Here is a 72,089-nt window from a genome sequence, read left to right on the forward strand (position 1 = left end):
GTCTTATTGTTAGGAAGATATTTCCTTTCTTCTTCGTACTCAGAAATTACTCTAAGTATCACTTCCACTGATTTTCACGAAGCAATACATCAAGATTATAACGCACTATTTTCGGTTTAATTTCACATCGCGCTTGTAACTATGTTCTAAATTTTATTTCTTTTAGTCAGCATTGTAGTCCGATTCGCTATACGTACATATTACACTGCAAGACGCTTTCTTTACACAGCATCATCTGTACCAGCCGTCTTTATGTTTTAGTAGGAATTTGTAGCTGTCAACGATGATGTGAAGTTTCTCCTTTGGAATCATTATTTTCGAAGTCACCACTTCCATGAATTTAAGAACAGAGAATTTAGACACAAGTGAATTGCTTTCTAGTGAGCGTGTGTTCTAAACTTTTTTGTTACCAATTCAAAACCAAACAAAAGGACCGACTGAGTTCGCTCTGTGGTTCGGGCCGTGTAACAGTTCAATTGCATTAGGGAGATGGTGTGTTCGAATCTCACTGCCTGTCGGTATTGCTGAATATAGTTTTCCGTGTTTCCCCACATTCACACCTTAGTTCAGACTACGGTCACTTGCTTTTCAAGTCCTAGCCCTGTCCCATCCCATCGTCGCCGTAAGACTTACCTGATACGGTGCGATGTTAAAACAACGGCAAAAATAAAAGAAAACGGGGGTAAGGTAAGCAATACCAACATCGATTTTGTTTAGCACATCACGTGGGTAGTCCACATAATTATCTGCAAATTAACAGATCATTCAGTTAGAGACAGCCATGGCGCCGTCTTAGAACCAGGAAAAGCGAAAGCTATCTCATTTTTTTAATTCCCGGGTACCGTTGAATGAAGATAGGAAATATTTGATTAAAGGAGAGTAGGTAAGAGAGTTGTGTCCACCTCTGTGGTGTAGTTGTTACTGTGATTAGCTACCACCCTCGGAGGCCCGGGTACGATACTCGGCTCTGGCACGACATTTGAAAAATAAATAATAATATTATTTGTTTTACGTACCACTAACTACATTTTCTGTTTTTGGACACGCTGAGGCACCGGAATGTAGTCCTGCAGGAGTTCATTTACGTGCCATTAAATCTACCAACCGAGGGCTGACTTATTCAAATACCACCGGACTGAACAAGGATCAACTTGAAAAGTGGCACGAGGGCTGGAACAGGGTCCACTCTGCCTCGCGAGGTCAAGTGAGTAGAGGCGGGTTCGATTCCCACCTCAGCCATCGTCCAACTGGTTTTCCATGGTTTTGCACTTCTACTCCAGGTAAATTCCGGGATGATACCTAACTTAAGGCCACGGCCGCTTCCTTCCCTCTTCCAATCTTCCTATGCACCCAATAAGGCCTCTGCATAGCAGATGAGGCCGCCTCGGAGAGGTACTGGTCCTCCTCCCAGTTTTATCTCCCCGACCCAATGTCTCACGCTCCACGACAATGTCCTTGAGGTGGTAGAGGTGGGATCACACGCTAAATCCGAGGGAAAACCAACCCTGGAAGGTAAAATGGTTAAGAAAGATATGTAGGAGGTGTTAACAAAAGGAGACAGTTAAAATTTCGAATTCTCTAAGCATTTACGTCATGATGTGAAGTTTCTCCTTTGGAATCATCATTTTCGAAGTCACCACTTCCATGAATTTGAAAACTGAGAATTTAGACACAAGTGAATTGCTTTCTAGTGAGCGTGTGTTCTAAATTTTAGGCTTTAGATGGAGGGTGAGTAAAGTTAGTTTCTACTAATATGCTTCACCTGGAGAAGTCAAAGGTAAAATAAGAAATAAATCTGTTACTCCATCCCGACTGATCCTCCTGACCTTTAGCGGTGCAAGAAGAACGTGACACGTAGCTCCCTGCTCTCGTTACGGGACAGGCTCCAGTCAACGTGCAAAGGGATATCATTCGCGAGATTGCGATGACATAACATTTTATTTGTCTCCATACAATATCGCTGAACTCTAAAGATATCAGTTGCAGACTCACAAGGGGGCACTCCCTACTCGTCTCGCTCATTTATAGAACATGCAGGGCTTGGCTAGAAATGAAAGTACCCGAAGTGCGAACTGCAGATGACCGAGCGTATAGAAAATAAAAATAAAAAATGAAAATGTTGACGCGGCTCTTGCACCGTATAAGCCACTTACGTTAGTGCGCACGCCGAGCAGTTGTTGGCGTAGTGGTAAGAGCTCGGACTGGTTATTCGATGGTCGTGGGATCGACTCCTCGTGTGGAGAATGTTTTTCTGTAAACTTTTATATTATTCATTTTCCAATTAAGCAAAAAGGTGAATAATTAATTTTATTTATTTATACGCAAAAGGCATTGAAAAGGTAAAAAGTTGGAATTTCATTGTCAGACTTTTTTCTACCTGCGCCAAGAATCTATTGTTTGTGTACAGCCGCCAGGAGCAACCTTTACTTGTCAGGTGGAAACGAATCTTACAGCGAAACGACTATTCACGTTTATGGCACATTCCCCAAGGAGGGGAGATAGCCAATAAAGGAGAAAAAAGAAGAATTTCTGTTCGAACACATCGGGAAAGTTCGCAACTCCAAATTTTCTACAATTGTGCGCTCATCAAAAAAAAAGACGTCCTATATGTCTTTTGCATGTAAATAAAATAAATGAATAATATAAAGATTAAGAAAAATATTCTCCACATGCGGAGTCGAACTCACGACCATCGAATTACTAGTCCAAGCACTTACCGCTTCGCCATCTACTACTCGGGTTGCGCACTAACGTAAGTGGCTTATACGGTGCGAGAGCCGCGTCAACATTTTCATTTTTTATTTTTTTTCTATACGCTTGGTCATCTGCAGTTCCCACTTTGGGTACCTTCATTTCTAGCCAAGCCCCGAATGTTCAATAAACTTGAGGGAAATCGGTGGTGACGAGTAGGGAATGCCCCCTTGTCAGTATAATATACTGTACTTCACTTGGCTTCAGGATTAAACTACTTGCAGGAAATTGTGAATATTCTAAAGTCATCCTCTGAAGTTACACATATTAATTGTGATATCGTGACTTACGCTAGTAGATGTAAGTTAGCTTGTCATTTTTCCATTTTTTTCTGGCACAACGTTAATATCAACTTTTGAACGGACGTATGCCTACATTAAAAATCATTGGCGGGAGTTGAGTCGGAACCTAGGCCGCAGGTCTTTGGACGTAAAATATGTCACTTGGGTGTTAGAATTTAGGATCATACTTCCTTTGCCTTGGCTCTTCTTTCGCAAATTTTATTAAATCTCACTATTTCTTGTTTTCATTCTTTCGATTACATCTTCTCGAGTGTCTTCGTACGTATCTATCTCCAGAGACCGGCCGGGTTATACATTTTTAAATAAGTCCTTTAAAGAAGGTAACAAAACTTGGAACTTTTTCATATTATTAACAGTGGATTGTAACAGATGAAAGGATTACGTGAAATTAATATCATGTGGACATAATTTGCGAACTTGAAGAAATCACAAATATTGATCGGAATTCGAACGGGGCAAAAATCTACCAAATTTGAAATACGAAACTCTTTAATTTCTAAAAATCCGATGTACATAACTTCCGCTCTTTCTGAGGAGTTAATAGTACTAACTCCAACGACGCGGCGCTTTCTATCACAGTCAGTGGCGAAACCCTGCACAATACTGAGCAGTTTTCTTACCTTGGTTGCCACTTCTCGACAAATGCTAACATCAACGCTGAGGGCGTAGGCTACCATCGCCTCTGCCGTGCTGGTCCGGTCTTCGGTCGTCTCCTCAAGATGGTCTTTGACCATTATAAGTATTCAGACCAAGCTAGGCGTTCACACTGCCATAATATTACCAACACTTACTTATGCATGTTGGACTTAGACCCGTTAAAGAAGACAATTGAAATGTCTGAAAGAATACCACCAGTACTATCTTAGAAGAATATTTTTTGCCATGTAGATCTGTCATAATCTTCGTGAAATCGGCTCGATCCTCTGCTGGACGTAGATATTCAGTCCTGACCACTCTCGTAAGATTTTTCATGCACTTCTTCGACCTCGGCCACGTTGAACTTCAATTTTGCTTATATAATTGGAGGTGGAAAGCTGTAATTGTTCCTAAAGCATGATTGTTTTTAGGCATGATACATTATTGGCTTTTGGGCTTATGTCGTGTCAAGAAAATAAGGTGAAATTCTTTACGTTTCGCAGAGAACTGTGCTCTGCGTCATCAGAATAAAATCTCGACTGTCCACGAGAAAGGCTTCTTAAACAATGACTCTTTACATTTAGACGTTATAATAGAAGTGGAAATGGTACGTTAATTAGCCACCAGATGTCTCCCAGGACGTGGTAAAGCGCTAGCGTTCGAAGCGGAAGCTGACCGAACCATCAGAATCAGTCTAAGAGGTTCACATAACATATGTACGTCACATATGACATTGACACAAGTGTGGAATGAAACATCTGGCGATGAGGGCCGTGAAGGCATCAGTGGCAACATGATTGTTTGCCTTGAGAGGAATAGTGTGGTAGTTTCTCGTTCCTTTTTACTCCTCAGTACTACGGCCGTTTTCATTGCTTCATCTGCGCCTATAGCTCTCTTAGTAGAAATAAGTTTCCTTTAGTTCGGATGTCAGTACTGAATGACTGCAGCCTACTTCCAGGATTTACTCTCAGCCACTGCGCACCTGGAGAACAGACGATGTTTAAAACAGCTTGTGGAAAGAACATCAGAATTTTCCATTGATGAATTTATAAATATAATTTCCTCCATTTGGTATCAACATTCCCACCTGGGAAGATACCTCCACCTGAAACCGTTCGCTGTTTCAGAGTGTCATCTCTTTTCTGCCACCTCGGCGTTAAATCCTTGGCTGTACGGTCTACTCCACTATCGTAGCAAGTTTTCCTGGCCATATAGACGAAAGGTCAGGACTGTCGAATGAGCATCAAAGTCTCGAGCATTGAGACAATGATTCAGACCTCAACTTCGATGGACTGGCCACGTCGTCCGCTTGCCTGACACACGTCGTCCAAAGAGAGGGATATATTCTCAAATGAAGGATGTACAATGTTGTTCTGACTCCAAAAGTGCATTAACTGCAATTCCAAACTCTTTACAGACCCATATTCTCGCAAAGGAAATCCAGTTCCTGCCTCGAAAAATCAAGAACGTAGGAAAACAAGTTACCATAATATGGATACCTTCACAAACAGTGGAATCCAAGGTAATGAGTCTGCTTATCAGGCAGCGAAAGAAGCTACGAGGTACCCACTGAGTGACCTAACAATCCATACACCAAATAGCGAAATAATCGCATATGTTAAAAAAATGTTATGCCAATAATGGAAGGTGGACTGGCTAGCCACTTCGAAAAGCAGACCGTGAAATAACATCCAGATCCATAACAGAGTACACAGCTGAGAATCTTTGCGGGCAAGATCAGGATTTAATAACTTATCACGACTGAAGATAAGATACTCAAATTTAATTCACACTTGTCTTGTAAGAAAAAAGCAACATCCCGCCTGCAATGTACTGGTTTGTAACACTCCATTGACAATTAAGCCTATAATCGCTGAATATTAACTGTACAACCAATGGCAAAAGTACCACAGTATTCCTAATGAGCTCTAAAAGGCACTGAATTCTCCTTCACTATTCCTCCAAATTATTAAATTCTTCAAAGATTATTGGTTATACTACCAATTATTTGTTTACAGGTTGTGTGTTCAATGCAAGTTTTTGGTTTATGTAAAATTGTAGGCCTACATTGTTTTGATATCTTCACATTTAATTTAAGTCGCGATGTGGCCATCGAGTTAAAGCGACTATAAACATTTTAAATAAAAAAATTAATTATGAAAGACAGCAAAAGTTATGAAAAGGCATGATCAACTGGGAGACTGTAGAATCTGATCGGTTGAAATGACGATGTACTGTATAATCCATGAGAGCCCACGACATATTGTACAAGTGCAATGAAGGCACGAGTCTGATAAAAGATGTCACAGAAAAGAACGAAAAAATCAAAGCAAAAATGATCATCAGGTTCTATAGTGAGGTGTTTTGGCAGTTTTGACGTTCCAGCATTGCGGAAGAGCTTGTAATTATAGAATTGGTCTCTTCGTCTATCTAGGAACTCACAGCAGCAACCTTCAGGCACTGGGAAGACAGCAGCAGACTCGTCAGTGAATGAATCTTATGATGGTGATAATTAGAGCCCGGAATTTTATGCATTAATAGGTTAGAATACAGACTTACTGAAGCGAGAAGCAAGTATAGTCTATCTTCACAACGATAATGCTATGGGGCTTTGCATAAATATTAGGGGTACGGCCCATCAGAACCTCTATTATTTATGTTACTCTTTCTACATTATGGAAGAGCGGGCAGCTGGCATTTACTACTAACCAAATTAGTATGCAATCTATCCTATTACCGCATGAAAATCCGGGGTTTAGTGAAAATAAATTCGTGTACTCGTCCTGAGGTAGTGCAGCTCTTTTCAGGCACACGTCCAATGGAGGTAAACTGCATGTACCAATTTAACTACATACCAACCCTCTTGCCTTTCTTAAATTCCTGGCGGTACCGGGAATCGAAACCGGGCCGCCGAGGACGACACCTAATAGTGCTAACCGTTACGATACGGAGGTGGACTTGATGATGATGATGATGATGATTATACGTGAAACACTGAAAAATGGAGTACAACAAATATTTTCTCTGAATGAAGTACTTATGATCGCGCGAATGGCACCGGAAATTAGAGGACGAATTCCTTCCAGGAGAGACACACAGATATCTCATTACCGGATATCACAACAGAAAAGCTAGAAGCTTGTCTCATCCCGTCCTCAGGCCTCAGTTCCACTTCTGTGCGCTACAATCTCATTACCTAGCACGTCACATGCGACCAGCATCCACTCTGACGCTCCTTGTTTTCTACAGTGTACTACTGAATTTCAGATAAAGGCTGCAAATGTCATTGAAACACTGGGGAAATGTATTGTGCTTCAGGGAGCTAAGATGTCGAACATTTTGTGAATGATTAGTGTTTAACAGCTCTTTCAACCATTGATTAGTAAAAAAAATCATTGCAGTATGCTATTTGTAAGAGAAATTTTTGACAGTGTTCAGCATTCTCCAGAATTGTTCGTTCAGAAAATTATCATTCTGTTTGAATTTTAAAAATATTTCCGTGTCATATAAAGACCTCGGAGACTGGTTCTTGTATGTATGTATGTACGCATGATTGTATTATTTTTTGCTTAGATATTTAAGTGGTGCCCGCCTCTGTGGTGTACAGCTTATCGTTATTAGCTGCCACCCCCAGAGGCCCGCATTCGATTCCTGACTCTGCCACGAAATTTGAAAACTGGTACGAGAGCTAGAAAGGCGTACACTCAGCCTCGGGAGGTCAACTGAGTACAGGGGCTCGATTCCCCTCTCACTTATCCTCGCAGTGGTTTTCCGTGGTTTCCTATTTCTCCTCCAGGCAAATGCCGGGATAGTACGTAACTTCAGGCTACGGCCGCTTCCTTCCCTCTTCCTTCTTTATCGCTTCCGATCTTCCCATCCCCCAGAATGCAACTGTTCAGCAAAGCAGGAAAGGCCACCTGAGCGAGGTACGGGTCCTCCTCCCCAGTTGTATACCCCGACCCAAAGTCTCACGCTCCAGGACACTACTCTTGAGGCGGTAGGGGTGTATCCCTCGCTAGGACCGATGGAAAAACCAACCCTGGAGAGTAAACGTATTAAGACAACGACGAAGGAGAAGACGAAGAATAACATTGTAACTGGTTAGCCAGTTCGAGTCCCGTTGGTGGAAAAAATCACTCTCAATGTTCGCCAGACTTCCTCATTCTCCCAAGTTGAGAACCGCTAGGAGTCTGATTTCTGTCGCTTCTTACTACGGGCACGGGATACTGTAGATGTACAGTACGTTTATCCGGCAGGGGTGAAGGGCTTAAAAAATAGCCTGGAAGAAGAATAAAGTTTAACTTAATAAGAATTCGAAAATAATAATCAAGAATAAGATTGAATGAAACAACACTACACATCCCTGTAGGAATGGCTGTGGGCACTAGAGATGTGGGAAAGCAGGAAGATATACTGTGACAGAAGAAACTATTTGATAATCAACGAGACAGAAGGTGATAGTGGCGAGGCTAAGGAGTCTCTAGTGAAAATATTCATCAATACAATAACAGGCAGAGCAATAATAACTGATGGAAAATATTATAGATAAGGTTTGGATTTGTATAACTTTCAGTCTAAATTCGGATGTCACTTACCCAGTATCACTTTTTGTTTGTACAAGTTGCTTAAGGAGGTCGTGTGGAGACGATGGAATAGGAAGGGGCGAGAAGTAGGAAGGAAGCGGCCGTGGACTTAATTAAGGTACAGCCCCAGCATTTGCCTGGTGAGAAAATTGGAAACCACGGAAAACCATCTTCAGGGCTGCCGACAGTGGGGTTCGAACGCACTATCTCCCGAATACTGGATACTGGCCGCAATTAAGCGACTACAGCTATCGAGCTCAGTTCCCCCTGTATCACATTTCTTACACTCTGAAAGGAATAACTTTGCCATCGTGGATTATCCTAAGGCAGTCAGTAATTCTGAGGATATATCATTAATTCCAGATGCCTTATTCCTATTTAGGTCTCTCAAAGCTCTATCGAATTCTGACTTAAAGTTTGGACCTCCCATTTCATCAGAATCAACAGCCTCTTCTGGTTCCAGAACCTTACCATCTACGTATTTATATTGAAACAGTTGTTGAATATGTTCCTGTTATCTTTTAGTCTTCTATTCTTCCCGTAGAAATAGATTTTCATCTGAGCTCTTAATATTCATACGTCTAGTTTTCTTTTTTTCTCCAAAGATATCCTTGTTTTCCCTGTATGCAACATGTACCTTTCATACAATCATTCAACCTTCGACATCCTTGCACTTCTCTTTGTCATTCTTTCTCAACTGTCCTGCACTTTCTGTCTACTTCATTCTTTAATTGCACCGAGCTCGATAGCTGCAGTCGCTTAAATGCGGCCAGTATCCAGTATTCGGGAGATAGTGGATTCGAACCCAACTGTCGACAATCCTGAAGATGGTTTCCCATTTTCACACCAGGCAAATGCTGGGGCCGTAGCTTAATTAAGACCACAGTCGCTTCCTTCCTACTCTTAGCCCTTTCCTTTCCCATCGACACCATAAGACTTACCTGTGTCGGTGCGACGTAAAGCAACTTGTAAAAAAAATTCTTCAGCAGCCCCACCGATCCCATTTTTCAGGATGTCCACTCTTCATCTATTGTGTTTCTTTCAGCATTTTCATGTAGGCTTTGTGCAACATGGTCCTTAAAACAATCCTCACTCTCTTTCCCTTCAAGTACTCTAGATACCATCTCCTTGCATTCCGTCCGTTCTTCAATTTCTTCAAATTTAGATGGCATTTCATAACCACCAAGTTATGGTCAGAATCCACTTCTACTTCTGGGAAGGTCTTGCAATCTAATACCTGGTTTCTGAATCTATGCCCAGTCATAATGAAGATTATTTGATACCTTTGTCTTGTCCACGTATTTCTCGGATAACGCTAAGAGCTATGCAATTTAATTAAATCTTACTCGCAACGAGCACACTACTTCACTAGAACTCTGTATACTGAACAATATAGAATTCCGTAGTGGAAGAACGGGCACATCAGCTAGTAATATAACAATCGTATGACCACAGCTACTTTAATTTCACGTCATCTGGCTGCTTGCTCGTTAATTTCAACATTCCGTTTTACTCTAGGCCTGCTAGATGGCAGAGTAAGCGAATCTCCCTTGGGCGTCTATGGCTGAGTTTTAATGTTTATTTCCGGGTAAACAACAAATGTGTCGCCAGTGATCTTCTATATGCTGACATCGTACGACATGGGAGTGTCAAATAGACGTGTCTTTACATATATTATTTCTATTCCATCATCATCCGCTGGACTAGTAGTTTATAGACCTGCACTATTGTGGTAGGCATAGGCTTGGTGTCTGTCTTGACAGCAATAATACGTTCGCTATGCTGGTCACAGCAGCTTACCCAGTGCCCTATTTTACTCATTATTAAACCAACTCCTGCATTTCGTCTAACTGATTTTGTGTTGATAATTAGGTAATCGTCTAACCAGAAATCCTGCTCTTCCATTCAACGTACTTAACTTATACCAGCTACATCAAACTAGATTCTATTTCCCTTTTCTGATTCTCTAACCTACCACAATGATTCAAATCAACCATTCCACGCTAAAACTCGCGGAATATCCGTATTAATCTTCCTGATCAATTCCCCCATTCGTTTATTCCCCACTCGGAGATCCGAATGGGGGGGACTATTTTACATCTGGAATATTTTTACATGAGAGGAAACCATCAACAGTACCTCATTCGCATATAGAGAGAGCTGCATGCCATCGGAAGCTGGTTACGGTTGTAGTTTCTCGTTGCTTTCAGCTGTGTTGCATGTGAATACAACACCATATCGGTCAATCATCCAGACTTCCACCCTTGCAAATTATAAATCGGCCACCTCTCTTTCGATGAACCATTCGATGGTCTGGTCTCTCGACAGATAACCATTTGGTTTCAACTACGGCTCGGCTACCTCCTACATTGGGACGCACAAACATCCCTACCGCGTCAAGATCAGATGGTTCATAATATTACAGTAAAAGGTTGACTGTTGGAAAAATATTAAATATAGTGAACAATGGAGAAGGGAGGAATGTAATGTTGTGTAGAAATGGATATCCCCATCTACTTTATTTTTCTCGTACATTACTCAAGAAAAATAAAGAAATACTCTTTCTCTGTCTGACTTTACGTGGTACACAAGAAAAATGTGTCAATTACCTCACACTTCAGATTATTTCGTACCGAGCAAGTGGCCGCACGTCTTGGCTCACATAGCTATCAGCTTGCATTCGCGAGATATAGGGTTCGAACTCCACTATCGGCTCTGAAGATGGTTTTCCCTGGTTTTCAATTTTAACACCAGGCAAATGCTGGGGCTGTACCTTAATTAAGGCCACGGTCGCTTCCTTTCCACTACTAGGCCTTTCCTATCCCATTGTCACCACTGACCTATCTGTGTCGGTGCGACGTGGGCTAAAGCAAATTTAATATATATATATTATTTCACACGCAGAATATGTTAGTAGCAACAGCAGCATTTCCAGGTATGTCGAACTACAAGACCAGCATCATCACAGCCACATGACATGATACCTCTAGATTTCTTGTGTACACGTACACGAAGGAAATAATTTACAGTTTCGCATTTTGAACTCCGACAGGACAGTAATGCATGCTGTCGCTATTTTGCTGCTGAAAATCCATACATGCCATAGAATGAAGCACTCATATGTCATAAGCTGAAATATTTCTGATGATGTTGGTACCGATGCAAAAGAGCTGGAGAATGGGGCTGAATTTAAATGTGATGCTACTCTGCTGAAAGCATGCATAGGCCTTCTCTTACCCTTAGCCTATATGCTGTTACAAAACCTGAAGCGATGTACTTAATTCCACCACTATTCTCCATCATTCAGACTTGCAGCCCTCCAAATTTGATAGCGAGCAGCCGCCAGTGATGATCGTTGTCCTTTTTAGAAGACGAATGTTAAGGTCACTGCCCTTAACATGCTTCTCTGTCATCTCCAGGCTGGTTAGTCTCGCTTTCCGATGTGCATATTCATGACTCATACGGCATACGTTGAACACAGAATATTTTTGTCATTATCCCAGTTTTAGTTCTATTTAAGGAATGGATGAGCTGGTGGTAAAACATGTTTATGTGGTCTCTGAAAATATTACTCATTCCTTTGATTTACATGTTGTTTATTTGTGGAGTTTCGGCCTTGAGTATGGATGTATAGTTGGGCTAAAGTGGGATTCGTTCCCACTCTGGAGCAAGACATTCGTTCCGCACATACTTCATGTTTATTGTCCAACTGTCGAGCACGTCGTCAGTAACTTTCCGTTCCTTGATAAGCAAAACTAATTTCCCAGTACAATGTAACGTAATAGTGTTGAGTGAGAGCACTTCTTAGAGTTCACTCATCACATCCATCTTCTACTAACCAAACAAGTTGGCCAAGCAGTAGGAGCCGCGTAGATGTAAGTAGAGATAGTGGAATCGAACCCCACCATTGCCAGCCTTAAAATAGCTTTCCGTACTTTCCCCATTTGTACACCTGGTAAATGTACATCAGTCTAGTGCACTACAATAGGTTAAGCCTAGACGCACACCGGAAGAGACGAAATTTTCAGCGACAAAATCGTTTGGGACGAAATCTTTTGCTTCAGACTATCTCTGACAGTCTGTGATGTGCCTATTTTTATCTGACTTTGTGGGTCGTAAAGGCATGCTTTGAAGATGTGGCTGTTATTTTATATTACAATCTCCTATGTTTAGAAGAGGAAAGGAGAGATTAAGGAAAGTTTCGGATACATCCCATTAACGAAACAGAAAATTATTATGTTTTTGGATGAACTACGAGGGGACGATAAGAAATTCACTTCAATGATAGAAGGCACTTTCACCAAATTGTTGAGATATGAAAGTCATCATGACATTGTTTTTGTAACCCATACCTTGTGCCAATTTCAGTCTTCTATGCTGATGGTGTATTGTAGTAATCGAGATGCCTACGTCGAGAATGCATAAAGCGAAATACCTCAAGGACCGTGAGACGAGACGTAATTCTAGGTTTCTTCACAGTTTTGTCTCAAACGGTCCCTGACAGCCAGAGATAAACGTCTTGGCCGGTGTTCGACTGATATATAACAAACTATGTTAACTTCATCCTGGAGTCAGTCTTTGACAAAAATGAATCGTCTGTAGCTGTCTCCTCTCTTCCGGTCTGCGGCTAACCTAAGTGTATCAACCTGATTTTACATATATACATTTGTCAAGTTCTAGGTAACGTGGGTAACCCAGTCTCACAGTTTGTATTGGGCAGGGCTGGTCTCTGGTAAATAATACTTTATAAAATATTCACACATGGAAGTAGTGTCACGTAAAGCAGCCAATGTTATGCATTTTATTTAGTTGTGTACATAATCAGCCGGCCCCGTGGTGTAGGGGTAGCGTGCCTGCCTCTTACCCGGAGGCCCCGGGTTCGATTCCCGGCCAGGTCAGGGATTTTTACCTGGACCTGAGGGCTGGTTCGAGGTCCACTCAGCCTACGTGATTAGAATTGAGGAGCTATCTGACGGTGAGATGGCGGCCCCGGTCTAGAAAGCCAAGAATAACGGCCGAGAGGATTCGTCGTGCTGACCACACGACACCTCGTAATCTGCAGGCCTTCGGGCTGAGCAGCGGTCGCTTGGTAGGCCAAGGCCCTTCAAGGGCTGTAGTGCCATGGGGTTTGGTTTGGTTTTTTGGTGTACATAATGAGTAGCGGCGATTATTTTCTATCCCATTTTAGCCGCCTGAGGCAAGGAATTACAGGAATTATTAAAAAAGGAAGCAATTGGCATAAGCCCTGTTGTCCATCAGCTAATTCCTTCCTTTATTTTCATTAATTATTAACAACATTTTTAGCAATAACACGCACAGAATGTCGTTCGCCTCGGCTAATCGATTTGTATATCGCCACAGCAATGCACGTGCTGTGAGGAAGGGTAGCAGCGGTATTTTTTAAGTGTCTGTTAGTTTCTTAGTATACAGTCAAACACTAAATGATTTTTAAATTTATAATCACGCCTTACTTCTATTCAATTGTAATACATGTGTAATATTGTTCCTTTGGTGAAAGTTTGATTGTATCGCTTTAAATCAAAATCTCAATAATCTATTATTACTCCACAAAAGTTGGTGAACTGTTCACCTTTACCTTCCTGTCGAAATTTGCTAAAAGAGCATGAAAATATTACTATTTGTAGCGTTTATTTTTATTTTCAGTTTTCATGTACGTACCTCCCACCGCTATTTCCAATCGCCGCTATTGTACATTATGTATGCGATTCACAATTGCCTAACAGGAACACCGGAGAGGACGGTGCTTAGTTTGCTATTCGCAATTAGCTGATCAACATAGCAGAGAACAGCAGAAACAACAACAACAACAACAATAATAAGCAAATATCTTGAATTGTTGAGTGTGAACGAATTTTCCCCCCGTTAATTTCTGTCCGAATACACTTTATTAATTCAATTATTTCGTCACATGTGTAAAATGAAATGCATTAAGCCAAGATAAAAGCCTGGTGATTTTGTTTAGCAACCTTCTTGAAATCGTTTCTTCAGTCAGTACGTAGCCCGAAGACTGGTTTAATCGTGACATTGAGAGATAAACTACGTGTAAGGTTATGAAAGCATAACATTAGTAAAATAACTCAGGATATTCTGAGATCACAGTGGCAGTTTGACGACACCCAACACGATTCGCTGTACTCCTTTGGGCATCAAATGAGAAGTAATGACTCTAAAAAAACTTAACTAGCGTTCTACGGAATGTAGGACGTAATGCAAGCTTCCGCGTTGTGAATTCTTAAGCCTATGAAAACAAACGACAAGACAAGGATTAACATTCTGCATCTTACACAGCCGTTCATAAATTACAGTACCAATGACGTCGTACAACAAGTTGTCCCTATAAAGGGATGCGTCCATCATATTCATCTAAAAGCATGTATGTTGAGTACGTAGCCCGAAGACTGGTTTAAACCTCAACAGATCCACCGTCAGTTGTCATAGACGGCCTAGGCAGGACTGAAGAAGCCTATTAGGAAACTGAGGAGAGAGTTTCCCGTTGCTTCCATCACTGAGCCAGAAGTTGCTATTACATATCAGTCTCCCAAGCACACACCACCTGACACTATGAACAACATTTTCACACCATTCATAAGAGGAACTGGTTGTAGACGGGATAACATTACTACCTTCTCTTATACCTCAGTCATTTTCATATTATCAAAGCCAATGATAAAACTGAGAAAGGTCAGTGAAAGTAATATACTTACCCATACTAGAAGACACAGTACACTGAGAACATTACATCTCGCAAACAAAGGTATAAAGGAAGCATGACTATGGGAAAAATTCTGCTGGTCTCCTATCCAGTGCCGGGCTGAGTGGCTCGGACGATTGAGGCGCTGGCCTTCTGACCGCAACTTCAGATGTTTGATCCTGAATTAAGGCCAGGACCGATTCCTTCCAACTCCTAGCCCTTTTCTATCCCTTCGTCGCCAAAAATCCTATCTGTGTCGGTGCGACGTAAATCCACTAGCAAAACAATAACACTTTTGAGGTTACGATAAATGAACTTTGGTTACTTTTCTCTGCATTCAACTTTCTTCGTTTCCAAACTTCCTTCATTTTCTGTTAATGTTGCTCCCTTTCCTCTTGAGTCAATTTTCTTCCAGTTGTTAATGTGTTTCTCTCCTGAAATCCTGCATTTCAGTTACTTCTCTGAAACGTGTTGTGTTTTCTATTGTATCTATTTTAATTCCAGCGTTTTTTTTCATATCCTTTTCGATTTCAATGAACCACGTTGGCTTGGATTTGTAACTGTTCAATTCATTCTATAAATGTGTCCAAAAAAGAATCTTCTTTTCCTCAGTACAGTTGTCAGTTTCTGAACTTTGAAATATAGGTATCTGTTTGATCGGCATTGTTATTCCTTATAGGTCCCAGTATTTTTCTCAAAATTCTTCTTTCAGCATTTTCTTAATTTTTCAAGATCCCCAATTCTTGCAAGTTTAAGAGTTTCTGCTGCATATAAAATTTATGGCCAGCCACTGTTTGATAATGTCTTAATTTCAAGTTCCAGGATAGAGATTTCTTATTGTATATAACTTTTGTCATATGAAACATCCTTTCCATTTTGTTTACTCTTATATCAATAGCTACCTTTTCTTTTATGATGTTTGTTATCCATTCTTCCAGGTATTTAGAGCAATCTGTCCGAGATATTATTTTATTGTTAATTGTGATATTTTGCGGGGCATACATGATGTTTGTCATGAACTTTGTTTTTTTTTTTTCAAATGCTCTTTGCAATTCTATTTTGACCGCTTGTTTCTGTAATTCTCGTATTTGTTCTTCAGCATTATCTAATAAGTCTGTCATTAACGCCATGTCATCTGCGAAAGCTAAACAATCTGTAATGATTTTATTTGGATTTATATTATTATTATTATTATTATTATTATTATTATTATCCAGTCACGGCTCTTGGTGCACCATTGTTATGGTTTGTGAATGGAACTTTTTTTTTTGTTACTTGCTTTACGTCGCACCGACACAGATAGGTCTTATGGTGACGATGTGGCAGGAAGGGGCTAGGAGTGGAAAGGAAGCGGCCGTGGCCTTAATTAAGGTTCAGCCCCAGCATTTGCCTGGTGTGAAAATGGGAAACCACGGAAAACCATTTTCAGGGCTGCCGACAGTGGGGTTCGAACCCACGATCTCCCGAATACTGGATACTGGCCGCAATTAAGCGACTGCAGCTATCGAGCTCGGTGGAACTCTTTCTAAAAGGCTACTGGCTGGGAAGCCTCACTGAAATACATGGCCACTAAGCTCGGCTAAAGAGTTTAAACTAATGCAGAAATAAAAATAGTATTTTTCCGTGCTGATAGATTTGTTCCCTGTGTAGGTTATGAATACGTGTGCTTTTGATTTAGTTTATATTTCTGCAATTTTATTGTCATTACTTTAATTTTGTTAGGTATTCGCTAGATATTTAAATACTTTACGAGCTCCAGATTTCCTCTAGACGAATTTTATAGCCCCCGTCATTTGACTACAGATATATTGAATAATTCATGGTTGTTTGAAGAACGCTAGAATATAGGGTGCAATATGCTGTTCTAAAATCTAGCCGAACGTATCACTGTCGAAGTTACAGTAAGAGGAATATGATCTAATTACAATTTGAATACGATGAGCGCAAAACTACGCGTTAAGGGAGGGAGAGGGTAAGAGCTCTTCGTAATATCCCATCGTACAGAACTCATAATACTAAATCGGATACTTCAAGACAGGCGAATTCTCGAGAAAACAGTCGAAAATCTTCATGATCTACAAGCTTTCTTGATTTTTTCTCCTTTTACACGGCTTTTCTCACTCGCAGGATGCGATATATGTCACATAAGTGGGCGTGGCCCAGTTCTATGACCGGATGCACTTCCTGAGGGACATTGTATATCCAGCTGCAAAAATGGCTATGAGACAATGTTGTTGGAGAAACAATGAGCCGCAACAGAAATATCATGTGAACGGGAAACCTTTGACGCACGTCCTATAACACTGAATCTTACACGAGAGAACCTTACCGGCCAGTTCTAAACTGAAATACTCACGTAGCACAAAGACGATATTCACTATTGCGTGTTCCTGTGCCGGTTGTGTTGTGCTGTGTGAATGAAGATGCGTGTGTTACGATGAACACACACACTCATTCTCTAAGCCAGAGGAATGAACTAGGTGTGACTAAATATCCCTAATCCGGTTGGGAATTTAACTCAAAACCCTCGAAGCCAAAGGCCTTATTGCTAACCAACGCGCCAGGATAAACGAATGGGATATAAGATATGGCGATTAATGTTAATTTTTCGCTTATTTCCAACACAACTGTAAACGAAAACACTTCCTCTGATTTTATACAATACAGGATAATTATTGCAATATAATTATTGAAAGGTTGGTGTAGAAGGAATCTGAGACAAATACTGAAACATCTCTTTCAATATTTTCGTTTTCAGGGTATTGTGTTATGATGAGGAAGTATAGCCTAAATCAGTGTTTTACTGGTGTTACTTCGCCAGGCTGAAATGGTTTGGTCATCTCAAAAGAATGGACCCACAAAGAACAACCAAGGTGTGGTTTGAGAAGGAAGTCGAAGGCAATAGATCAAGAGGTCGACAAAGCAAGAGATGGATCGATCAGATTAGAGATGATCTAGCTGGACGAGGTCTGGATTTGCAGCAGGTTATGGAAGAAAACCTCTACATGAACAGAAGTAAACGGAGAGCGTTCATTCACCGCACCCGAGAAACTGGACCTGGTTCAAGATGATGATGAAGAAGACTTCAAAACGAAGTGATTTTCAGCTTTCTATAAGGCGTAGTAAAGTACCGTCAGCACGATTTTATTTCCCCAATGTTATCATTCAACCCTCTGCTTGTGGGGACTGTATTCTGGGAAGTACGATGTTCTGTGCGATGAGGGCACAATGCCTGCCAAAGGATTACTGTTATCGACAGCCACACAATGCAAACTGTTAAACATTTAGACTGGCTGCGTAGTATAGTTGGATAGTCATACGCTTCATTTAATCATTATCATCATAATCTAACAAGGTTTAGGCTTTTAAAGCATGTTCTGGCTTCACATTTCCCATAGTCTTCTTGGATATCCTACTTCTCCCCTTGGCTTACAATCCAAAGCAACTCTAGGTAGCCTGGAAGGCACTATCCGAAAATATTTTGCCCATTGCTGTCGCTAGTTGTCAAATGGATTTAGAAAGTGAGTTGATTTCTAAGTCATGTCAGATACTATCTTTGTGAAGTTGATTCATTGCTGTAGGTTTCTTTACTGATACGACACAAGGAGACAAGAAGAAAACTTGAGTACTGATGAGTAAATACCGTCATAAATTTTCTTTTTTACTTCCCCACCAAACTTATGTTTTCCAAAGTAAGACACATTCATCTCCCAATTGATTCTTGATGAAGTAATACAACTTTACAGGAACGTAGATATTGGAATTTTTATTTGCTATATCGAAGTGAATATTGATTTAATTGATAATATTTCGTCATATTGAACATATTTGCGAAAAATGTTTCAGTAATTTTAGGTTATAAACTGTATTACAGAAAATTTACATTATTCATAGTTTTACCTCAGTAAAAGAGAGTGAAATCATGAGGATATGATAACATAAATAAAAAAAATTGATACTGCTTCACGAAATACTTTCTGAAAAATATATACCTGAAAATGATCCGGTAATCCGGAATTTTTGAAAAGTTTGTCATCATATTACCTTGACCTAAAACATTTCCATATATCGTAGTTAAATTATATTTAACAGAAAGATTGGAATAAGTGTATCAAATTTCGTGCAAGTCTCGTGAAAAACGTTTAGGAAAATCGTGCTTCCTTTTAAGACAATACACCCATCAGGTCGGTTATATTCTCTGCTTGAAGAAGCTAGAAAATTCACATGATACAGAAATAAATTAAGTTACTAACTTCATATATAATGTATAATATCTTCGATTCTTCCCCCTCTTCCTGCACTCCATATATGAAAAGGCATTTCTTCATCCTCTCCTGGCTTGAACCCACCTTCTCTCTCTTCAGTAGCATCATTTCCTCTTCAAGACTTGTTACTTTTTCTCTTAATCCCTGAATCTCTTTCTCAAGTTTACCTGTCTTGATATCCCCCTCTGCCTTAATCCTTTCCACCCAATCTCTGAGTTCCTCCTGTCCCTTGCTCAATTTCTCCAACTTCTCCATTACTTTTTCCGTATTGTTTTGCTCCTTCATCACCTCCCGAATTCTCTCTATATCTTCCCAATTCAAGTTGCCGTTCGGGCCGGGGTTAGATCCCACTCCAACCCCTCTATCACCAACAGCACCGCTATCACTGCCGCCAACAGAAGTAACTCTCCAAACTCCTCCTTTCCATCATTACTAGCCGTCTTCTCCGTAGTTAACTTCCACTTCCTCTGCTAGCTCCCGATAGCCTCCCGGTATTGTTCCACTCCCACCATGTATCCCCGCATTCCTCTCTCCACACGTCTGTACTTGTCGCTAGCTGATATAAGACTGAATTAAGTTACTAAATTCCCTACATTAAAACCGGCAAAACCCTAAACTCGACATTCTATTACGTTTCAGATTAAATATCTCCGTTAGCCAGTGATGGTTCATAGAGTCACATGGTCTAGGCAGTAGTAGTCCACCTTGTTTGTTGCCCCAGCATGCCAGCTGCCTTAAGCGAGGTGAGAACATCAGCCGATGATCCCATAGTCAAGATAAATTTTAGCAGGCAACTGGCTGTTCATTTGATAATGGCAGACTGAGCTGTGATTGTTTGTATAAATATCAGTAGGAGCAACCCTTAGAGGTGACCAAAGAGCAAGAGGTGGCATTTCTTACTAAATGAAAGTTCCAATATAGGTTTCTAGGTGGCATCCTCAAACAGAAAAGTGCTATCTATAGATAGGTTTCAGAACTTCATTGTAATGTAAGAGTTCAGCGTATCTCCACAAGGTGACACTATAGGGAGATATTTAAAGTGCTGTCTAACTCTGGGGAGAGGCCCTCTTTATGTCACTATTATTATTCTTATTATTCTTATTATTATTATTATTATTATTATTATTATTATTATTATTGAAACCATAGCTCTGCTCTAGTGCATCGAATCGTGCAGGTTTAAACAGTAGCCTGTGGCTACTATAAACAGTTCATCTTCCCTTTTAAATGCTTTTACAGACAAAGCATATTTCTAGAAATAAATACATACTATTATTTCAATAATATACTGTACGCTAAAATGTTGCCTAGAGGTAACCTACACGAGTACTGTATGTGGCATATAGTGCAGAGGATAAACTACGTTTGATATGAGCAATTTCGTGGACGGAATGTCGGGCTTCCAACAGGTCATAAGCTGGCACAGATTTTTTTTCCGATTTTCCTTCTTTTGTTCTGGCAATGCTCCTTTATTCCTTCATTGTTTTGAAGACGCAGATGGTGATGTGGAGGAAGAGAAGGAGGAGGAGGAAGATCGCATCGCCTCAGCTACCGTGTTGAGAGCATTTTAATTTTATTTAGTCTGTTTTTATCTTAATAATAATGTTCTCATTTTATCGAACATATGACAGAGAAACTAGAACTATAATGGGCGACGTATGACGGGCTTTGAACCCACGATGTGCCAATATTCCACCATAGATCCACAAAGGGAGCTAACACATATATTAGAAAATACTAACGGATGCGTATTAATAAATTTCAAGACTATTCATGTGTGGCATCCGCGTATTCGAATCTCAGCACAGAGCAAGTTTACCCTAGGCTATTGAATTTACAAGTATGTCCTACTGGAAAGCCTGCAAGCCGGTCGGTTCTCATGGTGAGAATAAACGTCCAAGATTATCACAACTTTGGTACAGTCTTGGTTTACAGTTTACAGCCTTGATGATAATGACTCAGACAAAAAATTCCTCAGCAACTCAACGCAGTTTCAGATTAATATTTTCAGATCAGAATATAATCCGCATTACACAATTATACTCTATTCAGTAGAACTTTATAAATAATGAAATTAAAATCCTTACCTTGAGGTTAAAAGCATATGAGGCTATACAGAACTTCCTACTTGTTTTCAAGTGTTGAAGCAAATAGATATGTGGTGTATTCTGATTTGTTGTAGAGGAAAGATTAGGCAAAAAGAAGCCTCTTTGACATACGTAAAAATAGCATGTCTGATGATTGTAGTGTTTGTTATCTTAAGGGATAAATTAACATGATATTCACCCTTAAGCACTTTCAGTATACATTGCACAACCGGAAAGCGAAAATAATCAAAATGAGTTCAATTTAGCGATTTAAAGTTTATTTGGCCTTACTTTCGTAATGTTGTTCACTGTAGCAAAAAAAAGCTCGTAACTTGCAGACGTAAAAGGCAGTTGAGCCTGCCATTTGTTCCATTTATCATTTTTATTCCTCCCATTATTATTCTAGATAGACCATGCAATATATAGTTTTTGTAGGGTTAGAATGTCTTCCATTTACTCGTCTCTTATGACCATTCTATTCAGTTAACAGATAGCTTTTCGAGAGACAGGAATTCTTAGTCTTTTATCTTAGGTAAAAATGGAAAGAGAACTGATAATCCAATAGCTTTACCTGCTTTAAAATAATCATCATTAACATGCACTAAAAAATCTTCCTCACCCTAAGCATAAGAGCTAAACTTGGCTTTCTGAATCCCATTATGATATGCTTATTATTTTAAGGGAAGTACGTCGAGAGAGTAATCCACCCCCCCCCCCTTAACACTACCCAGAGGAGAAAGTGGAAAGAAGTTCGATACTTCGAAGACAGAATGTAACGTCAGAGAAAAGGACTGCGTTGGTGTGATGTTGGAGGCTGTATAGAAGTCATAGCTGCAGGTCTTTTGGGCGTACAATACGTCCCATGAGTATGAGAAATAAGTGAATATTAGGCTTCAGGTGTAGAGAGATGTTCTGTTCAACTCATTCGTTCCACTTGTTTTCACTTTCGGTCGACTTGGGCCTATTTTGAATAATGTTACTGAGACATTTCGGAAGTTCTTACAAAATTCTCAAATTTTGCAATTTTTCACGCACCTATTTCAGATTTTCTCACAAACATTATTACAGATATTGCTAAATGTCGCGAAGGCGAAACAAACGACATCTCGAGTATGTTTATACTGATGCTTTCACGGCCCACAATTGGCTTTTGGGCTTTTGCCGTGTCAAGAAAACAAGGTTTTATGTTTCGCTCCGCGTCTTCAGAAGAAAATCACGATTGTTCACGAGGAGACTTCTCCAATAATGAAGGTTTGAATTTAAGAATGTTTTAACGTTGGCGGTACGCACATTCGTCACCAGATGGTTCACTGTACGCTAGCACAGCGCTAGCATTCCACATGGGAACTGATGAGGTTATCTAAGCTCCACATAAGGTGTTTCTTGTTACACCGTGTGTGCGTGGCGAAGTAACAGCAATGTCATCAATGTCATCAGACGAATCAGGGACAAATGTGGTAGAAGAAACAAAATGAAAATAAATATAATAAAATACAATAAAATAAAAAATAAAGGTGCAGTTCAGTGATGTACGTGAAATTGTTTCTTACGCATTGCGCATGCATACTGCCTGAAACGTGGTACGGCGGCTGGTATAAGAGAAGGGGTAAACTAAGCTACAACCTACCTCACAAAAATCGTACTCTACTTCAAACTCCTCGCTCACACAAACCATCAGCTAAATTTAAATTTTACGAACTACGGACATTCATCCCTACCTTCCTTAAGGTTACATGTCTTTATTTTCCAAGCGTTCTGTGCAAGTACAAGGAGTTTCAGGGATGTTCTTTTGAAAAGCGATGTACATCAGTTCGTTCGTTGAAGAATTTAATTGAAGCACGAATAAGTTTGACGGAACATTTCGGTTATTAAATTATATTCCCATCCAGAAGATTGCAATTACGACTAAGCAGACTACATAAAGTCAAAGGGCAAAGTGACGTTATAAGTCCCCCCTCCCTCTTATCTGCAGTAGAATGTACATAATCCAGAGAGTCTAGAGATAGAAGCACTTCCTATTGGAATGACTCTTGTTAGCGATGGTGAATAGTCAGGCATTAAAGTGAATGGAGTGATAACTGCCATACATCACCAAAAAAAAACAGAGGGTGTGTTCATTGCAGTGCATGGCAGAGATGTGTTGGCTTCCATCAGCCAGCAAGTGTACTTGTGTCCCGGTTACACTGTAGTACTCCAGGCTCTGTTTATGATGTCCATTATTTAGCTGTTGATACGCTTGTAAACATGTTCATCATCATACACTGTTCACACATGGCAGTCTTTGTCCCACATGCTCCGAGATTTCGTGATGCGCCGACGCTTTGTAGTCCCCGTTTAACAGCATCCGCTACGGTCCGATACCGAGCTACTGAATGCTTAGTTCTAGCTTCTTAAAGTGCTTTTATATGGCATTAGTATTACTGCATGACTTCAGTGTTAATATTTATTTTGTATGAATATTAATCCGAATGCATCAGGGGATAGGCGCGCATGACTCACCACGACCAGAGTTCGATTCCCTTCAGAAAAACTTGAAATCTAGAGGAGACAATCTCTTCTCGAGAGACAAGTGACCTTTGAATTAACTCAGTACCAGGTTAATTCTCGGAGACTAAAGCAGTGAAATATAGATCTGACCACTCTATTGCCACTTGCTGCCTACGTTATGAATAGTGGATAACTTTGGCGCTTCTTCAAGGGCTTCCATGACTTTCAATGAAGAAACTTTTGCCATGCTAAGATATAATCTTCTTCTTATTTTCTTCTTCTTCGTATTGTTCTTCTTCTTCTCTTCTTCTTCTTCTTCTACCGCTTTTACCCACACCTGTGTGGTCACGAGTGAGTACTGTGTCGCACATGTGGATTTGGCCCCGTTTTACGTTCGAATGCGCTTCCTGACTATTGCATGTTTCTGTGCCAGTTGGTAGTGTGATATGTTGTCTGAATACGAAGAGTTTGGGACAAACACAAATACCCAGTCCCCGAGCAAGAAGAATTAATCGGAACTCCCCTACCCAGCCGAGAATCGAACACGGGACCTCCTGAACTGAATGCCTTAACGCTGACCATTCAGCCAAGAGGTAGGACCTATGATGATGATGATGATGATGATGATGATGATGATGATGATGATAATATCATGATAATAATAATAATCGAGTGAGTTGGCCGTTCGGTTAGGGGCGCGCAGCTGTGAACTTGCATAGTGAGTTCCGACCCCACCGTCAACGTCGGTATCCCTGAACACGGCTGTCCGTGGTTTCCCATTTTTACACCAGGCAAATGCTAGGACTGTACCTTAATTAAGGCCACGGCCGCTTCCTTCCCACTCGTAGCCCTTTCCTATATCATCGTCTTCATAAGACCTATTTGTCGGTACGACATAAAGAAATGTTAAAAGAAAACATGAAAGTTATAGGAATACTGTAACGTACCGCAAGCCACCGGCATTGAGTTTTTCGCATCGACCTCAACGGCGAACAAACTAGCCCTCCTGGAGATAGTAAGACAACGATTAAATGAATGTGCGATTGATACAGGGAAGTTTGAAGAATAATACAAAAATGGCAAGAAGAGGAAAGTGAATTGAAATGTGAAGTTCAAAATAAACAATATTTTTAATAAAATGTTTTATGGGAAAAATCATTTCAGTGTGTATTTGAATCATCTTTTATAGAGAAACAATCCAATTCATGAACTCAAATTCATCCTACTACATTGTGCAGGTTGAGAGACTAAAGTGTGGGCGAAAGAAAGTTCAGTCTTACATAAACAGTGAAGGTAGCTGCGAGAACAACAGAGCTGAGTTGGCACATCGATTAATCTAGAGAAATATATAAAGAAACTAGTTTCCACTAAATTCATATTGTGGAGCTAAGATACTGTTTCTGATACATTACTGGATAATTCTGACTGTAAACATATTTCATGTGTTTCATTATGCATTATAACAGATTGCATGTACTCGCAGTAACGATGACCTGTGTTTAAAAGTAGCGAGTTCAACAACACAATGTGTCTTGTGTTTGCTTGCTTGTTTATCTAGGCAGTTTCCCTCCACCGTTCCGTAACTTCCTCTTCCACTTCAACGAGCGTGTACGGAGAGCTTGTGTTCGATATACAACAAACTACAATATTTCTTGAAACTAAGAACATCTTTGATAGAGGGGCATAACCTAGAAGTTAAGTCCGTTGAAACTATAGACCAATGAAACGTGCGGACTTCGAGGATCCCGTTGAGATGCACAAATTCTACTTATACCGAGCTCGAGCTGCAGTCGCTTAAGTGCATCCAGTATCCAGTATTCAGGAGATAGTATGTTCGAACACCACTGTCGGCCTGAAGATGGTTTTCCGTGGTTTCCCATTTTCACACCAGACAAATTCTGCGGCTGTACCTTAATTAAAGCCACGGCCGCTACCTTCCCACTCCTAGGGAGGATTAATAATAATAATAATAATAATAATAATAATAATAATAATAATGTTATATGCTTTACGTCCCACTAACTAATTTTTAAGGTCTTCGGAGACGCCGAGGTGCCGGAATTTCGTCCCGCATGAGTTATTTAACGTGCCAATAAATCTACCGACACGGGGCTGTCGTATTTGAACACCTTGAAATACCACCGGACTGAACCAGGATCGAACCTGCCAAGTTGGAGTTAGAAGGCTAGCGCCTTAACCGGCTGAGGCACTCAGCCCGGCAGGGAGGATTTAAAGGGATAGGCAAGGAAGAGGGAAAGAAACGCCCATGGCCTTAAGATAGGTACCATCCTGGCATTTTCCTGGAGAAGAAGTGGGAAACAACGAAAAACCATTTAGAGGATGGCTGAGGAGGGAATCGAACCTTCCTCTACTGTTGACCTCCCGAGGCTGAGTGGACCCGTTCCAGCCTTCGTACCACTTTTCAAATTTCGTGGGTGAGCCGGGAATCGAACCCGACTTTCGGGGTTGGTAGCTGATCATACTAACCACTACACCACATAGTCGGACATTTTTTCTTAACTCTGAGTAAATGTACCTGGATTCAAGTTCCACATTATTTTCCACTTCGGGGACAGGTGTGTTCAGCTAGGATCCAGCAGTGCGAAAACTCGCCTCACGGCTGCCTCAACTGTGAGACGCTTCCGATAAACTTTTTGATGCTCGACGTTAGTGTTTTGAACTTCTTGGATTTCCGAAAAATCGTTCTATTCCTTCCAATGCATTTTATATCATTTTGAAGCCATTTATTGCCCATATGGCACGACATTTTACGAAGGAAAGAAATATTATTCGCACTACTTCGTACCACAAATACCTCAAAATGTTTCACTGTTTGATTTGATTTTGTTCGTATACGCGTATAACCCACTGAGGCAAATCAAGCGATACCTCACACGACGTGCTGCCACGCCGGAATCCAGAGCTGCCGTGCGGCACAGCGATTTTAGTACCCAAGATTGCAGCGCTACCTCATCACCGATGACGTAATATGGAGGTCAGACTTTTGTTTTAAAATGTGATGATGAACACTGTCGGCGCGCATGTTCTAGAAAATAGTTCGAATTTAAAATCGTTCATGCTTTCATATTCTGTAGCATTCACCGGCCCAAGTATATATATATAAACGTATTCTATGTCGATATAAACAAACAGTAAAAGCATACGTGTACATTCGGAACGTAACATCTTCTAACCAAAATATATTTTCCAGTTCACATTGCCTAATCACATATGCATACAATATTCTTTTTTTCCGATTTGATTTTGTTGTGTTACGATGAGAAACGTGACAGCCGAGTGGTATCGTCACTACCTCCTCACCAAGGCAAACAGACAAATTCAGACAAACATCACCAAATCCAATTTTACATCATATTAAAAGACACAAAATTCACTCATATGTTCATGTATTAAATATTTGCTTACTACGAGTTCCAAAACACAATGTTATTAAAATCACACGACCAGAAAACTATCGAAACAGCTAACATTTTAATGTTATTTTTTGTGAGGTTGCATCTCAAGTCACTACGTCAATACTTATAAACAGAAGAGACACAAATGGTGCATATTGTGTTTGCATTCGATATTAAATACATGTTTGTTGCAACATCCTTAACATCAGGGCTTTCGGCTAAGCTGCTTTGCAATGCCCTCCACTGCTTCCTTCACATCCATCACAACAGCCAATTTCAGAAATTTCATGTAGCCTTAAAATGGTTACAGATGAACACTGCAGCCCTATCTGGCTCCATGGCTAGATGATTAGCATGCTGGCCTTTGGTACAGGGAGTCCTAGATTCGATTCCAGTTGAGCCGGGGATTTTAACTTTCATTAGTTAATTCCTATGGCTCTCGGCTGGGTGTTAGTGACGTCTTCATAATTAGATTTCATGTTAGGTAGGGTCCCATCCTCACAGACGCACACGTCTCCTATATGGTGTCAACTGGAATGACTTACAGCTTTACGGATGAAACGTTCGGTTTTCTTGTTTCATTTCTTTAGGAATGAAATGCGGGAAAGAGGTCAAAAATGTAGGCAAGTGGGAAAAGGTGCTCACATTAAGAAAAGGTGCAAAAAGGTGCTTGCATTTAGAAAAAGTGCAAACAAGTGCAACTAAAACACAGTTAGGGAAGTTCATTTCGTATTTTCTGTGCAAGATATGATAATTTGGGCAATTTCATAGTGAAAATGAATTAAGGTGCAGCACCTAAAATTCCTAGCTCTAAATGCATGTGAGATTTTTTAAATGAAATTAACTATTACGTCCATGTGGTTCGGATTACAAGTAAGACTGTGAAATTAATTTTATTTCGCTATGATTACAATATAAATACACAACAGAACGCCAAGAGTAGTTAAACATCAAATACATTGAACAGAAAGACAGTTAAGGCTTTACAAAATAACATGGCGTACACTGCATACGCCTACATGAAACACAAGCGCAAAAGTTGTTTACGTGGGAGAATTGCTGGGAACCAGATTGCTGTCAAGTAGCAGTTCAAGACGGCAGTAGATCCCTGGAAAGCAATAAAGGCTGGTCGATAAGTAATTGTCGATATTCACTGGCCAGCGGGTGGCCTGTGACAAAACATCCACTCTGATAGGATTTCTCTGTGCAAACTGGGCTGACCTCATCAAAACAAGTGGCAGATCCCAGCGCGAGTGAGGATTAAGCGATGTACTCTATATGTTTACAGTCAATATTCGGAGTAAGCTCTTACATACATGTTTACACAGGCCATAAATTGCGCTGGAGCTAAGTATTAGTGGTGGTACAGAGAGTTGATGTTAAGTGACGCTCGTTTAAACTGTCTACATTTAAAATATACTTTAAGTTATTATTATTATTATTATTATTTTTATTATTATTATTATTATTATTATTATTATTATCCGCCTCTGTGGTGTGGTGGTTAGCGTGATTTGTTGCCACCCCCGGAGGCCCCGGTTAACTTCTCGGGTCTGCCACGAAATTTGGAGGTACGAGGTCTGCAACGGGGTCCACTCAGCCTCGGAAAGTCAACTCAGTAGATGGGGGTTCTATTCCCACCTTAGCCAACCTCGAAGTGGTTTTCCGCAGTTTCCCACTTCTCCAGGCAAATGCCGGGATGGTAGGCCTACCTAACTTAAGGCCACGGCCGCTTCATTCCTTCTTCCTTGTTTATCCCTTCCGATCTTCCCATCCCCCACAAGGTCCCTGTTCAGCATAGGACTTGAGGCTGCTTGGGTGAGGTACTGATCCTCCTCCCCAATTGTATCCCCTCGGCCCAAAGTCTCACGATCCAGGACATTGTTCTTGAGGCGGTATAGGTGGGATCCCTCGCTGAGTCCGCAGGAAAAACCAACCCTGGAGGGTAAACTGATTAAGAATTATTATTATTATTATTATTATTATTATTATTATTATTATTGTTATTAATATTATTATGTTATTAATATTATTATTGTTATTAATAATAATAATAATAATAATAATATAACTCTCATTACCGTTACATAGCATTGGTTTCATGGCCGTTTAATGTGTCCCATTGGTATTTGTTGGACGAAGATTGAAAAAGGCGACATTTCGTGCTTCTTCATATCAAGGATGTGGTTTTCATTTGAAGAAACTTTCCAGGAAATATGTCTAAAATAAGAATGAAACTTCGATTTAATGAAATATTTCCCTATAAACAATATTTTCGTCAATACTCTTTTTGTCTGTCTGTTAGGTTATCAGCCTGAAGGCTGGTTGAATCCACAAACAGCAGTAGAATCCACTTATATCATGTGTATCCTAAAGTTTCAACAGATTAAGTTCTGACAAAATCTTTTCCATTAAATAATTTACATATTAGAATGTAGACCGAGCGAGTTGGCCGTGCGGTTAGGGTCACGCAGCTGTGAACTTGCATTCGGGAGGTAGTTGGTTTTTGCCACACTGTCAGCGGCCCTGGCGATGGTTTTCCGTAGTTTCCCATTTTCACACCACGCAAATGCTGGGTCTGTACCTTAATTAAGGCCACGGCCGCTTCCTTCCCACTCCTCACCCTTTTCTACCACATCGTCGCCATAAGATCTAACAATAAAAACTGTAAAAATTGAAAAAAAGAATGTAATAGCCACAGAGTCAGGCTTGCCGGACTCGAGAGACACGAAGTTTCGAATCCCACCGTCAGGCACCCTCGAATTTTCACTTTCCATGGCTTCTCGTTTTCGAAATAGAACGAATGAAACGATGGTACTTCATGAAAGATAGTAGGTGCTTTCGTCCCAATTACTTGTCAAACTCATTCCCACTCACCGCACAGGAAGACCCAGTCTGTAGTCACCTGGACGAAAAATCCACGGTAGCATGCCGCATAAAATATTCAAAGTCTCCAATCCACTGCTGGTTAGGGTAATAAGAAAATGATCCTTGCTCATTACGAGGGTCCGGCCGTGTTGGTAGATAAAAGCCACGAAAAAATCATTAAAATTCCGTGTAAGGAAATTTTATGAGCCCATATAGTACTATTTTACATATTTCCACTGTTACTCAGCCGTCACACTTGGCTTTCTGAGGCCAAATTGTCAGCTTCAGTATGGGCTTAGGTCAGCGGTACCTGAAGGTACTCAAGTACGACAGGTTCGTGTCGGTAAATTAATTCTGGTCGTTCAGTGTCTCCGAAAATCGTAAAAGTAGGTAGTAGGGCGAGATTTGTTATTTATTGCAATCGGCTTAGAATTCCAAAGTCCCTGTACAAGCTTGGCCGTGAAGTAGAATCACTTTAGCTTGGCTAGTTATTATACTAATGACCGGGCGGGTTGGCCGTGCGTGTAGAGGCGCGCGGCTGTGAGCTTGCATCCGGAAGATAGGGGGTTCGAATCCCACTGTCGGCAGCCCTGAAAATGGTTTTCCGTGGTTTCCCATTTTCACACCAGGCAAATGCTGGGGCTGTACCTTAATTAAGGCCACGGCCGCTTCCTTCCCACTCCTAGGCCATTCCTATCCCATCGTCGCCATAAGACCTATCTGTGTCGGTGCGACGTAAAGCCCCTAGCAAAAAAATTATTATACTAATGCGCTATCTACACTTTGCCTCTAAAGAATACCGCTGTGGGTGCGGGGGGGGGGGGTGGTAGAATAACACGTACGATATCCCCTGCATGTCGTAAGAGGCGACTAAGAGGTGCTCCAGTGGCTCTTAACTTGGGAGCGCGGGTCGGCGGCCACGGGGCCCTTAGCTGAGTCCTCTTATTGTTTCCATTTACTTGTGCCAGGCTTCCTATCCGATTTCCCTTGATTAACTCCCGTTTTTTTCCGAAATCAACGTTAGCAGGTTTGCGAGACTTAGGGAGTCTTTCATTTTCTCGCCCATTGTGGCCCCTGCCTTTCTGTGGCTGATACCTTATCTTTTTCGAAGTGTCGGACCCCTCCTTTTTTCTCTCTGATTAGTGTTAATAGAGGACGGTTACCCAGTTCTACTTCCTCTTAAAACAGTAATCATCACAACCACCCCTAAAGGAACGCACTTCTACGCTCTTAAGAAACGTTTAAATGATAACCATCCCTACAAACGAACACACCGCTTTTGACTTACTAAATACTGTATAACTAGTTTATTGGCGAAGCATGTATTGGACAAATTTGTATTAATGAGTAACACGAGAAATATGTGGTTATCAAAGTCCACGGGATTAGGTATACTTCGTTTCACCCTGATTCTTTCATACAAGAGTCGAGTGAGGTTTGTTTGTTTTTTTTTTTGTTTGTTTTTTTGTTTTTGTTGTGTTCTACGGACTGATATTTTTGTTGCCTCATTTCAGAGGTTTGGGGAATGTTGAACAACATTCACGCTTGCTTACTTACTGTGTGTATTTATAATTGCTAGGATTGGAATGAATGCGTTAGGGACTATTTACTTTGATTTAAAGCGCAAAGGCGTCGGGAAAATGTTTTTCATAGCCGAGAGTAGGTTTTTGACGTGCTTTTTGGGTATTAACATAGGCAGAGTTTTCTGCGAGTCAGTATACAAAAATTCAAGGGAACAGTCAGCTTAGTCAAGATTTGAAACTCGATTCTACAGTACAAGCAGTGCAGCTCATTTGTCCTATGGTTAGGTGGACTCGACCGCTCTAGTAGGAGTATTGATGTTTATAATGTTATCGTCGGGCTGGGTAGCTCAAGTTCGGGGTTCGATCCCGGCTCAGTCCGGTATTATTTGAAGGTGCTCAAATTAATCAGCCTTATATTTATTGGAACGTAAAAGAACTCCTGCGTAACAAAATTCCTGCGCATCAACGCATCCGAAAACCGTAAGTGTAGTTAGTGGGACATAAAACCAATGACACTGTTATGCAATTTTATCAGCTCTGAGTAACTCAGTTATTATTAAAATAAATATAGTTTAATAGTAGTAGATAGGTAGCTTATGAAATTAGTGTAGATGTAACTGATTTTCTGCACCACACCAAAATACTGGTACCGTGCCATTTCTTTTATTTTTACGTCGCAACGACACAGATAGGTCTTGATGGCAACGATGGGATAGGAAAGGGCTAGGAACGGCGAAGAAGTGGCCTTGACCTTAAATAAGGTACAGCCCCCAGCATTTGCCTTGTGTGAAAATGGAAAAACACGGGAAAACTTCTTCAGAGGTTCGAACCCACCGCAGAACTGAGTAATCGTGTATGCGAGAGAGAAGAGTAGAAATTAAGAGTGCATTATCCTCATTATCTTATATCTGATACTTCCACGGTCTGTTACATAACTATTAAGTTCTTTCTCCAGTTTGGACCTTGTTCTTGTTGTCGACTTTTCGAATACATAGTAGTACCCCATCCGAGCTCAGAATGTGCCTTAGACAGCATAGACTGGCTTGGCTAGAAACAGCGAGAAGGTAGAGTTTTCTGGAATTAATCCTTTTCGTATGCAGTAATCTAGAGAAGTCATTTTTAATCATTTGGGTGGAGCCTTTAATGGCCAATACGGCTAAATCACAGTACAGATTCTTGGAAATGCCCAAACTTTTAAAAAACTCAACTGAGAATTTTAAGATAGTTCCTCTTGCTCTGATGAAAAGTCTTAAAACCCTTGTACAGGAGATGTATGATTCGTTGAAGTAGCTGATGGTTGGTTCATAGATGGCTCGCTTCTCCGCGTCTACTTCTACTGGCTGACTGGAGTCGACCTCACATCTAATCGTAGTGTTCAGAATATATGCAAAGTCCTTTCCTCGGTCCGTTGCGATTATACCTACTTTCCGGTTTGCTTCCATCGTCTGCAATACATGCCACTTCTTCATGTACCTCGTAACCTTCCTCGGAGAATACTGCTGCAATTCTAGATCTTATTCTGTTGTGCCTAACGTTCCAAAGCAAGTCTCCCATGGACATGAGCCGAGAGCATGAGCTAGGGTTTCAGGTTCACTACAGTAATACATTTGAACGGTACTAATCATGTACCATCTTCCTGATTGCATTGCAAATGGAGTATCATTTCTTTCGCCGCGGGCAGACATTGTCACGCTCAAATTTCCTGCGGTCCTGTGTTTACCTCAATTGGTTACTTTAATGTCCAAAAATGTGTAAAGTGAGGATGAGTTCACTAAGTCAAACCAGTCTTAAATTCGTGACACCGGGCGAGATAGCAATGCGGTTAGGGTCGCGCAGCTGTGAGCTTACATCCGGGAAATAGTGGGTTCGAACCCCACTGTCGGCAGCTATGAAGATGGTTTTCCGTGGTTTCCCATTTTCACACAAGGAAAATGCTGGGACTTTACCTTAATTAAGGCCACAGCCGCTTCCTTCCAACTCCTAGGCTTTTCCTATCCAATCATCGCCATAAAACCTATCTGTATCGGTGCTACGTAAAGCAAATAGTAAAATTTCGTGACAGAATCGAGAATAGAACTTGGAACCAACCAGGTGGGAAACTTCTATGATAACACCTGACAACGATAACAGGCGTACAGCGAATGATGGTCTAACAAGAACATTCAGTTTTAGTGCCCTTGTTTTACCACGGGGGAACATGCCAAATTAATACAATGTTATTCACTAGTAACATGAAATGTTAATTAATACCACACTTGAATTACAAATAAAACTCATACTCCGATCCTGCACGTACTGTTCTAATTATGGAGGTCTATATATTTATTTAACTGTATAATTGGCCAGTTAATTACATGAACAACAGTTCTGCACACATTATAGTTACTCACTTTGTATAAAAATAGAAAACATGTTGTTAAATTTCTTCCTCGTCACAGTGTAAATACTTTATTGTGTTTCTTCATGAGCTAAGGATATCAGTGTCATCATATGTGTAATCTACATAAGTGCGAACAACGAATTATTTAGGCCAGCTACCTTATGGATCAGTGGCAGAGAGTTAACTTCAGAAGCCCAGGTTCGTAGGTCCAAACCCATCAATACTGGTCGGATTTTCGAAGGATGGAAAATTGTGCATTCCCATGTCGTACGATGTTTACATGTGAAAAATATTTGGTGACACATTTGGTGCTTAGCAGACATAATTAAATCTCAGACATATATCGCCGAACATATATCCGTTCCTCAGTCGTCTTGTACAGTACAGCGGAACGTTGAAATTGACACGCAGGCAGACTAAACGGTGTCAAATCAAAGTACCTGTACGTGGTAGAAGAAGCCATCCACACCACTTTTTTTATTGGTTTAACGTCGCACTAACTCCTTGTACAATTTTCGGACACACCGAGGTGCCGGAATTTTACTCCGCAGGAGTTTTTTATCGTGCCTGTAAATCTAAGGACACGAGGCTGACGTATAGAGCATCTACAAATATCACCGGACTGAGCCTGGATCTAACCCGCCAAATTAAGTTCAAAAGGCCAGCGATCCACCACCTGAACTACCCAATCCGGCACAGCTATTATTATTATTATTATTATTATTATTATTATTATTATTATTATTATTATTATTATTATTATTGAAGCCTAGGATTCAGATCCAGGATCAAGGTAGCTGGTTTACCTTAACGGCGGCAGGTTAATTTCCCAGTTAGAAAGTCGAGAATTATCTATACGAATATAATAAATAGAGTGTGCGAATTTTGTGAGTTTGTGTATATCTGGAGGGCAATCTCAGAAACTACTGGACCTATACTAAAAATTATTTCACTAATAGAAAGATACATTATCCCTGAGTGCTATAGGCTATAGTTTATATTCTTAAATATAAGTTTTTACCGACTCCCAAAGGTGTTTAAGGAGTGTGGCAAATAAAAGGCCCCTTACCGAGCTCGATAGCTGCAGTCGCTTAAGTACGATCAGTATCCAGTATTCGGGAGATAGTAGGTTCGAACCCCACTGTCGGCAGCCCTGAAGATGGTTTTCCGTGGTTTCCCATTTTCACACCAGGCAAATGCTGGGGCTGTACATTAATTAAGGCCACGGCCGCTTCTTTCCCACTCCTAGCCCTTCCCTGTCCCATCGTCGCCATAAGACCTATCTGTGTCGGTGCGACGTAAAAACAACTAGCAAAAAAAAAAAGGCCCCTTTGGCACATTAATATAGGCGAAATATTCAATTTGACGTACAAGGACAAGACAAAGCTTATTTTAAATTTCACGACGAGTAAAACAAAACTCGGTGAGGTCCAACGGGCTCCGAAAATTACGATGGAGGTGAGAAGGTCTCAAAATAGTCCAAAATAGCCCAGTTTAAGGATTTATGTGTGTGTACCCCTCTGAGCGGGAATGGAAAGGGGGTGAAGTATAAAAGTAATAGGAAACGAGCAATATTAAAGTAGAATCCATAATTTTCGGCGTCGCTGAGATGAATGTTGACACTCCAGATGTCGTTGAAGTCCAAGTTCACTCGCATCGGCACGGGGTGAGAAGAAGTGAAAAAGGAAATATCCAAAATAACCTAGATTATGGATGTATGTTCCAGTATAGCTTTCAAACAAACAAACAAACAAACAAACAAACAAACAAACAAACAATGACTATGGGGCAGGACTTCCCTAACACCGTGAATCTTTGGATGCCGTGTAAGTCAGACATCAGGCCCAGTCGGAATGGAGGTTGAGAAAAGGTGAAAAAAAAAAGGAATGTCCAAAATGACCAAGATTATAGATGCATGTGTCATATTCCAGCATAGCTCCCAACTAAAACTGGTGCACTTACCATATTATCTGGAAAAAAATTTACGTGGGTTAAGACACCCCTAGGGGATGATACTAAAAAATAATCGAAAACGACGAATATTCCTATCGAATCCATAGTTTTCGGGGTAGCTTAGATGAATACTGACACTTCGGATGTCGTTTAAGTCCAAGTTCAGCGCCCATCGGCATGGTGATTTAGAACGGGTTATGAAAATGTCCAAATTCACCGAGATTAAAGTTGTTTACACAGGTATCGGTATCACTCGGCTGATTAGTGACAGTTGGAATCGTGTACATCATATCTATAATGCGACGCGTAAATACATGACGTAACTTATTGTCATTATTGTTTGAAAGGATCAACTACTTCCCAGACAGTCTGGGCTGGCACAAGGAAATACTTTAAGGCAAAACAAAATAATTACAAGCTAAAACGTAAAATTATTATTTATTTTTTTTTTTATTGCTAGTTGTTTTACGTCGCACCGATACAGATAGGTCTTACGGCGACGATGGGACAGGAAAGGCCTAGGAGTGGGAAGGAAGCGGCCGTGGCCTTAATTAAGGTACAGCCCCAGCATTTGCCTGGTGTGAAAATGGGAAACCACGGAAAACCATTTTCAGGGCTGCCGACAGTGGTATTCGAGCCTACTATCTCCCGAATACTGGATACTGGCCGCACTTAAGCGACTGCAGAAACGTAAAATTAAGCACACAACAATATTTCTAAATTTACAAATGTACAGAAGAATTCATAAACTATCAATCAGCGTCACAATTAAGAAAACTAGAAAAACACTTGAAACAGGTGATACAAATCCTACAAATAAAAGGTGTGAAAGAGAAAATTACCAAAATTGTAGATGTAGTGTACGTGTGTGCAGTATCTTCCAGAATAGCTCTGAATCAAACTTTGTACAAATACGAATTACTATTTCGAAAAGATATGGAGGAGTGAAACTCCTTCTTGCAAACCTAGGGGAGGGAATGACGTACAAGAACAATCGAAAACGATCAATATTAGCGTCCAGTCCATAGTTTTTCGATCTCTGAGTTCTATTGTGGCAGTCGGGATGCCATTTAAGTAGCAGTTCAGCTACGTAGGCATGGCGAAAAGTGGTGATGAAGAAAATGCCCAAACTTACCGCGATTAGTTTGATTATCGAGAAACAAAATAATCTTTAAGACTTGAAATTAAACACAAAATAATTCTTAATCTGTCAACGACCGGACGAGTTGGCCGTGCGGTCAGGGGCGCGCAGCTCTGAGCTCGCATCCGGGAGATAGTGGGTTTCAACCCCATTGTCGGCAGCCCTGAAGATGGTTTTCAGTGGTTTCCAATTTTCACACCAGACAAATGCTGGGGCTGTACCTTAATTAAGGCCACAGCCGCTTCCTTCCTATTCCTAGACTTTTCCAGTCCCATCGTCGCCATAAGACCTATCTGTGTCGGTGCGACGTAAAGCAAATACCAAAAAGAAATTCAGTCAACGTCACAATAACGAAATCCAAAAAAATGCTCTTTACACGCAATTAACAGGTAATAAAATACTTAAGGGTAAACAATCAATAAAATGCGCCACTGCTGGTTTCAGATCAACAAGAATATGTAACCGAAGGGTAAGGACACACAACTTCGGACCAGGAAGTGAGCCGTTCAATAAACTCTGTGATCGTCCTCATTCTGTCTCCCCTTTGTTCAGCCTTATCGTACTTCACGTTTCTGCCACGTGCGTTCGTAGAAGAATATCAGTTTAACATGCCGCATAACATTTGAATACAGGCATGTAACTTCGCATAAATTCATGAAGGAATCGTGGATCGATTACGAAATCTCGTGCGAAGGACGGGTACATATGCTGGCATTAACTCTGGAGAGATGCTGACTCGAATTTCTACTTAGGCTAGCGTGAGAATGTTAGTGGGACGTAAAGCGAATAACATTAAGTACTTTTCCGGTTTTCGGAGACGCCGAGGTGCGGGAATTTTGTCTCGCAGGAGTTCTTTTACGTGCCAGTTAATCTACCGATACGAGGCCGACTTATGTGAGCACCTTCAAATACCACCGGACTGAGCCAGGATCGACCCTGCCAAGTTGGGGTTAGAAGACCAGCGCCTCAACCGTCTGAGTCACTCAGCCCGGCACCGTGGGAATGATCAGTTCAACGTCCCCTTTCGGTTACCGTAGATATTTGATATGTACTATGCATTTTTTTTCGGCAGCAGTTTTCTAACATGCTGGAAGCCAACGACACACCCTAAAATGTCACCAGCCTTGGCGGGAATAGAACCTGTATGGTGGGAACTGTACGATAATTACAAACTGCCTGCGCCATTTTGGTCGAGTGCGAAGAAAATCTATATCACACCTGTGGGGTCGCGGGTGTGAACTCCGTCGCACATGTGGATTTGGCCCTGTTTTACGCCCGGAAGCCCTTCCTGACTCCAACCTTATATGGAGGGATGTAATCACTATTGCGTGTTTTTGTGGTGGTTGGTAGTGTGGTATGTTGTCTGAATATGAAGAGGAGAGTGTTGGAACTGACACAGATACCCAGTCCCCAAGCCGGAAGAATTAATCCAAAGCGATTAAAATCCCAGACGCGGCCGGGAATCGAATCCGGTAACCTCTGAACCGAAGGCCAGTACGCTGACCATTCAGCCAACGAGTCGGACCAAAGAAAATCTATATCGTGTACAAGAATCACTTTTCCCAAGATTTCCTTTTTTCTTCCTTCCTCTGCCTTTTTTCCCAGCACTAATGTAGATTGAACCCAGTTTTGCAGCCTGGTGCCCTTCTTGACTCCAAACCGGTGTGAAGGGATGTATTCACTATTGCGTGTTTCTCTGGTGGTTGGTAATGCCATGTGTTGTATATAAATGAAAACTTTTAATAAGACTATCTGAAGTACCCAATATCCTGAGTAGCAGAAATCAAATGTTGTTAAAATCCCCAATCCAGCTGGAAATCCTGAGTAGCAGAAATCAAATGTTGTTAAAATCCCAAATCCAGCCGGAAATCAAAGTCAGGGCTGTATGAGCCGAAGGCCACTACACTGACCATTCAGCCAAAGAGTCGGACTTTTTCAAAGGTGTTCTCTTAGAGCGAAAGAAAATTAAATGCAAATGTATCAGAACTATACGGACTAATATATCAGAGATGCTCTTCGTGTTATGCTAAGAACGATGGTACAAACGGATTGGTGGAGGAAATTTGTATATTAGAGACTTTGTTACTTCCGGGCGCGCGATTCAAATTGATGAACTTTGCCGTATTTGCTATGCCAGAATACAAGCCACTGCCGTGCTACATGGTAGAGAAGGGAAGGGAGGGGAAGTGGGGTGTATGATAGACATACGCGCGTATGAACAAGTTTCCTCGTTCGACTCGCACAGGATTGTGCTTGCCTCTTACAGGCAGTATCCACAGTTCGTTTATTAAACAGCCGTAATTGCACGCACAGTACAATAACACACTTATAATTAAGACACAATTGTCAGTCAAGGAATGCACCAGATCATTTCTCCTCTCGTGTCTTGGTCGCAGAAACGTTCGCGTGTATTTTTTTCTCTATTACTCGAAATTCTGTTACACGAATGTCGATTTCTCGAAGCAAAAATTTCCTCCCTTGAAGCAAAAAATACTCTGTATCTCTATAACTGGAACATTAACCGTGCAATGCAGCATTTGTGGTTTGTAAGGAACAGTTAACAAGTAATGATAGGGTTACAGTGGTGCTGGGAGCTAATATGACGGGAACCGAAAAACCAAAACTTGTAATGATCGGAAAATCGGCTAAGCCTCGCTGTTTCTCGGGTGTGAATTAATTACCGGTCACGTACGAAAGCAACCCCCGAAGTCGCGGATGAAAAGCTCGGCTGCGTGGTACTGACGAGAAGTTTCAACGTGAAGGGAGGAAAGGTTAACAGTAACAAACTGAAGAGACTAACGGATTTTTTCCAAACGTGTTAACCGAGGTATGTTTCTTGTTTCACTGCTGTATGTACTGTATCCTGTTTTCTAAACAGTTGCTATAATAAGGGTTATAATGAAAGTGATACCGTAAATATTTTTAAATATTGTTAAAAATAATGTATTCAGTACAAGCCCTTAGATATATATGTTTCAATTATGTGCTATACATGCCCAAGAACGGTATTCTCTATATCTTGAAATTTTGCTCCCGAGATGATACGAGATATCGAGGTTCCGCTGTATTTCACACGCTCGAAGATGCAACGCTGCTGCCCCACGACTGTGTATTCCTTCACTCACAACATTCTATATGGAATGAAATACTGAAAGAAGGAAATAATACGCCCAATGGTTTGATTACAGTTCAATATGCCCCCCTTCTGTACTTCGAAGCAGTAGTGACCTTTGCACTCTGTTCAGGACGTGTGGTGTGTCGCGAACAACCTGAAAAGGTTTCTGTATTCTTGGTACAAGTTCATCGTCTCTTTCTACGGGGTTCACATAGTACCGTAGTCAATTTGTGTGGTACAAATGGTGCCCTGTCTACTGGAGCTGGGAAGCGACTGTGCGAAACGAACGATAGACTTGCGCAATAGCACCGAGCATTACCTCTGTCTCCCACTTGCCACTTCCCCTCCCTTCCCTTCCCTCCACAGCAACAGGCAGCGGCTGGCTCTCTGGCATAGCAAACACGGCAAGTTCGTCCATTTGAATCACGCGCCCGGAGTAACAAAGAAATCTCTTTCTCGAAAAGAAAAATTATTAAACCATTTCTTAACATAACTAGAAGAGCATCCCAGATTTTTGTCGGTATAGTTCTGATACACCCTGTACATTGACAATGAACAGCAAGTAATGATACCGTCAATTTATGAATCTGAATAACAACAAAAGTGCGTCTCCAATACACCAGATTAGAATGCCAGTATTGTGTGAAAACAGATCTCTCTGTGAGCTCTGTAAAGTGTCTTCGGAAATTGCTTTCCTGTTTGTTTGAGCTGCCGTGTCGTGTCGCTGCTAGACGAAGGTAATAGGCTGACTCGCGAAAAGTGCCTCGTACAGATGTCAAACGATCGTTCATCTCTCGTGGATTAAAGTGACAAGGGATTAAAGCAAACAAGAAACCTTATAATTTCCGTGACTCTGCCATACTACTAGTGGCGACCATCGAATAGGCAGCTGCACGCTAATATTCAGAACATTCCTCAAGCGAGGAGGTATGAGAATCTAAAACCCATTTTTGTCACATTAACTTGGATTTCTGCGAAAGACAAACACTTCTGCGTCATTAAACGTACATTTAGCCATTAATCATTTTCCGCAAACAGCCTTCTGTATACAAATGGATGTGTGTGTTTTCTTCCAGCATAGCTCAGGAACGCAAGGAGCATTGTCAACTAAACTTGGTACATATACGACTTTCTATCTGGAAAAAATACAGTGAGGACAATACACCCCTAGGGATGCGAGTGGGGGAGGGGTGACGTGTAAAAGTAATCGAAAAGACCTATATTAGTGCCAAATCCTTAGTTTTCGTGGACGCTGAGGTGAATAGTGACACACCGGATGCCGTTTAAGTCCAAGTACATCCCAATCGGCATGGGGCGTGAGGAGGGGTGAACATGAAAATGTCCAAAATGACAGAGATCATGGATGTATGTGTGAGTGTTCCAGCATAGCTCGCAACCAGACTTGGTACTCATATGAAAAAATATGTGGAAAAAATACTGTGGGGATAAGACACCCGTAGCACCGCTAGGGGAGGGGGTTGGCATGTAAAAATTATCGAAAACGGCCCATATTAATGTCGAATCCATAGTTTTAGGCGTCACTGAGACGAACTGAGACACTCTGGATGTTCTTTTTTAAAATTTGCCTTACGTCGCACAGACACAGATAGGTCTTAAGGAGATTATGGGATAGGAAAGGGCGAGGAATGGGAAGGATGCGGCCGTGGCCTTAATTAAGCTACAACCTCGGAATTTGCCTGATGGAAAATGGGAACCACGGAAAACTATCTTCAGGGCTGCCGACAGTGGGATTCAAACCCACTATCTCCCACTATCTCCCGAATGTAAGCTCACAACTGCGTGACCCAAACCAAGCAAGAGCGTGTGTACTTACCATCAGACACGCGAACGTTGGTAGCTATCCTTTCCACAAAATGCAATGTAATAATTGTAACTCAAGATATGTTTTCAATTTTTAAGGAGCAGTTTGCACCATATTTCCTAACATTCGTTAATAACAAGTCCAAAAAGCGATTCAAAGTAACAACATACCATAACTTTGAATACAGTGCAAGCCACAAGGATGAAGTACACTGCAGTCCAACTGCATCGTGTCTTGTCTACCAACCATTCCATTTAGAACGTCCGGGCAACAATGAACTTACCCTTCCGAAACACAGACTATAGGATATACCTCTGCCAATAGCTCCTGCAAAACTTGACGATGTCTTTAAGCTGGCAAACAAATATGTATCCACAAATGATCTCCCTTTCTACAGTAGAAGACACAAATGACACAACATCCGAGAGTGATAATGTGTGTGAGTGAACAAATAACATGCGAGACCAGTAAGTCGAGGAAATAACTATAATGATGTTCGTTGCCTTAGGGGCGTAGATTCAAAATAATAATGACCATCAGCGCCCACCTGGGGTTTATAGAATGATAACTGTAACTGTATTTTGACAATAAAGTACAAAAGTACAAAAAGTTCCAAAAGTGGTTGTCTATTATAACAATTATATTTATATTGTAAAAAAATAGTATTTTTATGAAATAAAAGGTCTACGTAGGTACTCTTTACTATAGAAAATAAAAACGTGTATTCAACACTTGGAGTTTTTGGGAGGGTGTTCTATTTTTTTTTCACAATGTTGCAAAAGTGGAACCACTACGTGTTTGCAGCGGACTCTTCAATTGTCATATTATTTATAAATAATTGAAATTAACATGCCAGTAAATCATTCGTGAAGTTGGATATAGAGAACAAATTAACATTCCTTTTATATTTCGAAGATATAAGATTGTATTCCTATTGTGAGGTTTTTTTTAATTTTTTAAATTTTTTTTTAAAGTTTTGATGACACATATAGACTATAGGGAACGATTACAAGTAGGAAAGGATCACCCGCGGATTTAACTAAGGTACGGCCGCGATATTGGCTTAGTACGAAAATACGAATAATCAGAGCTTCCGACTGTGAGGGTCCAAACCCACTCTCAGGATTGTAGCTACACAACCCTTAAAATGAAGCCAACTTACTAGATACATTTTAGTTTCTATTCAATGCAAAATAAGTTCGATTTTCCAATATGAAAGGAAGTTGTTATTTTTAAACTTTGAACTTAAAGAATACGTGAATTCTAACAACAGAATTGTTGCAGGATCATAATTTGCTTGATATAATACACAATCATTACCACACATCGCATATATATGCAAATGAATATATAGTTTGCCGATATGTATACCTCCAAAAACGACAAGACAGTGCGATTGAAGGTGAAACTGGACGAACTATTAAGTTTAATAGTGCATACATGCCTATATATATGCATATTTGCATATAATTGAGATTAGTGCATACATTTCAAACGTCGGATTTATTGTGTATGTTTTCGACTTTTATTATGCATATTTATTATGCATGTTTTACGAGCAGTCTTCAAGAAAATGTAAAGTAAATAATGGCGTGAACTCTTGCGGTATGAGTGGCCCTGTTCTGAATGAACATTTCAGCTGTGGTAAGATATCAAGGAAACATCGAGAGAAGAACACAGCGAACGCTCTCGAATTCAAATCCCGTCATATCCGTGGTTGTAGAGAGATTATTCTCCGCATTGAAGCTAATTTTAACAGACAAACGCCACAGATTTTTGCAAGAAAACTTGGAGAAGATTGCTGTATTGTACTGCAAAGCAAATTGTGGACGGGAAAAGTAGGGTGTGCTGTGTAAAATGAAAGAGGAATGTGTATTTAAGTGTTTGTCTTCGCGTTTGTGTTTTCTTACGCGGTTTTCTTACAACCTTACTAATTGATTTACCATGTGTATTGATTAACACACTGCGTCTTATCTAGGAGAATGTGAATACGTTTTAACGGTGAACGCTAATAGACCAATACGTCTCAGGAACTATGCACGGGTTGTTTGTAGTAGTGGAACAATCTCAACGGTAAATAGAGTGTGATTATTTGTTTTTCAATAAGTTTATTCGTAATCATCATTTGATGTATTAGTGTTGGTGAATCGCGTGAGTATACTAAAGGAATCTTACGTTTGCATTTATAAAAGTGTTTATTAGCATGAAAATAAGTGCACATTTCATCACTTTTTGCAGCATAGTTGCATGCTTACAGTGGTTATTTATACAACATATAAATCCGATGGCTAATTCTTACTTATTATTGGACATATTTTGACCTACATTGAGATATCTATTGTGCCATTTCACTGTTCCCAAGCAGATCTAATTGGAACAAAAATGGAGTTTCAGCCAGAGAACGTCATTGGTAAAGCGTCAGAATATTCCTACATGTCAAAGGAGTACTGTTTTCGTCAGGTACTTGATGAGAAAGGAGCACAGAAGGCGGTGGTAAAGAAAGACGCAAGAAGATTGTTACAATTTATTATTGGAATATAACATTCGATTCGCCCTTAAGGTACAGAAGGAGAACCTCATCCAGAACTACTCGAGAGGAAGAACAGTATCATCTAGACGAAGTTTAAGACATTAGATAGATAAGGGTTACTGTCCACGAACTATTTTGCGAGATATCGGCGCTGAATAATATTTCATTTCGAAAATTGAAACTGTCCCTACAGAGTAAAAAGACTTCCGTACTACTACGTCACGATATCTTTATAAAACGACGTGTTAGCCGGTATAATTGACTTTGAGAGGCCACATAGCAGTGATATCAGCATAGCGAAAGAGAAAAGAAAAACATTTACTACCAGAGCTCAATTAAAATATTCGTAGATACATTACAAGTCTTAGAGTAACCTAAAGATCACTTTTAAGAAGCGGTATTCCCATATGATATATAGATTATAGGAGGCTATATGTGTAAGATGACGAAATTAACCATGCTGACGTATTGTTCTGTTTGGATTGCGCAAGAGACCAAGAACATCATGCACTAAGGAAGAGGAGGCACAGCTACCTAGATTATGGCGACACGAGATGACGTATCCAACCCATGATGACCGGTAACCAACCGAGACTGTCCCAGGAGTTCTCAAATAGATGAGGGAAATGCCGTGAACCAAGCCTGCATGTCTAGCCATCGAGACATGTGATGACAGCGAGGGAATACAGAGAAAGATAAGTCATTGGAGTTATTATTGTAAATGAAATTTATTTCTTTTGGAAAGTGCTATCTTAATTAATATCGTAGGAGTAATAACATATGAGAAGACGACTTCTATAAATAGGTTAGAGGTTGATAGGGAATCATCTGACATAGCCGTCAAATCCGTATATAGTAGGCAGTTAACCAGTGATAATTATGTATTCCGTTCGTAATGCTGTCAATATTAAGTGAAAGGAGGTTAAGTTTCTCCTTTAGGTGAATGATATACGACGTTGTGGTAGTCACTAGGTTTGTGGAAGAACATGTGACATGAAATTGAGTGGAATATATAAAATTTTGGGAGCTTAATAGTAAAATGTGGTGATATTTATGAATTTATTCAAGATTGAGAATACAACGGAATAATCAGGTGAATGATCAATGGTGGCATAATAATATAGCCTACGTCAGGTTGAAATGAACTTACGTGTTTAAGGTAATGTAGAATGTTATATGAGATGAATAATGTGAAGTGATGGTTTTATATGCGAGTAATGGTAAGAAATGATGATGAATAGTGTTGGTGATATTTATTGTTTCATCACAAGTGAAGTTTGTCTATTTTAGCGTCGATATTGTTTCAATTTGCGTATTTTTGAGATGGTGGATTATTACAATTTGTTTTCAATCGACCGTTGATACTTGAATAAGCCACATATAGCGTAGAATACGATCTCAGTAAAGTTCTTATGTTGATATTCAGTTGGTAGATTATCGAAATACCTAATAAGAGGGATAACATATAAATAGCCTATTTTCATGTATTTCTTCTAACCACAAGAATTCTTACTCAGGTCAGCAAAGCTAGGAAGCTTATTTTACTGCATTGCCCAATATCGCTGGTAATTTTTCTTCACAATTGAAGTTTGTTAATAATCGATAGAGTCTTCGTACAAGCTACATCACCTGAAAACAGCATGATCTGGTTGAATGACTGTCAGATATAGATAATAGTACCATATTATGACATAGATGAGCATTTAAATTAATTAAGACTTACAACTACGAGAACAATTCGAGTAAATATTAGGCATTATATTTTGATCATATTTTTCTGAAGGATATAATAACTAAATGGATTATCTTTCTCTACAAGAAGCGCTAAGAATCTTGAAAGAATGTTAGACAAGTGTAATACATGTTGAATATTTTTATGGTTTCTGAAAACATTTTCTCATGAATAATCTGTTGTCGAAATTTAACATGAACAGTTACAATCAAGCGAAATCGTTGCACTGTGATGGAATTAGCAAGTGTTTGATGAAGGCGAGATAGATTGTAGGAACATTTCGCACAAGAGTTAATAAGATGAAAGATGTGATTCTAATTTTTGTTTGTAATTCAGTCGTAGAAATCTGCGTCCAATGCATTTGATAACTCTCAGTCGACGACGTTGTAAATAATGTAATCTGATATATTTCCCTCCATTCAATTAGATACATCTAATATTTTCAATCTAATATTTCCAAGACATTTCCGAGATATTATATATGTTTTTTTCAGTTTAATTTATATGACATCAAGTCAGTTATTTCTTATCTACTTTCTCGAAGAAGAATTCAACATTTAATTATACTCCTCAAGTTTTGTTTTCATTTCCAAATAAATATTGTATTGTAAAACTCTTTCAATGACTTCTTAGAATAAGTATTAGATGTAAGTGATGATTATTTTATATTTTCATGAGCCAAATGCGGAAACTAATCTAATTACGGGTAGGAGACGTCCACTACGTAGATTAGGTCTTTCCTGCAAGCATAAGCCGGCAATCTTTTCTCGAATGCGGAACCCATAGCCCATAAATTTTGAGAAACGAGAAATTAAGATATATTCGAGCTAGCCTGGATCTCATGCGGCTCGACCTGGACGCGGGAACGGCGCACTATATATATAAAATAACTTGTCCTGACTGACTGACTGACTGACTGACTGACTGACTGACTGATTCATCATCGCCCAGCCAAAACTACTGTACATAAAGAAACGAAATTTTGGGCATACATTCGTATTAAGATGTATGTGCTCGCTAAGGGAGGATTTGTGGATATTCCGTCGCTAAAGGGGGTGAAACGGGGGTCAAATTTTAAAATGAGTGTATCTATATCTTAAACTTTAAAAGTCTACAGACGTAAAAATTGGTATTTAGATTCTCCTTTAAAAATAATGAAACACTTATTTTTTGTTTTCGGAAAAGCCCAAGGGGAGGGGTGAAAATAAGGGGTTGAATGCCTTTAAAGAGGATATTTACAATATATCTCAGAAACTGAAGAATTTACAGACCTGAAAATTGGTATTTGGAATCTCCTTTAAAGAAATAGGTAATTTTTGTTTTCGGAAATCCACCTAAAGGGGAGCGGGAATTGAAAAATTAGTTGAATTATTTGTATGAGGATACTATTCTCAAAAACGAAAGATTTTGCAGACGTGAAAATTGGTATTTGGAATCTGCTTTAAAATTAAAGAAACACGTATTCTCAGAAAAACCAATGAGGGGGGGGGTAGGTGAAAGAATTGAAAAATTAATTGAATTAATTGTGTGAGGATACTTACATCTAATAAAAACTAAAGTTCTTACAGACGTGAAAATTGGTATTTGGATCTCCTTAAAAAAAAAGCGGTTTTTGGGGTTAAATCATGTTGGGGGACGGGGGTGAAAAGGAGTTGAATTCCTTTTATGAGGACACTTATCTCAAAAACTGAAGATGTTAGAGTCGTGATCATTGGTAATTAGAAGATCCTTTACTATTAAAGAAACAAGTGTTTTTGCCGAAAAATTCACTTAGGTGGGGAGTGTGAAAGGAAATGAAAAAGTAATTCTTTTTATGGGGATACTTATATCTCGGAACTGAAGGTAACAGACGTGAGCATTGGTACTTGGAATCTCCTTTAAATATAAAGAAACACGCCTTCTTTTGGGGGGGGGGGTAAATCAACTTAACGGCGGTAGGGTGAAAAACGAGTTGAGATCAATTGATTTTACTGTTCATAATGTCCTTTTTCTGATCATAAACTGATCATTTTTAATCTTTCATAGTTTAGTTTTCAAGAGCTATCTTTTCCTTTGGAAAACAAAATGTTAGATACTGTAGATTCTCCTGGCATATAAATAAAAATTTTAACACATTTGAAATAAACGATAGGAAAGATAGTGACCGTGCAATTATTCACCTCTATAATAAGGTCAATAATGCACGGAAGTATATCACTCGTGTTGCCAAAAATTTCGCGCACTTGCTTACGCGCGACGATGGTGGTGGTCATATTGTCAGTAATGTCAATGGCAGCAGATGTAATTTACAGCCAAGTAGCGGTCTTGTATCTTGCTGTGTGGTCCAGAACATCACTAATAATAATAATAATAATAATAATAATAATAATAATAATAATAATAATAATCTGGGCCGTCGTCAAAATGTGCGGACCGTGCTGGAAACGGGTCCTGGCCGGTTTACCGCCAAGGCACCCAAGACGACACCACGCCGGATCTCCTCAAGGATTTGATCCATATACAAAATGCTTGTAGGGAAAGATGGCAAAGATTTAGGGACCCAACTGACCGGGTGGCATACCTGGACCTAGCCCGGGAAGTACGAAATCGATTGCTGGAAAGATTGAAAAAATGGGAGGAACTTTGCCGTAATCTCTCAGAAAACGAGTCATATCGCGGATTTTGGCGGATTCTCTCAGAATACGAGTCAGATCGCGAATTTCGTCGGATTATATGTAAAACGTTAAGCAAATTATGAATTTTGGTATAATACCGTAGCGAAGCACGGGTATCTTGCTAGTATTACATAAATTCTTGTGCGTTCTTTCTCTACCTTGAAATCCCTACAAATTTAGTTCTCATTCCTGTCCATCCTGTTTGACTTTAGATATAACTGGCAAAACTTTTTCAATATATACCTTGTAAAAGTATATTCTTAAAGGGAGAAATCAAATTAAAATTACAGAGCTAAGAACATTAAGATGGATAGGACATGCGAGAAGATTTTTAAAACAAACAAGTGAAGATGAGGAGCAAACTAATAATGAAACAATATTCGGAGTCATCTTACCCATGCGAGGTAGAAGATTGGAGATGATGATATAAGAAGTAAAACTCAAGTTCTTCAGAACAAACTTCACTTCATACGCCTTTGTATAAAAGTATCTCCATTTCACCCATTGCAAATCAGAATGTTTTACACAATAAAGAATTCTTGGTTGAAATCGCGATCAGTAAGAATATCACATTGTCTTTCATCTAATCCTACAGTAAGTATGCTGCAAGTTTTAGGAATGAGTTATATACCCTTTGTTGTGATTGAAATGTATATTTTCTGTTTGCAAATTCTAGAAGACTATTAACTACTGTCTGGTAGTTTCATCTCGAGAGATTTTCGAGAGAGATGGCTTCTTGTAATCCCACAAAATATGAAAGCTCTTTTGTGTTTTATTTCCACGCGTTGCACTCGTCTTCTGTTCATTAGAATATCCATTAACTTATGAGACGTTCATATACCAGCACTCAAGATTATATGTTCGATGATTAGCACCAGTCACTGAAAGGCTTAGAAATGACCTCCTTCTTCTTCTTCTTCTTCTTCTTCTTCTTCTTCTTCTTCTTCTTCTTCTTCTTCTTCTTCTCCAGCTGTAATCCTTAATTTAAGATATCATATGATTTCCTATTCTGTACCATTTTCATAAAATTAGAGGAGTTGAGCTACAATTTATTAATGATAGTGAAGAACTTAAGCAGACTATTAATAGTTTCATAAAAATAGATACTTTTGATTCGGTACAAGATTCGAAATATAATAATAATAATAATAATAATAATAATAATAATAATAATAATAATAATAATAATAATAATAATAATGTCCGGCTCCATGGTTAGCAGCGTGCTGATCCTTAGTCACAGAGGTCCCGGGTTCAATTCCCGGCAAGGTCGGGAATTTTAACCACCATTGGTTAATTTCGCTGGCACGTGTCGTCTTCATCATTTCATCCTCATCACTACGCGCACGGGTGTCACATCAAAAGACCTGCACTTGGCAAGCCAAACATGTCCTCGGATACTCCCGGCACTAGAAGCCATGTGCCATTTCATTTTCAATAATAATAATAATAATAAGAAGAAGAAGAAGAATCACTAGATGAAACCCGGAAAGACATGACGGACAATGCGCTAAATATGTATTGAACGTTTTCCTCATATACGACATTCCTTGTGGTTTATTTCTTTACGTTGCACCGACACTGTTACGGCGACGATGAGGTAAGAAATGGCTAGAAGTGAGAAGGAAACCACCGTGGCCTTGTTTAAGGTACAGCCCCAGCACTTGAATGGTATGAAAATGGGAAACCACGGAAAACCATCTTCAGGGCTGCCGACAGTGGGGTTCGAACCTACTATCTCCCGAATGCAAGCTGATAGCTACGTGACTTATACTACGCAACCACTTTCTCGGTGCATTCCTTGTATAGTTACATTTCGGCACTATTGCAACTTTAAAATATTTATTTATTTATTTATTTATTTATTTATTTATTTATTTATTTATTTATTTATTTATTTATTTATTTATTTATTTATTTATTTATTTATTTATTTATTTATTTATTTATTTATTTATTTATTTATTTATTTATTTATTTATTTATTTATTTATTTATTTATTTATTTGACTTTAGCAGTGGCGAAGTTAGGGCTCGTGGCCCTCTCTTATACTTAACCACGTGAATTACAATTTAATACATATATAAAAGAGATACACTATTCTATTCTAAAATCAAGGATAACTAATCTAAATAAAACACATGGAGAACATATAAAGAATGAAAGCTAAGCTCAGCAAATAAAACAAATTAACGAGTAATCCGGAACATAAAAGTAAAAAGGAATGGGAAAAGTCATAATGAAAAGTTACATACTAACTGAAGAAACATAAGCAGTGTATAAACAGTACACACTACATAATAAATTAACAGAAATACAAGTGTGGCAATAAACAGTTATCTATGTACAGGTGTTAAAAGCTAAATATCATGTACATTTACTCTATAAGAATATAAGAACAACCTCATAATAATTATTTTAAAAAAACAGTGTTCTTCAGCTGTACGGTAAAATATCAATGTTACTAGCCTACGTACCGTAATCACGCAACCTATCAGACTTCACCAATCACACGAAACAATCAGCGGTATTCAACAGGTAATCTCTGCATGTTATTTTAAATTTTGTTGTTGAGTTAGAGTTCCTGACAGAAGCTGGAAATGAATTCCAAAGTCGTGACCCAGTCACAACGAAGGATCTATTATATATTGAAGAGTGGTTGATGGGTACAGCAAGGGAAGTGCCAGATCTAGTGTCACAATTATGGAATGAGGATAATAAGTGGAATTTTGATGAAATGTATTTGGGTAGATTTTCCTTCAGAGTTCGATAAATCCAGGAAAAAGCTGTGTAGCTTGGGGTTGTGTGACCATCATAACTCAAGTTAAAGGCAAATCGAAGACCAGAGTTCAATGCTCGTTGAAGTTTGGTAGTTTGTTTACGTGTCGCATCAACGAGAACAATGTCGCAATAGTCAAGTGTAGGTAGTATCAATGTTTGGAGAAGTTTTACCTTTACGTCTTGTGACAAAATGTCCTTATGTCGTTTTGGAGTGTGTAGCGTCGCGTACATATTTCTACATGTATTCCTTACGTGTGCAGACCAGTCAATAGTTTGTCAGGGTCATGCGTAGGATCTTCACTTCTTCACTAAACGGGATTACGGTTGCATTTAATATCACCGGAGGAATGGGATAATTTGTATACATGGCGTTTAATTATATCTGAGAACCGATTGCAATTGTTTGAATTTTATTCGGGTTAAGGAAGAGAGAGTTTTCACTAGCGTACACACCGAGCTGTTGAAGGTCGAAGTTAATATCTCTTATTGCGTGCGATATATCTTTTATATTAACGTGGCAGTAAATTTGGAGGTCATCGGCAAAATGGTGATATCTATTATACTTTATTTTAGAGGATATATCATTAATATAGAGGGCAAACAGGAGCGGAGCAAGGACAGAACCTTGTGGAGCTCCAGCCTTCCTGACCCGCCACTGTGAAGTAATATCGTGAGCAATAACACGTTGCTTACAATCTCTAAGGTAAGAGCGGGAAAATCTTGAAGCTTCGGTAACAAAAAATTATTAATTTTTTTATAATGTCTGAATATTGATCGTGTCAAAAGCACTGCTGAAGTCGAGGAGTGTGAGTATAGTCACTTGTCGCTCTCTTGACATTGCAACATTTAACTGGCCATGCCTGAGGTAAATAGAGACCTTCACGTACCTTGAGGTTTATCAATCGTGATAAAAATTGCCAAGCAAATTGTAAACTGATGCCTCTTGAAACAAATGGAAATGTTTAATCGGATGTTGTTAAGTCTATTGGAGGGATTAGAGCTCTCTATCCAGCTGTATCTCCACTTATTATTTACAATTCTTAACAGGTTTCGTACATGCTTCTCACAATTAAACCCTAATCTGGTTCCGTTTAGGAGCCGTTGTGGAACGTTCATATTTCCAAGGAGCAGAACTATGGCTCCAATTTTTTGAATAAGAATATGTGGAAAAATCCAAATTTCTCTAGGAGTACCGAGGCCCCACACCGCTGGCTGCGCAGTAGCGTGATACTGGGGAAGATCTGACCATGTACATACCTCCATGTTGAGGGCACTCATCAGCATGCCTGGGAGATGATAGTATAGAATTTATGCAATAACTTACATTGCACACGTATGAAAACACCTGTCGATAGGTTATTTTCATTCTTACGAAATGGGATAATACGATAAGAATAGATATTAATTAGATACATTAAAAGTAAAATGTTAAAAATGTGCCACAACAGGAAGCAGAAGATTCCTAATGAATTTTCAAAACCAGTGCAGTTGTTAGGAAAATACGTATGCTTCTTCAGAATAGCTGTTTAGTTTTAGGAAGTGTCAGTAATGAATAGGAAAAATGCCAAGTAGGTGCCTAAACATTCAAAACTCGTTCTCTGAATTCCCCAACGTACAGCCTGCCAAATCCAGTTCAGAGGCCCCCGGATCGAGGATTTTAACCTTGCCTGGTTACTTTCTCTAATTAGGAGGATAGGTGTTTGTGTTTATCTCATTATACGTCCTAATATACACACAAACATCACACTATAAACCACTTCAGAAACACAATACTGAACACATCCCTCCACATAGCGTAGGGGTCAGAGAGACATCCGGGGGTAAAACTTGGTTAAATGTATACAAAGTTTCGACTCTAGGTAATTGGGAAAAGGGCGTGAAATAAGAAGAAGAAGAAGAAGAAGAAGAAAGGCTAAAGTTACTCGCCTTTAGTACTGACGATTAATTTAGCTACTGTATAAGTTATCACGTCTTATTCTCTGAAAATATTTGGCAATATACAAATACTCCATGATATATAATAACAAAAACAACAACAATAATAATAGTAATAATAATACAACAGCGAAAACATGCATGGAACTGCAAATATCATTATGTGCTAATCATGCATTCGAAGCTGAAGCGTCCACAACATGACGATGCGCGAAGGTGTTCAATATTCTGCAAAACATCAGCGCGCTCTGTGAGTCTAGATAAGTAATATTGAAGTCTTTGAGGAGAACGGATAATTTAGAAAATGATTTGGTCATCAATACATGTCCCTCTTATGTACCTGAAAAGGAAATGTATTGCAACAAAGCACGCACTGTGTTGGGACTCGAACCAGCATTCGACTTGAAGATTTTGCTATCAGAGACTACTTCGTAGCTCACATAATACTCTGTTATGGTAGTGTCTGCGAAGTTACCAAACACTTCTATTAAGATGATTTCTTTTCCTGGGTGACTCTCGATTCCCTCCCATGGTCAGTTATTTATATTCACGTGAAATGGTCATAGAACAAAACGTCCAGCATCGTCATGATAACACAGTCGGAAGTCTAAGGGGTGACGGAAAAATTATGTACCTGGTTAAAGAATATTTTCTATGAAGGGAATAAGAGTACAGTGAGAGATAAAAGACGTCAAATTCGGAGGGAATGGGCTGTAACCTTTCCGGGGTGGTTATTAGAACCTGACTTTTGGGAGGGAAGTGGCGTTACCCGAGTTCTCTTAGGAAAACAAGTTACACTGTATTCACATGAAAACAAACACAGGAATTTAACGAGCATGTTAACCACGATATCCCAAGATTCTTAAGTGAAACAATGACTATTACAATTTCAAAAATAAAATTAGTGGATTTACCTGATCAAAGTTTTAAGTTTTAAGAATTGAAGGAAAATTTAATTCATGTGAAACATGATTGTTTGAAAGTGACAAAATTGAAGAACCGTACATGACAATGATAGAAAGAATATATTATAAAAGTATCCTGGAATGTCTTACAGGATTATTGTAGCGATTCTCGAGAAACGAGAGTTGGCATATAAAGAACGTCTCATTGTTTAGACTGATATTCTAGCAAGTTTATTTCTTCCTTTTTTAAATAAAGGTAATAAGGTAAATTGCAATCTCTGCTCCGCTCTCTCTTTGTGATGTAAATTACCTATATAAAGCAGCTACTGCCATCTTCAGTTAAGCTCTGTAGTGTAGGCCACCCGACATTGTATTTCTATAAACGCTCACTTCATTGGCTGTATTCCACTGCGCTCTACCGGCATGTTCGGAAGTTCCAACTACGAGCGCTGTAATCCGTCTGGTAACCATGACAACTTTGACGTCATTCCCTGTGGCTGGGAGACTGTGCCATCTGGTAAACAGGGTGCACACTAATAAGACCCTTAAAATCGATGATGACGTCAATTTAAAGCGCACTCTCCTTATTATTGTCGGCTACAAATACAATAATTACTGAACTGTAGGAAAATAACTTTCTTTCACTCCTGAACTAAACGACATATTAGTAAACTTATCCGTGGCTCAGGCGGCAGTGCGCTGCCCTCTCAGTTCTGGGTTCCGTGGTTCAAATCCCGGTCACTCCATGTGAGATTTATGCTGGACAAAGCGGAAATGAGCCAGTCTTTCCTTCGGATACTCCGGTTTTCACTCTCATCTTTCATTGCAGAAACACCCTCCAGTATCATTTCATCTGTCGGTCATTAACTATTGCTCCAGAGGAATGCGACAGGCTTCGGCAGTCGGCACAATTTCTATCCTCGTCGCTAGATGGGGCCTTCATTCATTCCCACTGTGGATCACTGGTAGTGTCGGCCTATGGATGCCCAGATAGCGGGTTCAAACTCGGCAGCGATAGCTGGATTTTTGAAGGACCGAAGAAAGTTCATTCGACACAACATACCGTACGATGTCGGCATGTAAAAGATCTCTGGTGACATAGTTGGTGTTTGCCCGACAAAATTCATTAAAACTCAGCAATAGGTTCCCACGAGAGATTGCGTTTACTCTGACATCTAGTATGCCTAGAGTAAAACGGACCGATGTCGATAGCTGCAGTCGCTTAAGTGCGGCCAGTATCCAGTATTCGGGAGATAGTGGGTTCGAACCCAACAGTCGGCAACCCTGAAAATGATTTTCCATGGTTTCTGATTTTCACACCAGACAAATGCTGTGGCTGTATCCTTAATTAAGGCCACGGCTGCTTCCTATCTACTCTTAGTCCTTTCCTGTCCCATCGTCGCCATAAGGCCTATCTGTGTCGGTGCGACGTAAATCAACTTGTAAAAAGAAAGATAAGAAAAACGGAAGGTCGAAATTGACGAGCAACCAGCCAGATAGTATCAGATTAAAATACTTGCTGGTAGCTGAGCCCACTGTTTCAAGTTGCTAGATTTACTCATTAAAACTGCGCCCGATTTGAGAAATTTACCTGATTAATTTAAGAAAAATGTTAGACCAATATTTAATTGTGGCCACCAGATCCCAAGGTCATGGGTTTATTTATTATTAATTTATTATTATTTGCTTCACGTCGCACGGACACAGATGGGTCTTATGGCGACGATGGGATAGAAAAGGCCTTAATCAAGGTACAACCCCAGCATTTGCCTGGTGTGAAAATGGGAAACCGCGGAAGACCATCTTCGGGACTGCCGACAGTGGTGTTCAAACCACTATCTCCCGGATGCAAGCTCACAGGTGAGTTCTCCTAACCGCACGGTCAACTCGCCCGGTGGTCATGGGTTTAAACACGTAGTAGTCGGATATTTGAAGGGTGAAAAAAAAGTTCCATATGGCACTCCATGTTGTACAATATCGGTATGAAAGAAATATCTGCTGACACATTTAGTGTTTACCCGACTAAATTGATTTTAAAAAAATTAGCCAAAGATCGCCCAGCAGAGTTCAGACCCTTTGCCATCGGGCAGAGTAAAACGGATCGTCGAAATTGACACACAGGTAGCTTGAGTAGTGTCAAATGCCTGCAAATTGTAGCTGTGTCCATACGAGTATTATTATTGTTACCGTGTTTGCGTGGGACAGAGAGGTGAAAGATGATGCTAACTTGAATGGGTCTATCTACGAGAGTCAAGGTAGGTAGGTAAGGGTTATTCTGCCCGAAGGTAGGTCCGAACCTCCGCAGAGGTATTCCTGAGCCGGAGTTTACGTGCGGTAGGGTGGCCAGTTCCTTTCCGCTCCTCCATTCCCTTACCCCCACCAACAGCGCGTGGCAACCCATCCAACTCCTGATCACGCCCAATGTTGCTTAACTTCGGAGATCTCACGGGATCCGTTGGCTACGAGAGTCAAAGATTAATTTAAATCTTTAAAATAAAGGTTATATTTATTTTCAGATATTAAATTTTAACAGAACAAGATTTCAGGTAAAGAGCTAGTTAGGTACAAAGTAGGAAAAAAAAAGATAAAACCAGTAAGGTTAGTTACAAAATTTGAACTTCAAGCTCTCAATTTACAAAAGTCCATACGTCAATACATTTGCGCTTAGTTTGATACTCAACGAGACGAATCTCCAATTTCAATCACACGATTTTCACGAGCACCTTTTGCTCCAAAGGTTACAAGTTACGGCCTTCCAAAGGCACCATTCAATATTTACACAAATTACAAGAACAATCCTTTATGCTCTATAATTCTACCAAGGAGACTACGCTCCCAAGCCCTTACAGCCCACTCAAGGCAACCTTTAACTTTTACTTTTGTGATTAGAACGTCATTGCTCAATAAAATTTACACTTTCTGGCCTCTCTAGGCACAACCTACATATAACAAAACCTTATCGGCTGTCTCTCCAGTTCACATGGAAGAAATGATACAGGAGTATCGATTACCCATTCTACCGGGCCTTCGTGGAAAAAATACAGGTTAAAGTTAATGGCCCAAAAATCAAAATGCTCCTTGAAATTTGCACATAAGATCCTATTTGGGCTCGTGGCCGAAAGTTACAGAGGCTAATCCCATTCTACTGAAGTGACTAGAACGACAAGTTGAGTTACAATTTACAATAGTGAAAACAGTTACAAAATCGTAGGCCCCTCAAGATTAAATTGAAAGGGAATTCGCGAGGATAACGCACTCTCCATCCCCGGTTTAATTAAGTGCTATAGACTAGTTGAACTTTTACATGAGAAGAAAGAAAATTTTACGTTTTCGTAATTTTACAGGTACATTATTAAAGATTGGAAACCTTCCCCTGGAATTAGCCCCCAGGGACACCTACAGAGTTAGAAATATGGTGGCCATTATATTAGCGGATGTTCTGCTTGTCGATGGATGAGTCCCCCGCCTCCTCTCTTATCACAAACACTCAATAACAGGACGATCAGTAAGACAAGTTAGCTCTAAAAAGCGTCAGCTTTTATACCCGAGAGGAAGGTGCGAGAGGGTTCTGGGCTAAAACCAGACACACCCGCTCTTTTTATTGGTAGACAAAATATGTACAACAAGCCTGTGATTAGCTGAAAATTAAATAAACAAAATTTTTGATTGGCCAGACTCGAAAGCTGGGGGGATGAGTTACAAGTGTTGCAAACTTTGAAATATCAACAACAAAGAATAAATGCTTCAGTTTAGAAAACCTATAAATACAAAATTTATTTTTATTTTTAGTAGTTCCACTATACACCAGAGTGTATGACATCATTTTTAATAGAGACCTCTATGGAGAAAAGTCCGAATTTCTTGAAATAGTTGTTGCAAACTTTATGTTTTAGATAGCGTTCTTCAAGGCGCTTCTTTTAAATGGACGGGGTTGAGGCGTACCTCCCGGTACAATTATTATTATTATTATTATTATTATTATTATTATTATTATTATTATTATTATTATTGTTATTGTTATTATTATTATTCTTATTATTATTATTATTATTATTATTATTATTATTATTATTATTATTATTATTATTATTATTACGTGCGGAGTTACATGCACACGTTTTCATTAATAATCATGCCCAGTACATGTATCATTAAACAAGGACAGTGTCATTACTGTGCGAGTGAATGAACAACTATAGAAATAGAGCGGCTATGCAAAGAAATGTCCATGAATGCTTGATTTAAGTGGCGTTCGTAATAAATTCATTGGTGGTGTCATCTACCCCATGGCAGCTCCACATAACGTGCACATGTAGGTACTACTAATGGACAGAGGTACTAAACAAAGTAGCCTATATGGAACTGTAGACAACGATGTCTCAAACTCCCAGAAAAAAAAATACAAAGCTGGCATTAACTATGATTGGCTGAGTGGCTCAGACCGTGGAAGCGCTGGCTTTCTGAGCCCAAATTGGCGGGTTTAATCCCGACTCAGTCCGGTGGTATTTGAAGGTCCTTGAATACGCCAGCTTTGTTTCGTACTTTTACTGGCACGAAAAAGAATTCCTGCTGGATAAAATTCCAGTACCTCCACGTCTCCGAAAACCGTAAAGTAAACTAGTTTTACGTAAAATCTAAAACATTATTATGGAAAGGATATCAACTGACATTTGCAGGGACACAGTAGCTGAGTACCCCAATCCCTAGCTCCTCGTCTACCACAATTCTAAACGCGGTCAATGCATGTGTATTTTTTAAATTAGAAGTCACATCCCGTTGGAGATTCACTGAGTCCATTTTAACGGTCCCTGGTTCGTCCATTTTAATGAAGATTGCTTATTTTTTGTATTTTTCTTCTAATATTTCATGACATTTTACAACTTTTGAAACGGCTTATAGGCTACATTTTCATGAACTTAACTGTCTCTTATTTTCGTAAAAGACATTATCTATCGAGATATAGTGAAAGTATAAGAATAGATAAACAATAGCTTCGATGCAAGCCTGGCCACGCTCCAGGGAATTTAATAACATTTTTTTCTAATTTTATGTGGATACAAACATTGTTTAATATTAGGGAATAGATATTTATTTCGGATGTACTGTAACTTCTCTAATGTGCAACATATAGTCGTAAGTGGTTAAAAATAGGTAATGACGTTTTTCAGTGCAAATTGTAGGCTACATATAAATGTCAGTAAATGCAGTTCCTATAAATCCCACAGTTCTTAAGTATTGAAGGATAGTGCTCAATTTTTATCCTCCCAGGAGACCATATCTCATTTCTAATAATGGCGTGTGGCCTCCGCAGAGGCCTAGTGTAGGTCTTTTGATTTGACTTCCGTAGGCGAACTGCGCATCGTGATGAGGATGAAATGATTATCAATACGGCACATACACCCAGTCCCCGTGCCAGGGGAATTAACTACTTATGGTTAAAATTCCCGATCATGCCTGGAATCGAAACCCGGACCCCTACGACCAAAGGTCAGCACACTAACAATTTAGCTATGAAGCCGGACATTTAATTACTAAATATTATTCTACCTATGGGGAAAAAATTAATTGAAATGTTTGGAAATATATATATATATATATATCCAGTTTCTTCTTTGTTCTAAAATATTTGTGCATGGATTTTGTTCTAAAACGTTGTAAAAAAATCGTCATGTTGGCAAATAATTCATAATTGCAGCTTTATTGAACACTTTTCAACATCCTTAGTTGCACCTGAAACAGAACTGAAAAATGTCGACTACTTGATATGACTGTGAGACATAGATCTTAAGTGAGAATGATTTATAATGGCTGCTATATATTTTGTTGCTTTCTAAAGACTGCAGACATAATAGTCATCATATTGTGATAAATGTTTAAGTAATACTTTGTGTGGCGGTGGGTGGGGGTTAGAATAAAAATATCTTTGAACTTTAAAAGAAAATAATGATTTATTTAAGCATCCTACATTTATCTTCATGGCTGTAGGCCACGTTTCTGATATATTTTATTTTGTCTCTCGAAAAACGAATCTTGCTTCGAGGTTAAAAATTACGTAACTGTAGTAAAACAAAAAAATGTAAATTTTCCAACTCTGTTTTAACGACTCAGACGGTAGAGCGTTTGTTTTCTGAGCCGAAGTTGGCGGGTTCGATCCCGGCTCAGTCCGGTGGTATTTGAAGGTGGTCAAATTCGTCAGCTTCGTGACGATAGATTTGCTGTCCTGCAGGACGAAATTCTGGTATTTTGGCGTCTCCGAAAACGTAAAAAGTAATTGGTGGGTCGTAAAACCAATAACATCCATGGACGCTGGCGCCACTATGTCGAAAACTCAAGCGATACCTTCGAAGTGGGTGGTTTTTCTACTGTATAGAGCATAAACGCCCTTTTAAAACTCACTGCGAGACGAAGAAGACGAAGGAAGTAACAGGATCATTGACTTTAAGTATGGGACAGAAAGTTCCGTAATTAACGTGCAGACTGCGTCGAAAACAGGAGGATGAATAACGAGAGGAAAACATCTCCCCACAATGCTCATTAGCCTGCGCACTTAGTTAAAGTGACCTCTACACGTCTTAACTCTTTAAGTGAACACTCACGTGTTCTTTCTAGGGCTCTTGTAACTGTAGAGGGACTAGATAAAGAGAGGAGGGGTCTGAATTATACATTCCATCACATCTACTTCCTTTTCCTCACAAGGAAGCTCAAATATATAGTGAATTTAACAAACGAAATCTATCCGAATCTAAACAATAATTGCTTGAAGACAAAAAAAAAAGTCTAAGTTTTGTGGTGTCAGCTTTACATCCCTTCAATTGGCATAGATTTTATGAGACGTCATGGTGATGGAATTGTTCTTTAACTTCTTTCTTTTTTACCGCAACTCACTACAGTAATATGTTTGTAGTGGCATATGTAAAAAAAATAACACTTCCTAACCTTGTGTAGGTGGGGGACGCTGATGATGAATACACCCACGGTACCTCTGCCTGTCGTAAGAGACGACTAAAAGGAGCGACCAAGGGATGATGGATCTTCAACCATGACATTACCTGTGGTTAGTACCATCACGCGAGGAACACCATGGGTCGACTTTACTTGTGATTAGTACCATTATGTGAGGAACACCATATTTATGTGATTAGTAGGGCCCGGATTTTTAGGTTTTAAACTATTTTATTCCTTGCTAATTAACTGCAGTATTTTAACTTACTTATCCATTTCATTATCATTGGAGTAAATTATTCGAATCTTATAAAACCTAAAAATAATTAAATAAGACGTTAAAACCTAAAAAAACTAAATGGGCTATTCAAGACAGTATTACGTTATTTTGAAATAGAAGTACCAAATATTAATGAAATTGAATGATTTTTTAAAAAATAAACATTATGCACGACTTTTTGAAATGACTTCATGGTTTGGAACTGGAAGTGGTTTGCAAGTATAACTAGTGAGAGCGAAACAACGTGATACGATACTATTCCACTAGGGTACAGCACAAATCAAGAGACAACCCCCTGGCGTTCACTGACCTGTATCTAGCAGGTACAGGGCCGATGACATTCGATGTTAGGCCCCTTAAAACAACAAACATCATCATCATCATCATCTAGCAGGTACAAGCCCGCCTAACTTGCCAGCTTCAGTGCATCTCTCATTGTGTACGGTCGACTATCGCCAGCTACGGCTGTTTAGTTCTATACACACTATTATGCGACAAACTAAAATTAATTTTCCCTATAAATCAAGTTATTATTGAAGGCAGTTCAAGAAGCTTACGCATCTCAGAAGTAGCGATGCCTAAAGGCAAGTCATCATTTGCTTTACGTCGCACCGACGCAGATACGTCTTATGGCGACGATGGGATAGGAAAGGCCTAGGAATGGGAAGGAGGCGGCCGTGGCCTTAATTAAGGTACAGCCCCAGCATTTGCCTCGTGTTAAAATGGGAAACCATGGAAAACTATCTTCAGGGCTGCCGACAGTAGGATTCGAACCCACCATCTCCCGATTACTGGATTCTAGCCGCACTTAAGCGACTGCAAAAAAAGTTTGAATGAATAGTATAACTTTAGTAATGATTGAAATGATCATTAAAAACTATTTCATGAGGATAAAAAACTAATAAAACCTATTTTGAGCTATTAAAAAACTAAAACGTGGTTTTTAAGAACCTAAAAATCCGGGCCCTAGTGATTAGTATCATCGTGGGTGGATCATCTTGGGTTTACAGTACCCACGATTAGTATCACTATATGCGGAACAGCATGGGTTTATGTTAACTATGATTAGTGCCACTGTGTGAGGAACGCGACAAGTTTGGGCTTTGTCTGTGATTAGTACCACTATATGAGGAACACCATGGGGTGTCGTTGCCTATGAGTGGTGCCATTATGAGAGGAACACCATAGGTCTGCGTCACATTTGAGTAGTACATTACCTGTGATTAGAACCACCCTGTGAGGAACACCGCCAGTCTAAGTTATTTTAATTAGTACCGCTATATGTAGAGACCATGATTCTACTTCACTAGCGAGGGGCCGGTGACATGGATTTTGAACACCTTTAGTCAACAAGCATCATCGATGTAGGATTTTCCTTTGGAAGCAGCCCTTGTTCAGTTTACACTATTGTTTTAATTTATTTTATGGGAGGGTGGGGCATTGCGGGTCTGATCCACTGATTGTTTTAAGTTCATAATAATTGTTCGTCGTCTTTTTGAATTCTAGTCACTGGATGGAATTTGGAATTTTAAGTGTCATTACTTTTCGTCTCATCTTGCACCATTAGAGGCCGATGACCTAGATGCTAGACGCGTTTGAACAACAAGCATCATCATCATGGAACAAGATTCCTGACACAGAAAGTGATCTCCTGCGCACAAGCATGACCGAAAAGAAGAATTTCGTTATTGTAGAGATTTCGATGTGAATTGATACACAGACGTTTATCTACACTTTGCAAATAAAAAGGTGCACTTCTCTACTTTTGAAACAACCTTATATTATAGCATTCGCTAAAAATTGCCCTCAACACTGCTTGTCACTTGCCTAACATAATAGAACTACAGAATTTTATTAGCAAAGTGCGGTCTGGACAGACGTACAGTATATTAAAGAGTAGGACAAGAAATGTGTCATTACGAAAAGTTTATGTGAACTCCGGACGTCAATCCATTATTCTTATTGCAGTTATTAAACAATAAACAAACATCTTGCAGTATTTTTTGCTATTTGCTTTACGTCGCACCGACACAGATAGGTCTTATGGCGACGATGGGATGGGAAAGGCCTAGGAGTTGGAAGGAAGCGGCCGTGGCCTTAATTAAGGTACAGCCCCAGCATTTGCCTGGTGTGAAAATGGGAAACCACGGAAAACCATCTTCAGGGCTGCCGACAGTGGGGCTCGAACCCACGATCTCCCGGATGCAAGCTCACAGCCGCGCGCCTCTACACGCACGGCCAACTCGCCCGGTCTTGCAGTATTAAGACGCAGTAAATAGTCAACTTTCAGGTTCTTAGAAATAAGATTAACATCTAGCTAACATTAAACATAAAATCTGTGGCTAATGGCCAATTCTCTTCTCTCAGACAAGTTACAACTAGTTACTCGCGGAAAGAACACTTCACCCATTCGGAATTATCCACAAGTAGGAATCAGTTGAAGCAGTATACAGTAGTTTAATTGAAACTGTTGCTTACATATTTCTGATTAGTATGATACTTCCAATCAACCATGTTACATATATACAAGTAATAACTGTGCATTGTTCAAAAATACTGAACAAGTACTGTATGTTCATATTATGTTATATTGATTTGTATCGACCATCTTCCATACCGATGTCAACTTTTGCTAATGAAGATTTTACATTTACTCTGTGATTTGATTCTAAACCGACCAGGATGACCGAGGATCAATACTCATGCATATTTCTAATGAACTAGAAATAAGTATAAACCGCTAATCCAGTTCATTGTCTGAATGGTCAGCGCAACTATCCTTCGGTTAAGAGGGCTCCAGGTTCGATTTCCGGCTTAGAATAGGGTTTTCTCTGCGTATGGTTAATTCCTCTGGGCGCTTGCTATTATCTGCTTGTTGCTGTGCAGCAGCCCCTTCGTGGAAGAATCAACCGGTGTACCACCTTTTAACTTATAAATTCATTATATTATTGCACGTTAAACTTGTAAGTGCCATACGATACTAATAATAATAATAATAATAATAATAATAATAATAATAATAATAATAATAATAATAATAATAAACTTCCTCTGGGTCGGAGACTGGGTGTGTGTATGTGTTCGTCTTAATATAAATCTCCGTACACCGAACTCGATAGCTGCAGTCGCTTAAGTGCGGCCAGTATCCAGTAATCGGGAGATAGTGGGTTCGAGCCCCACTGTCGGCAGCCCTGAAGATGGTTTTCCGTGGTTTCCCATTTTCACACCAGGCAAATGCCGGGGCTGTACCTTAATTAAGGCCACGGCCGCTTCCTTCCAATTCCTAGGCCTTTCCTATCCCATCGTCGCCATAAGACATATCTGTGTCGGTGCGACGTAAAACAAATAGCAAAAAAAAAAAAAATCTCCGTACACATCAACACAGAAATACGCAACAGTAAATACATCCCTCTACATAGGGTAGGTGTCAGGAAAGGCTTTCGGCCGTAAAACATACGAAGGTAATTGGGAAGTGGTCAGGAAACATAAAAAAAAGAAGTGCAAAACACCAGGTGATTATAACTTTATCCTACCGAGATCATTTATGGCCGAAGATATTGTGATTTTCGTAGTATTTTAAATATTGTATAGACGTTTATCGAATAATGGACTAGTATTTTCAATTTAAGGTGCATCATATACAGCACGATTATTTCAGTAACTTAAGTAAGCTGAGTAAATTCGTTGCTAGATTCATGAAAGTGTCTACGGTGATCTAATACCGGTCGCTATATGAGAAATTTAAAAATTACCGACTGTGGTCATGTTGTTCGGTTTTCATGTCGTAGCTGTTGAAGGCAAGGTGCAAAAGAAACTCTTTGTGCTAGTATATAATATGGGCGGATAAAAGGTAGTAACGTTCTGAAAATGTTACCATTCCATAGAATATTGAGCATACACTTTCTTGTTGGTTTCCTGAGAAAAGTATCACCATATAGTTAGAACATTCCGCCGTAGAAAAAGTCAGTGTTACAGATAGTTAGAGTTTGTCTTACTTTTCCTCGGATAGCGGATTCGATTAGTGTTTAAATGTGACAACTCAGTACCATTGGCCTCCAGGACATTAAAGAACTCCTGTGAAAATTCGATGCTTACGAGTAAATTGTCCCTTAAAATGTATAGCAATTGAAATGATGTTGGAAAGCAGCATTATTTTAATCATGTACGTTAGCAGAAGTTTTAAAATCACAGGCTTGTTTACGTTAGTGACATTGTGAAATTCAAACGATGACAATTACCTCCAGTAGCTGTTAGTTCTCACTTGTAACTCTTGGTGTCTGTGAGAAAGACTGTAACCTCTAGCTTGGTTTGAGGCAGGAATTTCTTGCTATCACTAATACGTAAATATGGATTTCTTTAGGGGTGTAATTATCAGATGTCAGTGTTCTCCGGGTCACCTATCCTATTAATGCGCGGACTGACCACATCTTGACGCCGTAAAAAGTTTTTGACTTTCGGCTGATATATATAAAATGGATACTTAATTGCATTGCCCTAAAGCGATCTCTGATAAAATGAAATATTAAAATAACGTGTATTTTCCACCGATTTTTGATCAAATTATATAGGCTGTCTCTCACTACAACTGAGGAGAAGTTCGAGCCAGAGTATCGATTGTCTGTCCAATTAAAACAATATACATTTATGAATCGACATTTTGTGGTTGAAAATAATAATAATAATAATAATAATAATAATAATAATAATAATAATAATAATAATAATAATAATAATAATAATAATAATCCGGGCTGAGTGGCTCAGAGGGTTGAGGCGCTGGCCTTCTGACCCAAATTTTGCAGGTTCGATCCTGGCTCAGTCCAGTGGTATTTGAAGGTCCTCAAACACGTCAGCCTCGTGTCGGTAAATTTACTAGCAAGTAAAAGAACACCTGCGGGACTAAATTCCGGCCCCTTTGCGTGTCCGAAAACCGTGAAAAAATTGTTAGCGGGATGTAAAGCAAATAACATTATTATTATTTTAATCATTAATAATAATAAATTAATAATAATAATAATAATAATAATAATTGTGTTGTAACAGCTACCGTGAGTAAGAATTTTGATTTGTCGCCATCTAGGCAACTGGATATCAATTTTGACGTTCCATTTTACTCTACCAGATGGTAAAGGAACGAAACGGATCCCTGCTGGGCGAGCAACGGCTGAGTTTTCATTTATAACACCAGATATCCTTTACATGACGACCTCGTACGACATGGATTGTCGAATAGACTTTTTCCGTGCGTGAAAAATCAGACCTTCCCTGCCAGGTTTGAACCCCCCGATCATGGGGTCCTGAGGGCGCCATTCGACCACTGATACACAGATGGAATCATTCGGAATAAATATCTGTTGTTTGACTTATTTCTTGTTAGAGAATTGGAGCCTATTTTGTTACAAGTCTCATTAGGTCGATAGGCCTATAATCAATTCCACACTCAATTTCTTCTGTCCATCTGTTTGCCTATCATTTGCCTGTCGTCCGGCTCCATGGATAAATCGTTAGTGACTGGGATTTTGGTCTAAGGTGTCCCAGGTTCCATTCCCGGTGGGGTCAGGGATTTTACACTTCATTGATTGATTCCGATGTTTCGGGGACTGGGTGTTTGTACCGTATTCACCATTAGAATTCATCGTAGGTAGAGCACCATCCTCACAGACGCGCAGGACGCCTATAAGTTGTCAACTCGAAGGACCTGCACCAGGTCTCTCCGGAAGTCACAGGCCGTTATTTTTTGATTAAGTATCCTGTTAACTCTACTAATAATAATGCTATTGATTTTATGCCTCACAAGTGCGGTTTTCGGAGACGTGTTAAGGTGCGTCCACACATTTATGAATGAACTTTGTTAATAAACATTGTTAATGAACATGTTTTATGTTAATAATCAAAATAGCGTGTTTATTAAGTTTCGAGCATACTGATAAACAAAACCTCTTTAACCTTTGTGAATGAAACTTTTCGTTAATTTTTCGTGTTTTCGTTAACATTTCGATTCGCACATGTGCAAGGATGCAATTAGAGCACGCAGGTTCGTAGGGTGGAATATGATGATTTCTTATTTCTTCTAAAAATTGACCATCAAATCGCAAGTGAAAGTTGTAATATACAGTACCTTTAATTCTGTATGGTATTCTTTGAGCTCTGTTCTAATGTAGTTCCAGCTTCGCTCCTCGCTGAATAACCTAACCTCCCATAATCGCTTGTACAGCCTGTGATAATAATGTTCGGTGAATAGTCCTGTACTATCAGCACAAATGAACAATGCACGACAGTGACCTTTCTGGCCTTCGAAATAGTCCCCTCCCATAACTATGCACTGCTGAGATCGGCGATACATGTCCTGGAAACTATGCAATAAGGGTTCCTTTGGGGTGGTGTTCAAAACGTCGTTCCCTCGGGTAGAAATTCCTTGTGGATAATGCCTTGACTATCGAAAAAGGTGATGCTGATCGTTTTGATGCGTGTCTTTTCGGGTCTGATCTTTTTCCGACGAGGGGATCCTGGACAACGCCTTTCCGTGCTGTGCCGTTTCGTTTCAGGGTCGTACCTGAGACACCAGGTTTCATCCTCAGTGACGATACAGTTCAAGAAATTTGGTGTCGCATCCGCCATTTCGACAAAATCCTGTGTAGCCTCTATACGTGCCTGCATCTGATCATCAGTCAAGACGAGAACACGTTTTCCTCTTCCCTAACTTCTGGGTAACGATTTGTCGCACGGATTCACTGTTAATCTGCAGTTCATCCCCTATCATGCGCACAGTTAATCGCCGATCGTTCGTGATTAATGTCCTCACCTTCTCAATGTTTTCGTCACTGACGGCGGTCGCCGGTCTTCCGCTACGGGGGTTTTCAGAAACACTTCACCGGCCTCCTCGAAAACGAACGAACCACTCGTACACACACTTCAAGGACAGTGCTTGATATTCATATACACGTACCAGCATCGCATGCGGGTTTTTTTTTTTTTTTCAAGCTTAAAACAAAACTGCATATTGACCTTTTGGTCGTTCACGTTCCTGCTCGCAGTTCAGAACCAACGCACTAAACACGCACTGTGTCAAACAGGTCTTACACGGCACACACACGATGCTCAACTGAACAAGGTTGGGAGCAGGTGGTCAAAACCTGCTACTACGCAGGTGCAGCGTTGCGTGTCGCCAGTGTTGCCGGATCGACCGTTCTGACTTCATTCAACAAACTTCATTGTCACATGTTGTATATCATCAAAACAATACTATCCTAACTAGGTAGGTTAAATTAATTTTTCTTTTTCGTACCTTTACCAATTCCTTGATGTTGTTGTATAAAGCTTCAAACATCTCAGACACAATAACTGAAATTGCTTGTTATGATGCTCTAGAGAAAGCATATGATAAGATACCGAGGGAAAAGATGTTCGCCATAGTGGGGGACTATGGAATTAATGGTAGATTATTAAAATCAATCAAAGGCATTTATGTTGACAATTGGGCTTCAGTGAGAATTGATGGTAGAATGAGTTCTTGGTGTAGGGTATTTGCAGGGGTTAGACAAGGCTGTAATCTTTCACCTTTGCTGTTCGTAGTTTACATGGATCATCTGCTGAAAAGTATAAAATGTCAGGGAGGGATTCGTTTAGGTGGAAACGTAGCAAGCAGTCTAGCCTATGCTGACAACTTGGTCTTAATGGCAGGTTGTGCCGAAAGCTTGCAGTCTAATATATTGCAACTTGAAAATAGATGCAACGAGTATGGTATGAAAATTAGCCTCTCTAAGACTAAATTGATGTCAGTGGGTAAGAAATTCAACAGAATTGAATGTCAGATTGGTGATACAAAGCTAGAACAGGTCGATAATTTCAAGTATTTAGGTTGTGTGTTCTCCCAGGATGGTAATATAGTAAGTGAGATTGAATCAAGTTGTCGTAAAGCTAATGCAGTGAGCTCGCAGTTGCTATCAACAGTATTTTGTAAGAAGGAAGTCAGCTCCCAGACGAAACTATCTTTACATCGGTCTGTTTTCAGACCAACTTTGCTTTATGGGAGCGAAAGCTGGGTGGACTCAGGATATCTTATTCATAAGTTAGAAGTAACAGACATGAAAGTAGCGAGAATGATTGCTGGTACAAACAGGTGGGAACAATGGCAGGAGAGTACTCGGAATGAGGAGATAAAGGCTAATTTAGGAATGAACTCGATGGATGAAGCTGTACGCATAAACCGGCTTCGGTGGTGGGGTCATGTGGGACAAATGGAGGAGGATAGGTTACCTAGGAGAATAATGGACTCTGTTACGGAGGGTAAGAGAAGTAGAGGTAGACCAAGACGACGATGGTTAGACTCAGTTTCGAACGATTTAAAGATAAGAGGTATAGAACTAAATGAGGCCACAACACTAGTTCCAAATCGAGGATTGTGGCGACGTTTAGTAAATTCACAGAGGCTTGCAGACTGAAAGTTGAAAGACATAACCGTCTATAATGATAATGTATGTATGTATGTATGTATGTATGTATGTATGTGTGTGTGTATGTATGATACTCGAGACAAATAGGTAGCTGTATAAGTGAAATGACACCAGTTGCTAAGAATCTTTTAAGTTATAGCCTATCTATAAAAAAATATATATATCCTGTCATTGGTGGAGCCGGCTTTACGATAATCTGTATCATTACTTGCAATTTTCAACCCAATTACTGTCAATAAGAACTGAAAGTCATGTGGGGGCATTCTCAAGAGAATTTTGAAAGCCTGCTGCATCACGAATTAAAGGTTCTGACAAGTGATTTTTCCAAACTTAATTCTATTCGCTTTTCCAGTATTTTTCTTAGCCACACTTCTCGAATTGTACTCACTAAAATAATGAAAACTGAAGCTGTAAGTATTTTCTTCTTCCTGATCCTATCAATTGCAGCCTCACAAACAGCTATTTTGGTGTGGACACAATGTTGAAGAAGTATGTTAAAAAAGGTTTTTAACATGATGAGAGAGGTTTTCATTAACATTGTTTATTAACATTATTTCTTTAATACTTCTTTTAACTTTGGTGTGGACTAACCATTAACTGTACTGAAATGATTAACTTGGAAGGTGGTAATCGAGTAGAAGGCAAAGTACAAAGAAAACTAAGCTATATATTGTTAATGAACGTAAAGTTATTATTATTATTGTTATTATTATTATTATTACTATTATTATTATTATTATTATTATTATCTGTTATACGTAAAGTATGCAGCACGACATTACATACGATATTTAAACATGTTCGCTACCTATCTGTAGATTTAAGATATAAATGTGTCTTGTTTGGAGCTAACTTCATATGAATTTAGATCGCGCCTCCTAAAGGTGTTTCCAAAAAAAAAAAAGGCAGTGGAAAAGGGCGTATTAATAATGGAATACCTCCAATCACACAATCTGATGGACTATAGTGAGAGATGAACATATGGATAAATTCACACCCACACTTTCAATTGGCAGCCCTGCCACTTCCCTAGTCTGGCTATTGATTTGCAATCCATATTACGCTCACGAAGCCTGGGCAAATAACGTCACTGCTGACGTCAATATGACGTCAGAGGTAGAGACTCAAAGAGTTCACCACATTTCCACGAGATGGCAGCGCTAGAATAATTTCCAGAAGATGATGAGCAGTTATTAACACTTCCGTGTCTTTAGCAGAACTTGCCTTGTCAAGCCTACAACCGTCATTGAATTATTAAGTTATCAATTCAGTATTAACAAAGCACGGCTTTAATATAAATCTCTTTTAATATGAATATTTCAATATTATTCCTTTACAATGGATTAAAATACATATTAAAGTGTATTTCTATCTAGATTGTGAAACAAATACTGTACACTGCAAAAATTGAATTCACTTCTCTTCAAATATAATCCAGTATAATGTATTTTAGAAGTGAAGTTTCCACGGTGTGAAGAATTATTTAATTTAATTTCCGGGTTGAACCGCGTTGTACTTGTCTGCACATCACGTACAGTTTGCTGACGTTTCGAATACATTGCAGTATTCTTTGTCAAGGCGACTGAAATACCCTACTCGATCCGAGGTAATCAGTCTCCCAGCCCTGCAGACTGAAATGAAGTCAATGGATGTTGCTCGTACCGTAGTAGGAGTAGTAGTGTCCGACACGTTGGCTGGGAGACTGATTACCTCGGATCGAGTAGGGGTATTTCAGTCGCCTTGACAAAGAATACTGCAATGTATTCGAAACGTCGGCAAACTGTACGGGAATCTAATCTGGAACTCTCTGAACTGAACCCCTCAACGCTTAGCAG

This window comes from Anabrus simplex, chromosome 1 (assembly GCF_040414725.1).
Source record: "Anabrus simplex isolate iqAnaSimp1 chromosome 1, ASM4041472v1, whole genome shotgun sequence".
Taxonomy (NCBI): domain Eukaryota; kingdom Metazoa; phylum Arthropoda; class Insecta; order Orthoptera; family Tettigoniidae; genus Anabrus; species Anabrus simplex.